Here is a 72,089-nt window from a genome sequence, read left to right as displayed (position 1 = left end):
AACGAAGTGGGCAGGATTTATAAACGGAAGAAAAAAGTAGCATTTTTGCAGAAGCTTAATGTTTGAATGAATATTGTTTAACTTGTTTAATTGTTTTTTTTTTTTTTTTTCGAATCCATTTGACCGTTTGTTCTCAGTGAATCACAGTTCAAAAAGAAGAATAATTTAAATATACGTTACTATGTTGAATATTCTATGTGATGTCTGAACAGAAATGGGAAATTCAAAGAGAATTCTGCTTCACAGAGAAACATTTCCATCAGTGACGCTGCACGCTTCACTGCTGCTTTCTTTAATTCAAACTAAAGAAGAGTCTGTCTTCAAAGAAAGAAAAAAAAAAATGAAAAAGTACAATAGCATGTTTTAAACTGGCTTCTGGGAAGGGGATGGCATTACGAAATGGAATTCACTGTTGTACTCTGCTGCTTACTTTTTTTTGGAAATTTGAAAAAATGCTTCTGTCATAAATGACAGCAGTATTCCTTTTGTTCACTCATGACTTGGTTGTTTGGAGTAAAACATCACAGAGGATGAAGAATTCGATGGATTTAGTCATTTGAAGTGATAGTTTGGGTGACATCCAATGAGAACACTTCGCTAGCAAAATGCAGGACTGCTTGTGGTTCCTAGAATTAGTAAAAGTACGGTTGGAGGTAGAGCGTTTAGCCACCAAGCCCCTGTCTTATGGAATAAACTCCCAGCTCATGTAAGAGAGGCCGACTCAGTTTCTACATTCAAAGTTAGACTGAAAACATTCCTCTTTGGACAGGCTTATTGTCAGACTAGTTAGTATTCAGAGATTATTTAACTTAATGTTAATTTGTTTAAATTAAACTTAATAATAACTATTTTTTTTAAAAGGCTGCTAGAAGTTGAAGCTGGGGTAACTATGGTGCACTGGGGTTCTGTCCTCTTTCCTTTTTTTACTTCTACCCTTCCTCTCCTCTATTCTTGATCATAATTTATCATTTAGTTCTCCATGCCTCTGTTTGGTGCAGTGCGATTCATGTATCGTCCCTCTTTTCCTCTCCCATCCTGGGGAGTGGGAGTGCTTCCAGACTCCAGTTGGCTCATCCGTGTTCCAGTTCCTGACCGTTTACCTCGCCTTTGCTCCCGCTCCTACACCTGGCTGTGGTTCCTGCCTCTGGCTCATCTCTGGCTCGTCTCTGCTCTGTACCTGACCGAGTACCTCGCCTCTGCTCCTGCTCCTACACCTGGCTGTGGTTCCTGCCTCTGGCTCATCTCTGGCTCGTCTCTGCTCTGTACCTGACCGAGTACCTCGTCTCTGCTCCTGCTCCTACACCTGGCTGTGGTTCCTGCCTCTGGCTCATCTCTGGCTCGTCTCTGCTCTGTACCTGACCGAGTATCTCGTCTCTGCTCCTGCTCCTACAGCTGGCTGTGGTTCCTGTCTCCGGCTCGACTCGCGCCTTTGACTGTCCCGATAACCACGGCTGGATGAAGCTCGTCTGCTGGACTTTTATATATGTAGTTGTAGATTTAGATAAGTTAATTCTTCTCTAAGATTTCTGGTAAATCGCCTGTCCGTCCTGGGGGAGGATCCTTCCTTCATGTGGGCACCCCTGAGGTTTCTTCGTTTTTTCCGGAATCCGGTTTTTTTGGGAGTTTTTCCTTACCGCGAAGGGGGGTCTAAGGGCAGGGATGCCAGTATAGCTTAGTCAGTTTGTTAGTTCATTTTAGTATTTTCCTATTGAACTCTTTGTATTCGTGATCCTTTTGATTTCTTGTTTTACTTCGAAGCCCATTGAGACGACTGTTGTTGTGATTTTGGGCTATACAAATAAAATTGAAATTGAAATTGAAATTGACATGTTCTTCATGCTAATGTTATATTCATAATTGTCTGTATGTTGTGCTAATATAATATATTTTTCCGGTGCTTCTTGAAGCCAATCTAGCTAAGATATATTTTGCCAATTATTGTCATCTATTCCGTTATTAGGATTTGCCTTTCAAGCTAACCGGTCTTCATCCCATATTTTGTTTAATAAATTTCTCTCAAAAGTGCGATTTATGACTTTTTTTTTTGTCTTTTCAGTGTTCCACCGCAAATTCAGGTTATACTATTCGCAGATTTTTTTTTTTTTCAGTCACGTGACTCCTCCGGTTCATCACAAAAACTCAGACAACTCGAGACTGTTTTTGTGTGAGACTTTTGCATCCGAAGAAGGTGGATGGGAGCGGAGATGAAGAGCAAGCCGGCCCTTTGCTGGCTGCTCAGGAATATTTCACAGCTATTTCCGCCGGTTCCTGAATTGCTACCAACCAAAGTTTAAGATCCTTAGAAAGATCCATAGAATGACCAAAAAACATTAGGAAAATATCCTGATATGCAGAGGAAGATAATTAATTAATTAATTAATAGAAGAAGATGCCCTCTCACACTTAACTGATGAAGGAGGAAGCAGGAGCCCCTGGTTTTAAGGCACAGGGAGACAGAGTGACACTCCTAATGTGCATTATAAAGTACTGTCTATTGCTCTGAATAAAAAGAAAAATAGCTCTTTATGTTGGGAAATATTCCAATGTCCTTTAATGTTTTACAATGCATCAAAAATGTTTCAGAATGTTTTGGCTTTGGGTGAGGAGAGGTTCTCTGTATTCGCGGGTGTCTCTGGTCCCTAACCCCTGGGAATAAAGGGGGAATACGGTATTACGCTTTTTTTGGCTGCTGTGATTTATAATCCAGAGCGACTCATAGTCCGAAAAAAACGGTAACTTTTGGTTAAAAATTGGCCTACAGCGTTGTTTCTCTTTTGGCTTTTCCCATCAGGGGTCGCCACAGCGAATGAGTCGCATGGTAAACTTGGCAATGTTTTACGCCGGATGCCCTTCCTGACGCAACCTTCTCAAACCGGGCTTGGGACCGGCACAGAGGTAGAGAAGGGAACAGGGAGCAGCCTGGAGTCGAACCCGGGTTTCACGGACGGAAGGCGCCGCAAACCAGCACGAGCTAAACCAGCTTGCCTCAGGTAGATATTGATATGTGTACTTTCCTGATCTCCAACTGGGAGAACTTAACCGTGTAGTGAGGCAGAAAATCAGATTAAAATGAAAGAAATGTAACAACAGTGTTGAGCAAATGATGCATTTTAAGTCTTCGATAACCAGCGTGCCGAAACAATAGAAATGCACCCAAATGTCACGTCTAGAGCACAAACAGTAAAGAAGGAAGCCTGTAGAATATGCAAATAAAGCTTGAGAACCGTGGTGATCACCAATTCATGACACTGTGAGGGTGTTCCATTAAAAATGGCCAAACATATCCTGAAAAATATGGTTTAATGTGGAAAAAAGATTCAGGGATATGAAAGAAGGTCGTTTCCAAAGTGACTCCACCGTTGCTGGGATAATCACAACCTATGTTGCCATGGAAATGGTAACCAATTCACAAAAGTGTACATATTTTCCTGGTTGAAACATAAGAAGAGATACCATAAGAGATTTAACCCCATTCATTTTTTTGACAGCGTCTCCCCCATTGATGTCATCTTCTTTTTTTTTTTTATGTGGCTGGAGAAAAGTTCTGGCTCAAAGGTGCAGCCAGAAAGATGAGTAGCAAAAACTTTATGGTCTTTGGAGTCACCGTCTGTGTGGGACATAATAATTGAACGATCCACGGTATGGAGGAGAAATGAAATGAATGGATAAAAAAATCTGTTGGGAAATCTTCTCATGTCTGTTGATTGTCTTTCCTTGGTGTAAGAGTTAACACTGTCCAACATTCTGAAGAAATCTAACTTTTGTTTTTGATCAGTGTCTTAATATGGTGAATAAAACATGATCAGGCGTACGCACTCTTTGTCACCTGTTCCCAATTTTAAAGGCCTTTGTATGGACGCCTTTTTAAGCACTTACATTTTTACGATTATACTTAATGTTTTAAACTATTTTATTTTAATTCAGTATGATATCTTCTTTATGTCTTATGTTTTTATGGTGTTGACATGTGGACCTTGAGTCTGTAATGCATTCTATGCTATTCTATCAGCAAAATACATCTACATAAAGCTACAGTATGATCCTGCATCCATGCTAAAGTACATTTTTAACTGAATAACACACGTCCATTCATATTCTGCTCATATTGGTCCACCCTTTGCCAAGTTACTCTAAAGCATTGCTTTGTTGCATTACTCACCTTCACTTTCACTTTTGCTGTCAGACAGATGGGCTCCCATTTTACCTTAATGCAAGATTTTTCAGTTCAGTTGGATTTTTACAATGTACCAAGGTCTGCTGCCTGCAAGACACAAGGAGAGTGACTCGACGACACATGTTTGGAATCAGCCCAACATGTCTATTGATGTCCCCTTTTCTCTCTTTCTTTATTCAGACTTAATTTTTTTGTGAGAAAAAAGGATGAGTTACTATGCTAAATAACTAATGTATGCTTTTTTTTTGGCTTTACTGTCATAAACTTATACATTTACAATAGCTAAAGCCCTCCTTGAAGCTTTGAGTTCAAGTAATGTACTCTAAACCAGGAAATGTCATCGTTATTTCTGATTTTTTTATCTGGAACAGTTTCCCTGCTTGATCACAAAGGCTCAGGGCAATTTTATAGCCAAGGATCTGTGGAATTGATGGCGTTCAACAAATGATTTTTGGGTCCGTCTTTACAAAACCTTGATGTCATGTTTGACATGGTTGTTTTTTGTGATTAGGTTTAATTAACCAATGATGGTGACCATTCTGAAGGGCTGGGAAATTTTCTTTTTCGCAAAAATCTTCATGACATGACTATCCATCTGTTACCTGACCTTTCATGGGAATTTGGTCTGATACTTTCTGGTATTTATAGCGGGAAGGTTTAATCTTTGCTGAGCCAAAACTGAATCCAAGTTCACACCAGTATTTTGACACATGTTCTTGAACACGCTGAATGTTGGTTCTTGAACTCACATTTAGTCCAAAGTGTTCACACTGTCCATGCAGGGAGGGCTTCTCATTCATTTTCCTTTGCTACCGTTTAGAAACATGTCCCCCACCTAAAGTTGGATGAGGATTGGTGCAAAATGTCCAGGCGGTTCAAATCTTGTGATTTGGACATGATTCGAAAACAGTTTTGTTCATTGCTAGTGTCCTTGCAATGTTGAATATGGATTACCATCACAATTTTTATTTGAAACACAAACACAGACATCACTAGGCTTTTCGCTGTGTCTGGGTTCAACAAATAAACCAATTACATGGGTCACTACAAAATCCTAGTCTCCGATTGGTCAAAGTTAGACCTGGTTTAGCATGTGACCCACATTTAATGGTTGTGCGTTTTGTACATGGATCCCAAAAAACGGCCATAAAAACTTACGTGAATGTGAGAGTTTGGAACATTGAAGCCTGCAAAACACGTGTTCAGAAGTGGGATAGATGGAGGTGGATGATTTGCTTTGGTGACCTCTATAAGGGAGTAGCCAAAAGGCCTCTATGAACCATGCTAGCATAAATGGAATACAAGCTTTGAATTAAATTTGCTGGGGTTTTAATTCCTACAAAATTTGTAAACTAACATTAGATTATTTAAAACTGATTTTCATTGGCCTTCACTCATGTTTAGCTTCAAAAGCCTTTGACCTACATTTGCAGAAATTATCAATGCATAAGTATTTTCCTAAAAAAACTCTACAAGAAAGGATGCTGGTGGAGGCGACCGAGTTTCCCTCCACTGAAGCATCGCCATAATAGAACAATCTTGACTTGTAAATGGACTCAATTTAGAGCCAAATGTCCCTTTTAAAGGTCTGTATCTCATTTGCATTGACCTGTTCCTCTGTGAGCACTCTCAGTGGGGAACTGGCAGGAAGCACAGATGAGCCAAAGGAGGCAGTCATTTGAATGGCTGCAAGAAATTAGTCAGGTGTCGGCGCTGCATGGAGCATATCAATAGCTGCTCCCCCTCTGCCGCCACTCGCCTTCCCCTGTATTGCTCCACCCCCACTCTGCTCTCTCCAGTAATGTGAAAGAAACAAATGCGTCTCACTAAAGACTCATCATTTCTCCCTGATGATGTTTGTTGAATGCCTAATGACTGTGCACATGTGCGCGGTGCGTGGCTGTGTCAAATACAAACCTGTCTAAATTTAGTTTGGGTCTTTCAAAACCTTCAATGTTCTGCACTGAACAGTGCAGGAACACATCAAACTATTGGCTGCAATCTAAGAGAAGAATAGAAAAAAAAGCACCACCTTGGCACCCTTATGATTTCTTCATTTTCTGACTGCTTGTGAACCCACAAGAGTACACGTTGTATTTTTAAGTAGAAAGCTTTCATCCAGATTTTCACTCACTGCCATATGGATCAATCATGGTACCCCCCTGAAGATAAAAGCATTACATTTCGTGTTGATGCTGCAATTACAAAGACTTTGTTGTCCTGAAGTCATACCTGAAGTGTTTTTGCACTTTTGTTTCATGTGTGACCCTTTAGAGTTTCCCAACTTCACTCAGGAACTGTTTTGTTCATGTTTGATGGTATTGTCCTCCCCGCCCTTCCACATGAACTGTTCTGTGCCCAAGGCAAGAAGACCATCAGCACCGACCCCAGGAGTAAAGAACAGAAGCGTCAATGACAAACTCCACACTGATAAAGTCAGAAACAGTTTGAACAGCAGCCTGGGCAGAGGTGGGGCTCAAAGCAGCTTGCAGAGGACTTTTTACAACAAGGCAGACATTTATATAAATAAATCAATTAAAAATAAACAAATGAATAAATGAGAAGAAAAGTTTGTGCAGTTATGTAAGATCTTTGGCATGAAATCTGTTGTTATCTAATACGTTATATGCTATTTTCACACCATGCATGTGTTGCATGTTGAAGAACGTGCGTATACGGTGTTCACAATGGCCTGTTAATAGCACATGTACCTGCAGTTGGCAGCTGCTGGTTACAAAAGGTTGAAGTGGTGCAAATCCCGCTAATCTTGCTTCAGGCTTTTTCCTTCACAGCTCCGATACATGAACGACTTGGTGTCAGTGAACTCCGGTCTGGGAAAAATTGCAATTGTTAATCACTCCTTATTGATCAATTTTATAAATACAGTAGTTGGTACTTATGTGAATTACCAAGACACCACCCATACACTACTACCAAATCCAAGTCCCTGATTGGTCAAAGTTCTACGGGTTTAACTTTTAATGCCTGTTTTGTTTGTAGATGCTGAAAATGGACTTGTGTAGCGACACATGAACTTGAGTTGTGATTGCATGAGCATACATGCTAGAGCTTATTGAAAATGGTTGCTTGAATGACCATTGTGAATGTAGTGTTGGTAAAATTCACACGTAGAGGTGCTATGGGTTTTGGGTTGTCCGAGGGATGTAGAGAGGTGCAGCTACATCTTAAGGGGAACACAGGTCCAGTTCCATGAGACTTGTACGGCCATCATGAAAATGGTATGTACTACGGTCGTCAGTGTGGTAAGTGTACAATGAAGTACACATAAGGCTAATGCCTGATGCTTGCACCTGTGATGTACGTATGATGCTGTCTTACAGTGCCCTTACACCACAATCCTCATTATTTAGGTGCAAGTAATGTCCTCTTACTGACCACATGCAAAGTTTTGCATGTGATATGCAAGTGACTGTAGGACGCCTGTAGTATGAGCACACAAAAAACACTCTGATTGTATAACTTCCTAATTTCTAGCAGTCAAGCTCTACGAAAGGAAACAGAACTTTCAGGCTCCTTGCAGAGTGTACAGGATTTTGGGAGGTCAAAAACATGTAAAATGTGCATGATTCATACGTATAAGTGTAAGCTTATAAGTGGCCTGTCGTTCACAGCATTCTCATAGAAGAATGTGGAAGAACATTTTTGTCTACCAGCTCGCTAAGCGGTCTACGAATTTGCGATTTTGTGCTATGACAAAGGCTCTAGACAATGTCCATTTAAAAAAAAAAAAGACAAAAAAAGAAGGCTCTGTTTCATCTGCAATGAATTCCGTTCATTTAACATTATTGTTTACATGGATCTTTTTCATTATGTTTAATCAATTAGCATTTACATTACATAATATTTAAACAGAAAAAGGGTTTACAAAACCTAACACAAGTCCATTGAAAGACGAGTATATTCCTCTTATGTAGACAACCAGACAATAAACAATGAACTCTGTTGGGTACAGTATGGCACACACTTCCATTTAATAGATCAAAAGAGCATGTCGTTCCTTTCCTGAGACGAAAAAGATTTTCTAAAGACAGACTGCAGGGTTGTTGGTAACAGCTGGCAGACAACAATGCATCTCCTGAAAGTCTTCATCTCAAGGCTGATGGATGATGCTGAGAGATGGAGGGGGTCCGCGCCGCATCCAATTCTCCATTTTTATTGCTGTCATAGAAAAACCCATTTCTCTACTCTTCTTCATCTATTAGTTTACACAGCCAGTGCACTTCTCTGTTTGCAGAAGCACTTTTGCTCATAATAAGAATATTTGTCAAGTGGCAAAACATACAGTTCAGCTGTGTTCTAACATTGAGGGGAAAGAAAGCAAACTTCCTTTTGTGCATATTAAAACAGTAAGTTGTGATATAACATCTTGTGCATTTTAATGGCTTCAATGGGAACTTTCAAAATAGCACTTGAAAAAAAAAAGTGTGACATGCCAATCTAATCTATTCCGACTGTTTACTCCCAACAACAGTTCCCAGATCCTTGTGATGCAAAATATCAAAGAAGACTCTTCTGAGCCTAAATCAACCCATTTACAATTATTTTGTGCAATCACAGTTGTGCTAGGAGATGTCTTAACAAGCAGAGGAAGCAGCTGAATTGACCAGAGTGCACTGGCACTCACAAAGGCTGCCGTTCTGGGAGAGCAGTGTGAAAAGGCTGTTCAGGGGAAGCTGTGAAACAGAGGCAGGGACCCCGGGGGAATCAATAATCACAGCGGACAGTGGCAGACTGTGCAGTTGGCCTCTTCCTGTCAGTTATGCTGGCATGGCTGCCGGGCAGCAGAAGTGATATGCTGCTTATCGGCGACAAGTCCTCCACCTCCACCACTTTCTGTCTCAAATTAGGAGTGGCCATGGTCAATAAATAAATGGCTCATTGACCCCAGTATCATCGACTTATTTCTTGAGTAGAAAGCTTGCCTCACTGCTCTGTAGCAGCATATCATAGAAAACCCTTTTAGAGTCAAACAGAAAAATTACAGTCCAAGTAGGGAAAAAAATGTCAACTATACAGCCCCTTAATGTGCATTAATTACATCATATATATATATACATATATATATATATATATATATATATATATACATATACATATATATATATACATATATACATATATACATATATACATATATATATACATATATATATATATATATATATATATATATATATATACATATATACATATATACATATATACATATATACATATATATATATACATATATATATATACATATATATATATATATATATATACATATATACACATATATATATATATATATACATATATACACATATATATATATATATATATATATATATATATATATATATACATACATATATACATACATACATATATATATATATATATATATATACATATATATATATATATATATATATATATATATATATATATACATATATATATATACATATATATATATATATATATATATTAACTTCAATTCCGTTCAATTGGAACGATGAACTACCATGACTCACACACCCCTCACTAATTGCTGGGCTTTAAATTATGCAAACATGACAAATAATTATGATATTGTATATCAAATAAAGGTTACTGGAATGGAGTTGTGTTTGTTTTTAACCCTGAAAGTTGATCTTATTGGGAAATCTAAGTGATGCTCTTCATTGATTTATATTTTTTCCCCCTTAAATGAAATCTTGCACTTATGGAGGATATGGGACATTTGATAAAGGACAACTGCAGAACAGGTTTACATTAAGAACTAACCAAAAAACATTTACAATAATCTAAAAATTCTTCTGGAATTGCAAAACTAGCAACATGTGGTTTCATCAACAATACTACCGTCACAGCTTCCAATATTTTTAATGTTCACACACAACAATTAGGCTGCATTCAGTTTTATCTTAAGGAACACACAGACAGGTACTTCTGTATGGCTGCTTTGGACTCATAGCAAACCACAGCAGGAAGCTGTTTTATTCCATATTTCATTTGCTCATCTTTGAACAGTGACATATTTTGTCCTCCAGTGTTCCCTTCTTTTATTGGAGGGGATATGTTCCGAAAATGACTTGCAATAGATGAAACCAAGTTTTTTGATGTAAAAAGGCTGTAAAATTACTCACTTCACAATTTATATACATTTTCTATCTTGTTTAAACTCTCAGAGTTCTAACCTTTGTAAAAAAAATTTGGTCCAGTTTTATAGAATGAAAAAAATTTGATCGGAATCAAAGATTTTATATAAATGTGGCAAACCAAACGCATTTTGTACCGGAGACACAGCATGGAGGGGACTGACTGACAGCAGCCAATCAGGACTCAGAACACGAGACTACGAAAGGTAAACCACAATACAGTGAAAGAACACTGTACTTGTGTTTTGGCAAATGTTTCTTAGCTCTTCCTGTCCTCACCTTGACTTTTCTCACTGTCAATTTTTATGATTTAGGGATCAATTGGACGATTAATAAGCCTTGGGCTTTTGCCTGTTGAGGAAAATGCATCAATAAATAAATGAACTAAAGAATCAACAAACCAACCAATGAACCAACGAACAAACCAATGAACAAACAAACGAATGAAGCAATAAACAAACCAACCAACATACAAACAAATGAGTAAACAAACATCATGCATCCCAAATACCTGCTTCTAATCCACTCATTTCTTTGGTTTGAACTATGAAAAACAGAAATTAGGAGGGAAAAGAGTCCACTAGACTTAAAACTGTAAATCCTTTTACATAGCCTGTTTATCTGCTTCTATTAGGGTTATATCCCCTTAAAGTGCAATCCTAAATATCAAATTTTTAGTTATTTTTTTAAGGTTTTTCATAGGCATCCATTTAGCACCTTTTCAGATTTGGGTAAAAAAAAAAAACTCTTGTAGATTAAAGCTATTCTAACCAAAACAAAATGAAATGTTGAGCCAGTATTTTTTTTTTTTTCTAATAAGGATTTAGGTCAAACTAGTTAAAACATTTTAGGCTCCATTTCTCACCAAAAATGAACAGAGAAAACCGCTTTTTTTTGGGCTCAAATATGGTCCTTGTAATGGTTACACGGTCTTCTCCTTAGCCAGCTTGTTGCTTTGAGTGCTGCTTTTTGGAGTTCAAACAGTAAAAAAAAAATTTAAAAAAAAGGAGAGAAAATGAATAGACTGTTTGGTTCATTAGATTTCCAGCCCTGAATTCGATTTTTGATGACTGGACAATCCTTTTGGCTCATATAAGGAACATTGATTGCATCTTTTAACGCAATTAGGTGAAATCTAGTGGGAATGCAGCACAGCTGTTGATGGGGAAAAAATAAAAAAAAGACAGAACTGAACACAGCACATTTGATAAAGACATCGGTTCTTCCTGTTGTGTTGCTTCGGCTGCTCTCTTATCAGTCCTGTCAGCAGGTGTCAGCAAGCCACACGGTGTTGTCATGTTTGTCCTCCTCTCTACCCTTCCTTCTTTTTGTAATTACCTCACCACAATGATCCATTCATACCTCCAAAATGGGCGAACACTCCTCCGGGGGGGATTCTGGATGTGGAGGCGCAGACACACGGAGCGGCCCACTCCTACGGGAGCTGAGGTGTGTGTGCGCGAATTTGTGAGCATGTGCTGGAGGAGCCCTGTGGGGCTTTTTTGTGCGCTGGGTAAATAATGATGAATTACAGATTGATTACCCAGGAGTGCAAACTCTGATATTAAAAGGTATTACAAAAGGCAAGAACCTGCGAGCTGAACGCGTGCACAAAGCGAGAGCCTGCCTTTTGCTTTGCTCATAATTAAGAGAGTAATGTTTCTGGGTCGTAAACAGAGACTGGCAGCGCGGGTTTTTAAAATGTATTGATTTCGTTTCGTTTGTATGCTCGGTACAAGGTGGCACTTTTTACGGAGCGTCGATATTTCACCTGCAAAGTTCGCGCAGACGTGTGGGAGAGGGGATTGGGGGGGTTGGGGTTTTAAGTTGGCAAGGCTTTTATAACCAATGGAGAGCAATAACCTGTGTCAAGCTGCATTTAGAGAAATGAGAAACATGGTGGCTCTATGCTGAGATATATTGGTGAATTGGACAAACGAGCCCCAGCGGGTCTGTATCAACAAATTTTGGGCCTTGGGTTGGGGGGGGGGGGGGGGGGGGCATGATTAAAGTGTTACAAAAAAAGATGCTTTTTAGGCTTTCACGATGGGTCACCTTTTTTTCAGCTTGTGCAAACACATTTTTCTGTTTCATATTTATCTGTAGGTCCTCTTAAGTTTTTTCTCTGTTACACTAAGGTTATGCTCATTTTTAGCCATTTTTGGGGGATTTTTAAGGATTCACCCCAGATTTTGGTTTTTATTGGCTTCAGTCTGTTTGCGTTCACATTTTTTGTAAAAGACTAACATTAAAATGTGCTTCACTTTCAATCTGAGTTTTAGTAGATCTACTCAACAGGGTGTTTTTTGTTGTCTTTAACATGTTCTTGTGGTATTTTTCTTCACATAAAAGGGCACATATAAAAGAAAATTAAGCTTGAAATTGAATTTCTGAGTATTTCTTTTTTCAAATCATTGTGAGCAGACAAAAAAAAAAATGCAATTTTGGGCTTCATTTTTTTTTATATATGTCCTCCATCAAAAAAATAAAAATGGCATAACCAAAACACAATTTTCATCAGAAGTAAGTCTTTAACTTATTTCAGTAATTGAATTTACACATCATGTTTCTTTTTACACCAACTATTAAATTGTACTTATACAAAATCCATTGCACTAATATTAGATATCCCATTTTTGTAGCACCCTTCAGGTTAACACATTCCAGGAAGAAAGACTGTCCACATTCTTGGGGTGCAGACACTCAGAGCATTTTTTTCTCCTCAAACACCCCCCATCATCTTCCACTGCAAAGGGCTGCTCCGTTCCTTCAAAATGTGTGTCCAATTTCCACCAAATGTCACGACAGAACAGCTAATAGGTCTGATGGTTCACTGAACAAAGCTTGTCCTTTTCCAATAAAGGCTAAAAGCTCTGCAATGAATATTTCTCATTATGTGGAAGTCGTATCCATATGATGGAATAAGTTTCTAGTATGTTTCTACATTTGTGCATAATGACTACCGTGTTAACAGGCACACTGAGGACCTTTATCATTTTCAAACGTTAATTTTAAATTGAGGCGTCCCCGATTCAAATTTCTTTTTAGGGTGTGTTTAGACTGGAAACATTTGATTTGCTTAAAGTGAACCAGAGTTTGTTTCCCCCTGATAATCAGTAAAAACTTTCAGTCTGAATATACCCATGTGGACCCTGGTCCGGGAGCAGGAACCGCTCTCTGACCCATCTTTTGAGGTGGTCTCGGTTCGTATCCAATGGGACTGAGCTTCAGTTCCCTCTGAAATTCCTCAGTCTGAATACAATCCATCCTCTGAGAGAAACAACTGGACCAAAAAGGCCTCTGTGGCCAACGTAAACAGAGTAGGAATGAACCAACAAATGAGCTGCGGAAAAGCAACGATTGTCATGATATCAAACACGGAAAACAGATTTTTCCAGTCTGAATAAACCCTTAGTTTCTTATTGGGTGATGGGAAGGGGAATCTACCTGAATTAGGTTGGACAACGACAAAACTGCAATTTTACATCTTGCAAACTAAATCAGCTTTTTGTTTTCTCTCAAATAAATTAACTAACACTTTTGTGTCATAGCTCCACAGTCATTTGCATCTCTTGGTTTCTTATTCACAGAAACTACACAAATTATGATCAAAGATATATTTGACATACTTTAGCCATGAGTTTTGAAGAAAAATAGCTTTTAAAAGTATGCTTAAACTAAATTTTGGGTTGCACTTTAAAGACCATCCCAATTTTTGTTTGTAGCCGAGTCGCCTTAAACTTTAAACTTGGCTGCAGCAGTGCTTACAACTAGTTTTAGATGTAAAATTGAAAGAAAATATGCTTATTGTCAATTTTCACATTACAGACAATTTTTATTCCAGGGATCCAATAAAGAAAATAAGATTAGAATTGACATATTTTTGGTGTTTGCCACCTGTCCCATGAATATTACATTCATCTTTCCTTAAATCATGTCTAAATATTCCCAGGTAAATAATTTTGGTTTAGTCATTTTGGCACTATAAAGCAGTTTTGAGTGTTTGCTTTTAGACTGCATTTCTTTAAATGTCTGTTGACCATTATATTAAGTAGTATCTAATAAAAATAAGCTAAAACATTAGCTATTGCCTACATAACTGGTCTCTTAATACAGAACTCACAACATTTTATAGACAGATCAGTTTAGAGATTGTTATTTGCATATTTTAGAAAATGGAAATCAGTGTCAGTCTCTGGGACAGATTTCTCGTAGATTCTCATGGTCATTCCTTTCTCACACAGACATTTAAAGCAGGCGTTCAAACGACCACTTTCAACAAAAAGTCTATGTAAACGCATCTCAACACAGGCGTCGGGTTTCCACATTTAAAACTGTGACGTTCACGTGTCATATTGCAAGTTTCTACAACCGTTTTTGGACTGTTTACATACAAAATACCTGGAACTTTCACAAATCCGGAACTAAGATTTGGTACTAATGTATGGGTAGAGTCCTTTTCAGATCGGGGAAGTGCCAGCGATTTAAAAATTGATCATGGACCAAGGCTGTTTCAACTGTAGACGGCGGAAATGTACAAGTATCATGTATGGTGACACTCCCTGCGTTCCAGAATGAGTGCTAAGCATGATCAAACAGGCATGTCGCATGCCTGGTGATAGCAAATGACACTTCCATTTATTCTGAACAGAGGCCAACATGAAGTTGCAATTTATATTTCCAACTGTAATTGTGTGGTTTTGCCTGTTTTCATGAATGTGAATGATATTTTTCTCTTAATATCAGCATCCATTCATAGCACTCACATCTCTTCTGTCTTCTTGCCCCTTTACTTTGTCCTCTTCAAACAGCAGCTGTTGGTTTTGGTCAGTGTACTTGTGTCTTGGTAATTCCAACAAGTCACATAAAGTATTTCCAACCCCTTTCTTGCTAAATCCAAATGCTTCGGGCTGCCAGTCCAGTTAATAATGCTCTTTGCTGAAATCCCTCTACCATGTGGTCACAGAAACCCTTCCTTCAGAACCTGTCCATTTTCACGTGGAGGAACTCGGCATACATTGAGGAGATTTACATGTATTACTTTTAAGCCCAACCACGCTAAAAACAGTGATATTTCTACTTTGAATGCTTTTGTTCACTTGTAGCAGAAACAAAAAGAAGGCAGCGCTGCTACCCTGAAGCCTTTCTTTTCATTGCAACGCTATAAATGATACTTGGGAAGCAGAAATTGGGGAATATAAAACAGAAACGGAGGATATATCTTCAATGAACAGGATGATGTGCAGGCTTGTAAGGTCAATGCCTGAGGGCCTAAGAAGATAAAAGAACAAAGACGCATAGGAACTTTACAAATTCCTGAGACTTCATGATCACCACCTTTATGATACAGTATTGCCTTTGATACAGCCTCTCTAGGTAGTATTCATGGTTGCCTTGAAGCTTCTTTGAGGAGTTGAAATCCAGAATCTGGTAGAAAAGGATCGCCAGCGACCCAAAAAGGAAAGCAGATATTTTTTGTTTATTAAAATTTATACAACTTGATCAAAACAACAATAAAGAAAAGTTGTTTCTGCCTATTATTAAAACGTTAATAATTTCATGGTTTGACGGATTGTATATTATGGGGTGCAAAATCTTGTAAACGGCAAAAGACAACAAATTGCACAATTTTGAAACTCAGGGTACATTTGAGTTCCTGGTCTGAGCTCAAACTTGTGTATTGAGGATGTGTCTAATTTCTTTTAAACTCAGTACTTTCCATCTATAGCACTGAGATAGAAGAGAAGCGTTTCAAGCTTCTAAACAGAAACAGGAAAAACGACAAAACACTACCAAATCCACATAAAGCATTAAGTATTGAGGGAAAGTTTTCGTGAAAAAAAAATACAATACTTGATATAATTGAAACGCCAATTGTTGAGAAAGGCTTCAACAATTTAATATCGGCAATCCCCCTCAACACCTAAAAAATAGGAAAAGAAACAAAAAAGAAAACTAGCTCTTTGATCAACCATGTCCAAAGTCCAGCCTGTACAGCCTCCAGCATTTTCTGAAAACTGTGTGTTCTTGATTGTGGTTGACCAGATTATGTCTTAAGCCATTGTGAACACTGACAGCTTATGTGATAAATGTAAATCCCCTTATACGGATATGGAGAAAATTGGCTTTTGATAGCCAACCACCGATATGCAACATCTTACGGACTTATAGTGTAATATAGAGGCAAGAAGGAGAGCTTTTCCATGACAGAAACAGCTGATTTACGCTGACTGCGTAAAGACTTCCCTACTGTTATGTGATGCATCAGGGCAAGGCTTCACAATTTTTACCCGATGGGTTGAGCAATCAGCACATATATGCAACATCCAAATTTAAGTCCACTTTTGAGCAAAATAAATGTGAACCGCAGCATCTGTTAAAGCTGTGGAACACTAAGTCAGCTCAGTTTTAGTAGTCATGTATGAATGGCATCCCTTTTTTATTCATGGAACTGCCAACTGTTTGAACATCTATCACAGAGAAGACTTAAATACCCGTGGGTTGTGCCCGGCCTGATTTGTACTACACCGAGTTTTGTGTATGTCCGAATAGAGCAGTGAAAGAAAAAGCCTGAATTGAGATTCAGGAGATTTGTACCGCTACAACATTCTCCAACAAGCTTCTTCCAACTGTGGGTACTAGAGATGCACTAGTATCAGTTAGCCACAGTCTAGTGTGAACACCATCATGCTAAACATATATCAGATGCTTGGTGTGAAAGTAGCAAAAGAGCAAAACAAAGAAGACAGTAAGATAAAATAAAACCTTCCATCTTTACTAGAACCTAGCACCCAAAATGTCATTTTAGATTGTACGATTTATTTTTTTGTGTTATCATTTTGTAGTTGCTCCATTTTTTTGGGTCTGGTATAAAAATATTTTCACACAATCCATTTTTGTGAACACTATCGCTGCCAGAGGAAGTTTAATTATATAAATATGATCAGACTTTATGGAGTGACCTTTTCATTACCAGCTCCACATGTTTCAGATTCAATATAGAATGAAACAACCTCAATGTGTCCTTTGACTTTTTTGTAATATGTTTATGATGTTTCTGTGTCCCAGTTAATAGAGGATTCTTTCAAAACTTGCTTCTCTCTAAGGGGTCCGTGGCCTGGAAAAGTCTGAGAGGCTGAGCAAGAAAAAAGACGCCACAATAAAGGCAGTTTAACATTCAGGAGAGAAATAGACGTTTAAGACCCACCTGTCTGAAGGTTCGGCTGCTGTTGACAATGCAATAAAGATTACCAGCTTTAACAGACTGGCTGACGCACATGTGTCAGTTTTCAGTCAAGTCGGCGCTGAGATTAGAAAGAAAAATCCCTGCCAACGATGGGAGGATCAATGTTGCTGTGGCAGGAAACAAATGCTCCATGTCAGTACGTCCCTGCACTCAGACACAGTCCAGGTCTATGGCAAATTTACAGTTCAGTCAACTAAACAGTAGTATCATTGTATGGCTTAGAGATCTGCAAAGAGTTTATTGCAAATATTTGCAATACATCGTCTTTTCCCCTGTCCCCTGTTTTTGTATGTCTAGTAAGCAGAAGCAGCAAACAGTTGAGTTTTCTTTCTGCTCCCTGTCATTTCCCAGGCATATGCTCTTGCGTAAGAACTCTCGTTTTGGTCGATATCAATAAATGGAATTCTTTCTATTGAATTTTTATTTTAACTTAGAGATTTATAATCAGACATTAAATACCTTTGTCAAAAGAGTGTTTACCACTGGAAACACTTTGAAAATCAAAAGAAGGTCAGCGAAGGACTTTAAGGGTTAAATATACTGCCACCACTGTCTTATTCAAGCTTTATCAAATTTACTATCTTTCTTTTATTCTTTTAGCAGTTTTGAGTAAAGCTAACGCTTTCTGCAGCTGTGTTTACATCACACATACGTGCAAAACTCTATAAAAATTCTAGAAATGTCAAAAAAAGCAAATAATTTCTCAATCACACGGTTTCCTTTAAATTTTTAGTATGCGAATAAACACGAACCAACTCACGTGATAAGTCTTGCAAAAACATGGTGATGGATGTGAACAATACTTGATTTACAGCACATTCAAATTTCTGCCACGGCACTAGTGCTCATCAACAGCTATCAAAGGAGACGCCGGCTTCTTCTTCAGGGGCGGCAAGCTCCTTACACGAGGGAGCGGCTACAGATGAGGCCATTTTTGGAATTCATGGTAGGTGGTTTTACAGAGGAGCTGTAGATCCAACAATTCCACATGACAGGCTCAACTTTTAATGAGCTCTTTGATGCTGGCGCCCACGGTTTAGTGCCCAAGGAAGCCGGTTCCTTTCTAAAGGTGCATTGCCGTCTGGCTGTTGGTGACTCGTTTAATTTAACCCTTGTGCTATCTTAGATGACCCCACCCTTACATTGACGTGTTATTCCTACCATGACAAAGGTGGATAAAGGTGGAAAGATTTCATGTAATCCATGGACAAAAAGGGTCAGCGCACTGTCTAGTGGATCTAGATGACCCAACTCCCAATGTTAAAATGCCTAGGATAGCACAAGAGTTAAACAGTGTTTCCATTGCAGTTTTGCCAATATGTCAATTATGGTATGCCTCAAAACCCACCTCCTCCAGACGCAAAAAACGCGCTTTCAATAAATGCGAGTTTTTTGGAAATTTTATTATCGCAAATCCAATTTGGGCATTTTTATAGTCAATGGAAACGCAGCTACTGAGAAAAACACATCTTCATTAAAATTAGCCAACAATGGCCTCTGTTTGATTGAAAAACATGGTGACCTTGTTCATGCCATAAGATTTGAATTCACTGAGATTCTCCCTGGTGAAGGTCTCTTTCAATCGTTCTCTATTGAATTTTAACAATTTCTACATATTTGTTGAGCTGCGATTAATAAGAATGTAAAGTAAAAGAATGTTCATGCTGCATCAGATGTCAACTGATCGGGAGAACAGGAATCTAAATATTTGATGCAGGTTTCCGTGAGGACGCACACGCTCCGCCTCGTGCCCCGGCTGCTTTGCGTTCTCAAACACAGATGCCTTGTCACGTGCTCTTTCCTCAGGGAGACATCCACTGCCTTAAAGACTGCAGCACAGCCAATCTTCTCAGGCTTCTGAAAGCAGAATGACTGCACCCTGCTGTATCTAAATATCGCTGCCACTGCTGGAGCTGACGAATGATTAATTATTTTCATTATTTTTTTTTAACCCCCCCTTTTTTCTCTGGCTGGTTCTTCCCATTGAAATCTGGCAGGATATTGCAGATAAAGCATGTTGCCAGCCCTCCAGATACAAAAGCTGCGGCCGACATCCACCGCGGTCCAATCGAAACCCCGAGAGAGTCTCGTTACAGAGACCGAGACGAGAGTGACGGGATGAAAGGAGTCGAAGAGGAAGAAGATAAGTGAGGCACACGAGAAACAAGGAAACCAAGGAGGGAAAGCAGAGGGGGGAGGCAAAAGAGGCAGGCTGACTAAGCAAGACAGCCCTGTTATGAAACAGCGATGGGCTGCATGCAGACTGGCTTCTCAGATTGATTTATAAATGTGAGCTGACAGCTGCAGACGAGTGAAAACAAACTTTCTGGTTTTGCTGCCAACAGAAGTCGGTGGAAGCTCGCAGGCGTGCTTCTCAGTGTCATGTGATTCGAGTGTAAGAGGCATTGTGGCTCGCAGCGCAGCTGTCTGAAGAAAACTCTGCTTGTAAACACGAGAACTAACGAGAGCATCGTGTCATTTTGCAAACCAAGTGGTGCAGCTCAAGCATTTTATCAGAAACACTACGTTTTGGGATTCACCACATGACAAGATATTATCTTTGTCTGTTATAAAACCAAGCTATTGCAAGACTTTCAGCTGCTACATTTTCAATTAATCCTACACATTTTTAAATTACTGTGTCATAACTGATGGATGCATATGTCCTGCACAGTATGAAGCTACCTAAAACCACAGTTGTCACTGATGTAAACCAATTCAAGAGGCTACTTTTAATTTGTTTTTGTAATTATGAATACTGGCTGGGGCCTGAGCATAAAAGGTCTAATAATAGGTCTCATTTTGGTGAACCTGATGATCACAGAAAACAAAATGATGTTGCTATGGCACCATGTTGTGTGATTGTGCTCCAGCTTTTACAGAACTCGAAAAGAGCCAACCCAAGGTGATTGTGTCCCTGACAAGCCCCCAAAATCCAATTCCGTATAGAAATAATAATTGTGGATTTCTTCTGGGTTTAGTACATTTCAGTACATCTTAGTACATCTCATACCCATGTGTCACTACCAAATCCAAGTCCCTTCTTGATCAAAGTTTAACTTGTTTGACTTTCCACGCATGTTCATTGGACATGCATTTTGTACATAGAGCCCAAAAACAGATTAAAAACCTTTTTTAATGATTTTTGAACACGGAAGCCCCAAACACACCTTTATATTGACTTTTGATGGATTTTGGTAATGGTTGCTTGAATTCATTTTTCCGAGCCTGGTGTGAACGTAGCATCAGACCCACTCCAATGCTCTTTTGATCTGTTCTCAAAGTGTTGCCAGTGCTCCATTACTTACGATTAAGCTGTTTTAAGTCAAATAAAAACACATGAAGAAAATCTGTGCTGTTTTCTAGGACATAAATTTTGCAGAGTGGCAGTAGCTCAATAGAAATTCACCTCTGAGTTGTGGGCAGGGCCGTTTGCACTGAATAACTCTAACCTCATATCCCATCATCCATCTGTTTACATGCTCTCCCGCTAGCTTAAAGCCCCTCACACGCCCAACCTAACAATACTGGAGCAACAAAGATGGTGAGCGACATCGGAGCTATCCAGCCGTCAAGGTTTGAGCCAGACGCCTGTAACCAGCAGAAAAAAATGTGGGGTTTAGTGTTGCCCAAGGACACTTTGACACATGGGCATTGACATTTGACTCCATAACACTCTGGTGGATTAAGCACAAAACAAACCCCTGATTAACAAAGTTCAACTTTACACTAAAAATAAAGTTAAAGTCCCACTATCTGTCACCCCCCCAAGAACTTTCTTTTGTTTGTTGCTCAGATCTGTGCCTAGTCAGAAAAAGTTTTTTTTTTTTTTTTTGGCAGGTGGAGCTTATAAAACGTATCTTTTACCATGGCCCGTCCATAACATTGTACATATACAGTACGGGTCACGCACTTCAGGCTCATATTGCGCAGACATTCTTCATTAATTTATAACTACAAGGTTCAGAGGTAGGTTGGAAAATGCAGAACTTATTAATATAAAACTCTTGTTTGTGCTTTTCTATTTAACTTCATACCATTTTATTGGCATTGTATATTATCTTATAGAATATTATTGCACTTGTGACCAAGCACCCTTTCATGCGCATCAATAAGGCTCAGTCAAAGGTGGGACATTGTTTTAAGGTATTTGTACTGGTAAAATGCAAAAATTTACTTGTCTAATTTATCTACAACTTCCAACTTTGCCTCAGAAAAGCTTAGCCGGTTAGCATTACTGCAATGAGAGAGCTGCCCTTAAGCTGCCTAAACATGTCACTTCTTTCCGTCAGGTCATGTTAGCGAAGTGTGCTCTCCCTGCCAGACTGATGTCAGCTGCTTTTTCCTCCAGGACACATGCACACCGTCCCTCTTCCCTTCACCTCCTGCTCTCCCCCGTTCACCTCTCTTCCTGGGAGACAGATGCAGTGGCTGATTGCGTGGGAAGTTCCTCTGTCATCATTAACGGGGTCGGGCGCACTTGTCAGGGCCGCATTAAGAGTTTCCAATGAACTCTCCTTTGCCTTGGCCTGTCAGGAAGAATGACGGGGAGGGGGTTCGGCATCTTTGTGATGGCGTTCCTCAACATGAGGCTAAAGCCTGCAGCCACAAAGGCAGGGTGGAGGTCATAGTAGCAGTTTTTTGATACAGGCCAATAAATTGCAAAACACTTTCTAAGGAAAAAATGGAATTGTGGTGCATTAAAATCAATAAAGTCAACCAGTTTAGACCCCAATTAACTAGCAAGCGTGCAAAAGAGGTCAACCAATCACAAGACTATCTGCTTGAAGCTGAAACAGGTCACCAATGGGTGTACTCAAGCAACTCTAATAGGTGTTTTATGGAAAATGCTAAATTTTAACACCTCATTTCTATTCACTGCAGTAAAACAAAAGAACAAAGTTCTCTAGGATGCTCTCCAGCGCTCCAGACGACCACGCTGTCGGGCTCAAAGCAAAACCCTGCTGAATCAGCAGGGAAATGACCGCCGTACGCAAAGCAGCGATAAACCTCAGAGGGGAACTAAAACAATAACCTGCTGGAGGGATTTTTACAGGCTTGTCAAAGTCTCACTTCACAACCTGCGTGGCCGTCACTGATCTTCAAAGCTCAGCAAGCCGTAAATCACTCGGCAACCGATTATTAAAAAGATATATACTGTACTTTGATATTTGAGATGATATGAAAGTGGATTTTCCAAGCTGGGAAAATGAGACAAATGTAATATTGCAAATAATGCATGCTTCCTGCATCCTTCTCCGTGGAGATGAATCCTCCCTGCATAGCAGATCAGGAAAAAATGTGCACAGATATAAAGGGCACTTGCAGACTCATCAGATTGAGCTTATAGAAAGCATTGTTGGAGGGGGGTTCTGCTGTGAAGGTCAGAGGGAAACAAGAAAAACAACACAGCCTGGCTTTGTGTTGTCTGAGTAATACTCTTTCTTTTGGAATATAATGGAATAAAACAGTAGATCGAATCTTCTTTTTAAAAAAATAGCATTAAACTCAACTCAAAAGTTTAGGTTTTTTGGAGTTGTGTGGGTTTTCATAAATACTTGATCAAATTATACAAAAAATAAAATAAAATAAAAGAACATGGTAAGAGCTTATAGAAAAAGGATTTCAACCCAAATGTAATCAGTTTGATTAACTCTAAAATATGTTAGATGAGAATGAAAGAATAGATTCATATGAGCTCCACTAGAGTTTTACACCTGTCAACAGAAAACCAGGCAACAGACTTTCAAATGAAACTGATAAGAAGTCTATGCAATGGTTGAATCACATAAATATGATCATGTTGGCGGAAAGTTCAGGTTGGCTAGAGCTTGGAGGTGGAGCAGTTCTTATAAAGCTGAAGGGTTGGGGGTTTCAATAATGCAGTCTTATGTCAATGTGTCCTTGTGCAGCACCAAACTCCAAGTTGCCTCTGGTGAGTTTGGTAAAGTGTCATGGCTGCTCCCCCATTGGTGCAGGAACTGGGGTTCTAATTCCCTTAATGCTCACTCCTCAGTATACTATAGAACCCCTGGCAGTGATGTCATGCACATGCCACTGTTTTGATACACCTAAAGGGTCATATCAGTGACTTCGGTGTAGAGAAATAGCTACCAAATCTTAGGGTTGTTGGTCGTTAAAACAAACTCCAAATTCAAGAGTCTCATTTTACTCTTTTCCATGAGATGAAGACAGAAAACGATTGATTGCCGCAGTCAAACGGGAAGGGTGGCAGCCTACTATGGACTTAATTCAGTCGCAAAAATTAGAAATGCACACAACCTGTTTCACAAGTACACACGCTGATTCACAACATTAATTTTACGCAAACGTGCAATATAAATTTGGAAATAAACACGTTGTGTTTCACAAATGCACACGAAATGTTTTGCACATGCACAATAAGTGTTTCTCACAAATATGCAAGCTGTGTTTCACAAAAACACAATACATTTTCAGAAATTCACAATAGATGCTTCACTAACATCATTTTTAGGTATACTTTGAATATGAACTCACAAACATTCACAAACCCGCTCTCATTTGTGAATCTCCCCACATGTGTGGCATACTTTTCTACGGTGAATATTGAGACTCCTTTGACTGAGCAAGTCAACTAATGTCATCATTGGCTAATGAATTTGTCAATCAAGCAAAGCAGGTGTGCTCGCTTTCAGCCAATCAAAAAAAAACACATGTATATAATCAAGATTTTTTTTCCAATAGAAAATAACTCCTAGTTTGACAGATTATATTTTGGTGACTAGACCGTTTTTTGTTTTGTATTTTTTTTTGTGTGCTTATTTTTAAGAAAAACTGCCAATGGGGTTATTTGTCAGGGGCCTGTTTCTGCAGTTTATTGGAACCGGCACTTTTGTTCCTTTTTAACCATGATAAAACAACCAAACACATGGCAAAAATATGCAAAGGTGTCATAGGAGCCTGAATTTACCTTAGCCGTTTCCCCTGTTAGTCTTGTTATCCTCACCTGAACCATGGTTGATAAATTATTGCTGCAACAGTAATGCTATTGATGCTCATTGAAATTATTGCAATATGTATATCAAGTTTTTCTCATGAAAACGCAGTGAATTCACAAAAAGTCTTCGTAAAATGTTCATATTTATTAGGTTTTTACTTCTGCAAATGGGTGACATTACACTTGCCAGTTTAAAAAAAAACAACTAAAGTAGTGAGCATGTGTCTGAATTGCATTCAAATCCAGGACACTGCACGGTCGAAAAACACAACGTCTTTTATGGGTTATAGTAGTCAGGGAATTCGGACGGTGTGAGATTTTATTTCTTTTGAGATTTTTTATGCAAACTTTTTAAAACTGACTACAAATTACAATCTTCCCTGATTAAAAGTAATAATCATAAAAGCTTGTTAAATTCAATCTTTACTCTCTGGTTAGCAAATCTTTACAACAGTAACTGGATTTACGTGATCGTTTTAGCCCTGCATTGTATTAAAAATGATTTCCTCTGAAGATTCCAAACACCTCTTGTGGTATTATCTGTATGTTTTCTTTTTTCTTTTCTCTAAAAGGGGTGGAGGGATGCGAGGAACAAGGTGTTGTGAGGCCCCCACAGGAATCATCACTTCATCTGCACTTTAGAAGAGATTTGGTATCTTTCAAACTTTTATTCGCAGTGTTTAAGGTCAACAACTTTGTAAATATGTTGGGGTTGTGTTTACTGATTTTCCGATTAAGGCCGTCTCCACTGCTGCAGAGGGGAAATAAAAAAAATAAGTGTTTTGACGTAAATGCAACACTTTTGCTTATCTGTCTCTGTGGGTATTTGCCCTACATATATATATGTGTGTGTGTGTTTGAGTTTATTCCTACTTTACATGGATATTACTTCCAATTTTTTGGTGTGAAACATTTGCAAGGCAGCAATCCTGTGTGTCTGAACTAATATGGTTTTGGAGGGTGCAGCTTTTGATAGATAGAGGGCCTCTGAACGGGGGAAGTGAGTGTTTTAAAGCCGGAGCTCGGCACGTCAAGGAGATTAATGCCCCGCTATTGTCTCTGGCTCTCATCAGAACACTTTTATCTGCAGAAAATGACAGAGCTTGCACTTTTCATTATGCATGTTAGCAAGCGAGCCATACTCTGCGTGCCTCTCGGCCTCCCTACTCTAACAAAGGGATGGTTTTGGGGGTGTATTCGTATGCAGGTTGATGCACGTTTGCAATGTGGAGCCTGTGAAATACTTATTTTTGACTTCTGCATCATATTTATCTAAATAATCATTTTTTTTAAGTCTTGCAAACTCAAACGCTGCAAGGCAAGGGCATGGCTTCATATTCGGAACTGCAGTGCAAAAACCCATTTAAGCCAATCAAAGCATGCAAAGAGCAGCCGAAACGCAAAATTATTTCAGCATGTTTGAATCCTGTTTAAAAGTCAAATTGCGTCTTAACTATGAGGCCATTTTCCTGAAACCAGGACATAAGTTTTCTTGTGGTTTTTCTTTTGCACAATGCTTTTAGGACTGCTGTGATTCAAGTAGGCTACTACTGCATTCTGTATAAAATGTGTACCTAAGCCATCTATTAAGTGTTTTGTTGTTGCTAACTGCAAACACATGGCTTAAATGTTCTTCTTTTGAAAGGGGAATATCTGAGAGAATTGCAAACTCCAAACCCTGTAATACATAATCATCCAAGTACAATTACAGCAGTGGGGAAAATACACAACAACAAACTTCTGTTGTGTCAATAGTACAATAATCCATAATTGGTTAGTACAGTTTTTTTAAACATAAACAGCCCACCTTTTAAAAAGTTCCACTTTGATCCATTGCAAAAGCATTTCCAGCGGTCTTTGTGTTCTCATAATGCCGCTTTTAGCCAAAAAAAAAAATATAGATAAATAAAACTGTTTGTTTTCTAAGACATAGTTTCTGCAGAGCAGCAGAAGTTCATTGAGTACTCTCCTCAGAGTTGGGGGCAGGACCATTGTTTACATGCAGTCTCACTAGCTTACAGTCCCTCACACTAAAAATGGAGAGCAAACTTGGAGCTATGCAGCCGTACAGTTTTGAAGCAGATGTCAGATCGACTTCCATGGATCTAGTCATCTACAAGTGGATGCATCAGAATGAAGCAGAGCAAGGAGCTTGTTGCCCGCCCAGCGTGTTTCTTACACATAACAAATATGATGTTTTATTTGTTTATTTTTACAATTTAAATAAAGAAATGCAACTTTAAACTTAATTTTTCTCAATAAATGTACTCTATTATCAGAAAAATGCAACAAGAACATGTAAAAAAAAACGGTTTTCATCAAAGTAAGTCTTTAAACAAGTGACTTTATTTCATGTTTTTTTTATGTTTTTTTTATGTTCTATTAACCTCCAACATATCCCCTCTTTTTGTCCTCCGTGGATTGTCTCAACATGTAGGATAAGGAGTTTACAGTTTAAAAATACCTCTCCAGGAGGAGAGTTCAAATGACTCCTTTTTTACAGTACAATTTAATCAAAAAGAGCAACCAGCTTGTTATTGTCACAATTTTTTTTTTAGATGAGGCACATCACTTTTGCAATTGATTACTCATCTAATAAATAGACTGCGGCAATAAGATGACAAAGTGACCCGCCCCCCTTTTTTTGTCATTTTTAGGCTCCAAATTCCTAAACAGCCTTTTTACTGCGTGCGTTTATATGGGATCCAGAAGTATTGAAAACAATGTCTATTTCATTCCAAATTTTGCTAAGCAAGGTGTTAAATAGTGACATAAAAGTCACTTAATGAAGTTTTATGGAGGCCTATTTGTCTGTTTTGTTCTTTTTAGTCAGAGAAAAGGACAACAGTGTGGGATGTCTCCCTATGGTTATAGCATGTTACAAGACGGAACTAACAGACGGAAATCAGTGGGGTTGATGAAACCAGCTTGTGGGGCTGAATGCAAAGTTTTAAAGTTATGCACTGAAGCGTAACAGTTTTTTTTATTTTAATCATGCTATTTTGTGACAAAACCACTAAACGTAAAGGCTTTCCACATTTATTTTAGGTCACAATGAGGCTCAATTTTAGGCTTAATCTTGTGGATCTGCAGTAACTTGTATCTGCAGTTTCGTTATTCGGATCTTCCTTTTTTTAGTGTTTATTTTGAAATATTTTGATTTTTTTTGTGTTAGCTTGGTTGGCTAAACATGTTTGGGTGTAATTTTTTTAATCAATTTTAATTATTCAACGTTAAAATACCCCAAAAGCCGAATATTTCACTAAGTTTACACGTTTTTTTTGCGCATTTGTCCCAAATTCCTGAACTTTCCAGCTTTGTGTGATGATAGTGATTTTTTATTTTTTTTTTGCCTGCCACCTGTCTGTTTGATTTGCCAAATTAACTGCCTCCCCCTGCTTGAATCCCATCTGGTACCAAACACAGGGTTTTGGCTTTTTGCCTCTCTGCGCTGCTTCAGGGACCTCCACCTGTGAACCATCATAACCAATGGATTAGGTCTTAATTTAAGTACAACTAAGCGCCAGCTCATTGCAATATATATATTATATATATATATATATTTTTTTTTTTTTGCACTCGTCACTCTGAAAGAGAAGGGACATCTTGACAACCTTCAAGTTAAAGCAAATTCCAGCAAAGCAAACTGGTGTGACATTTACGCATCACTGTAACTGCACGAGAGAAGCTTGCCAAGAATTTTCGCGAGCCATGAAAAATAAAATATCAGCACATTGATCATCTCATAGAGGGTCTTTCCTACAGTATGCCACCCTAAAGCATTAGATCTGCAGCAAAATGCATCACTTTCCCCACCGAGGCTGGCATTTCGGTTAATGCTGCGCCGCGGCCAGGCCGGTAATAGTTTCATTTAAGTAATTATTTAGAGATGGAGAGGAAGTGGGGGCAGAGCAAGAGAGACAAAGTGGAGGGCAGACAAGAAGGAGAGATGTTCATCTATCGATTATTATGTTTTGCATCAAAAACCTGAAGGACTGCGAGAGGGGAGCTTGGAGAGGCTGGAAATGAGAAAAGGACAGAGTGACATAATGGGGAAACTTATTGAGCGTCTGCTGCGTGAAAAATCTTAACGTGTCGCAGGGAAAAAGAGCAACTGCGCGTATCACGCACATTAGGAGTCTGAATACTGACACACCAACAGCACCATTAGGGCCATTCTGAATACCAGCCGCCGTAACAGGTACGGAGCCCCCAGACGTGATTAGATTTGATACTGACAGTGCATATGTCTTCCTGCAGCCTTCCAGTGACTGTGCAGAGGGGGAAAAAATGATTTGCAGGTGGAGGGGAAGGGGGGAGGGTAGTAAACTCTGTTGTTATTGACAGTTGGAGTGCCTGGATGGGAGGCAAAACGTGGACACTTCAATTTTATAGAAGCATCATAAAGGAGAGAGGAGGGGAAAGAGGCTGCCATCATTTGGAATAATATAAATCCAAACAATAAATAAAGCATTTAACTGATTTTAAATAATCAACATGATTTCATTTTTATTGACATAAGAGGTTAGAACGTCTAAATGATAAGAGTGCTCAAATGTATTGAATCAATGCTTGTTCAAGAGGTGGATTGCATCGGAAAGATGGCACCCATTTATCAATGCTCATTAATATTTTAATAAAGAGACCATTTATGAATTTAAAGACAAAATACAATTGGCTGACGGTTATTTAGCCATTAGAGTGAAAGTCTAATTGGTAATTGTGTGTACAGGGATGTAATAACCCAAGCATACCTGTACGAGTACGTACACACCAGGTGTGTGACGCGAGTTCTAGAAGGCGCTAAACGTGGGTTCTTTAACATGCGTTTAGCCTGTGGTGTTCACACTTGGCAAGCAGGGAGGGGCTACTTCTTTTCAACCATTTACTAGCGCATGGAAGCCACCTACAGTTGGGAGTAGCTTGGTACAAAAGATCGAAGTGGTGCAGCTTTTTTTTTTTTCACAGCTTTATTCCCTTGTTTACAAAAAACATAGGTGTCACAATACTGTCCAGGCAAGGTCGGCACTCACGTGAGTTAAAGGGGACGCCATCCATTCATTGAGTCCCTGATTGGTCAAAGTTTAAGCTGGTTTGACTTTTAATGAGTGTTAAATGGCCACGCGTTTTGACGTAGGGCCGAAAACAGTCGTAGAAATGTGCCTAGCTACGTGTGAACGTGAGAGTTGTAAGCCCGGAAGCCCAAAATGCGCATATATGCGTTTTCACCTTGACTCTTCATTGAAAGTGGTCACTTGAACGCTCGTTACCCGTGGTGGTGTGAGCATTGCTTCAGTTGTTTTCCTCATTCAAAAACAACCACTAAATTGTTAAAAAGTCAGTAGTTTGGCTTGTAAACATTGTAAACAGACAATAATTAAATATGAGCATTTTTTTTTTGTTTTACCAGCACATCTTGGCTTCTGATCTTTTACTATTAGAAGCTGATTTTACATTGTGCTGGATTTGAAAGAAATATTGATTTGGGGGATGATCACCGAAGCAGTGTATAAAATATTATAAACCATTTGGTGCTTTTTAGGCTGCCATAGTAGATGGTATCCATTTCAAAAGGTGGTGAAACTAAAGTAGAAGCTGAAAACTTAAAGTTGTAGAATTAGTTGGACTAAACTCTTAATTTTTTTAAAATCTAAAATTAGGTTAAATTCTTAGGAGTGTCAAGGATGGGCCACAACTTGGATTAAAAAGAAAATCATAAAAAGCTGAAACAAAATATACAAATAAAAAGCATAGACAGATATTAGAACTGAGTAAAATGAGTAAATGAGTAAATGATAAGAAGAAAGAAATGATATTAAAAGTCATTCTAAAAAAGTTACGTTTTTAGTTGATAGTTACGTATTTTTTGGACTACAAATTGCTCAGGAATATAAGTCATAGATGCCAAAAAATGCACAATGAAGAAGAAAAAAACACAAGTCACACTTTTGGGAGTGAGTGCGATGCCTTTGAAGAAATCCACCAAGCCCAGCGTAAGGCTGTGTTCAAACCCGATTCAAATGCCTCTACATGCCTAATGCTTGTTCAACATTGTGTTCATAAACTTGACGCTCCTGTTGCGTTTGAGAGAAGCAACTGTTAAAGGTTTTTAGCCATATCGCTATATGAGAGCATTGACAGAGGACACGGATGACGTCGAGGTGTATTTATTTGGAAAAGCTTTTGCATCAGCGAGCCCGTCTACAAGGTTTTCTTTTAAAGGTGCGTCTGAATGACAGCCGCTTTCAGCGGTACTTCTGTGTCTCTGCGACCCAGTTTGATCTCTAGTATTACTCTGAGGAAAGAAAAATATAAAAACAAGATTAATAATGTCTTGATACAAATAAGAAAAATACAAAGTTTAGAAGGTAAATGGTAAATGGCGTATACTTATATAGCGCTTTTCTACCTACAAGGCCCAAAGTGCTTTACAGTCACAGTCTCATTCATCCAGTCACACACACATTCACACACTGGTGGCAGCTCTGCTGCCGAACACAGGCGCCAACCTCCCACCAGAGGCAAGGGGAGGTTCAGTGTCTTGCCCAAGGACACTTCGACACATGGGTGTGCAAGGCGGGAATCGAACCTGCAATCTTCTCCTAGAAGGAGAACAATCAGATTATCCGCCGTGTCTGTTTTGGATTGTGATTCTGTCAGTAGCAAAAACTGACACACCTACAGTGTCCTCTAGGAGTCGCTGATGAGAAAACCAGCTAAAGGTTGATTAGTAAGTAAACATCAAATATTATCCAATATTAGGTTTTTTTTTCAATCACATATAAGTCGCTCCTGAATATAAGTCGTACCCATTGCCAAACTATGCAACATATACAACTTATACGCCCCAAAAATACTATAAATTTGATGTCATGCGGGAATATTATTAATAATATTATTAATAATATTATTATGCCGCATAATATTATTATGCGGCAACAGAAGAAGCACAGTCAACTCCAGAGTTTCTGAAGATGACCTGCTGGGAATCTGCAAAGAAATAGCCTACCAAAATCTTGGTGTCTTAACCCTTGTGCTATCTTAGATGACGCCACCCTTACATTGATGTGTTCTCCCTACCATGACAAAGGTGGATAAAGGTGGAAAGATTTCATGTAATCCATGGACACCAGTGAAGATCACAAATCATTGAAGAAAACAGGTTCAGCGCACTGTCTAGTGGGTCTAGATGACCCCACTCCCAATGTTAAAGTGCCTAGGATAGCACAAAGGTTACGGAGGCACCAGAGCAGCTGTCAACTGAAAGCAATGATTTGCACATTCTACATTTGGTCTTCTTGTGGTCATGCGTTTTTTTTATTTTTTATTATGGCTGCTCCCCTCTGAACGTGCGCTTTACTGCCCAGCTGCGTTACTGAGCTCAGAATGGCCGCACTGGGGGAGCAGTCATCAGCCGCGGCAGGAAAATGAATTCTTTTTTCACAACTAAACTGGGACGTTCTTTGCAGCCAGTCGTTTGATTCCAATTTACCATGGCCTGACATGGACTTTATGATAATCACCTGTGCCAAGTGACACACTGCTGAGGAAGAGGCAATAAACTGATGGATGGATTGGGTTTACTTTACATCAGGTCTGCCAGCAAACACAAACCAACGGAAGTGTTACTTTCACTTGCATTTCCACATGAGGGGGCTGCTTTGAAGGCATCCCTGCAGTCTGAGGAAAGACAGGATGAGCTTGATCAGGCTGACAGACACTGCAAGGCTAATAATGCAGTGCGAACCGGCTTATCAGGGGAAGCAGGGAGGGATCCCAGCAGGCCGGCTGGATCAGTCTGGATGGAACAGATTTCTAAAGTGACCGGGTTGAGTTGCTGTGCGAGACCACTGCCGGTGGTCCATATGGCAGGCTGTCATTTTCCCTGTGTGTCCAGCTGCCGCACACAGAGTGGCGTCGACGGTGCTGCTGTCAGAAGCCTCACATCAGAGTGTCGGGCCTTCCTGTCCAGGTCAAGATCACATTACTCTGCTAAGTAGAGCACTAGGAAGCAGGTGATGTGCGGTGAATGTGTGAAAACGTTAATAAAAAAACATGAAACTGTCAAATAGAAAATATGAATTCATAACACGTTTCAGATTAATTCAACTCTATGGTGCAGGATTGAGAAGATTAAGAAGGATTTTGGATGATTATGAGGAAAGGTTTATTAAAACTTTTATTTTGGTGTTAAGATCAAGTTGGAGGGAATTTTTTTACAGGTTTTAATGACTGAAAACTAAGATTGTTTGGACGATTTCTTCTGTAGAACTAAACTGAACAAAATATGTCCTATATAAACGGAAAAACAAAACAACACGTATTGTATAGATTTACTGTTTAAAAGAGAACCAAAACCAAAAAACGCTTGTTTAGCTTCCCATCATAGGGTAAATGTGTGAAAGCAATTTCAATTTTTGCATTGTGATTTCAGTAAATGGCTTAGCTTGTTTGAGTTCAATATGTTGTGTAAATTTTGGAGATCTGAAGTGTTATTTGACAATAAATTATGTGTTGTCATATCACACTGCTCACAATAAATTAGAGATTTGTCCGGGAATTTTTGTCCCCGTTTTCTTTAGATTAAAAAAAAAAGTTATAGTTCCCTTTGATATTACTAAAAATCAATCAAAGAAATGTTATTGATGTTTATTACCCTAAAACATTAAGACAATAAAAAAAGATAACCCCAAATAACAAAAATTGACCATGTCAATAGCAGGTATTTCCACCATTTGCCACAATGACAGAAATATCTGATTCCCTCACTGGCCTTGTGAATGTTGTTCTGAGGCAACACGTTCCACTCTTCCACAAGTGCTACATGTCTGGGACGTGCTCTACGGGATTCAAATCAGAGGTCATTGCTGGCCAAACCATACAAGCCACTCCCACTTCCTGAAGTCAAGCTGTGACAATTCTGGCACCAGGTGGTGGAGCACTATCATCCATGAACAGAAAGTTGGGGGTGTGCTGGTGGACATCTATGATGTCTCTGACATTGGATTAGTTTTGTGCTGAATGCTGATGCCTGCCCAGACTGCTGCACCTTCTCCATAGTGACCCCTGGGGACCATGTTAATCTGACCTTCTCCAGCAACACTGATGACCATAATTTCTGTGCATTGTGAGCCAACAGTCAAAGAACAAGATGGAAGACCATTGTTGCATTGTCCAAGTCACATTGTGTTCACTGCAATTGTTCAAGGCGGAGTCTTGGTATCAGTGCATTCATCTGCAAAGGTCATCCGTCATTAAGGTCAATGTTGTGCAGTTGTTTGTGAATGATTTGTCTGGAAACCCTAGTACTCCTCACACCTGCTAAACGGGCCTGCAGCTGTGTGAGGTTTGCTAAACCATGTCTGAGTGCAGAGGCCCTTTGGTATTGGTCATGATTTTGGTCCGTCACTGGTGGGGTTCCACTCCTGGGTCACAAACTCTGCCAGAAGTTCTGTGCCTTGATGTTGGTCTGCTGATGACACTTTGCAACATCTGACTGCCTACTACCAACCCAAGGGCGTCCTATGGCGATGTTGTGTATGGATAGAGTGAAACCACTTAGCGGAAAACAAAGCCAGGTAGGTCTATCTCCCCAATACAATCGCCTTCCAATCCCAAAAATCTGTGAAATGGAATGAAACTGTGTTTACGACATCATAACTTATTGTAGTGTTTTTTGTAAAATACCAAAGTTTGGCCAAAGTTTGGCATCAAGTTTCTGTTAGCTCCTTTGGAGGTGCACAAAAATGTTTTTTATTAAAATTTTTTTGTTCACATATTTGAAAGTGATGGAAAGCACTTTTAAGGGGTTCTTCTCTTTCAAATATAAAAAAAAAATATTGCTTTAATACCTCTAAGCTCATCTCCTCCTAAATTAACCATCCGCAGTATTTGGCATTCCTTCACACCTCAAAACTCGGCTCTGATTGACCCCCCAAACTTGCTTTAATACATTTTTGTGCAGAAAAACAGTAGCACGCAGAGCAGTAATGTCAGTAATTGAAAATGGGAGAATTGATTAAATAGACAAGCTTTACACGAGCACATATTTCACGGCTTCCCGGATGGGCAGCTTCACAAGAGCCATTGAACCCTGAAATGGGATTTCTTCACAGAACATTTCAGATACTTGTTCGACAATGTTCACATGGTGGAGTCACATCCACAGCTAAATGCAGAAATGCTTTCAAATAAAATGCAAATGGAGGCGAGGTAACCAATTGAACGAAGTTCAGAGCTGCATCACAAATTCATATTTCTGCTGCCGTTTTGTAGCAAGGAAATTTATCACATCTCGTTTCTTTTGGAGAGAATAAACCCCACATTCACGCTTTTATGATGCCCCCCCATTGAAATATTTGCCTTGCAATCTATAAAGTTGCAGATGCAGCACCTCTCCTTTTCTTGCTGATAGGCTGAACTGCACATGTGGCTTTCTTGATTGAATAACTGTATCAGTTTGCTCTATCAAAGCAAGTTTGCATGTCACTAGTGTATCTAATTCCCAAAGCAAATTGGAACCACTTGAAGATGTAACGCCGGCGTGTCATTAACTGTTCCCCCTGCAAAAGCACATTTCACCAGTGCAGATCTATCCACTGGGAGAGATGGAGTATTGACCAAATTAAAAACGGGCCATTGGAAAGTGTCCCTCATCAAATGAGGGAGTTTGGTTTGGGGCTTTGGGGAGGAATCCAGATCACAGCCGTGACTGCCTCTTTACCAGAGCGTTAGTAGATTTATTGTGATTACAGGGGCTGCCATTGAAAGAAAGTCATTGCAATACTTGTGAGACCAGAGGAGGAGGAGGCCAAGTTAAAAGCAAAGACCATGGGGAGAAAAAAAAAAAAAAAGCACAAGCCTCATGGGTTTGTAGAATGTTAACAGAAGCCACAAGAAGGAAAAAAAAATAATAATACTACTTTTACTAAGAATGTTAGATGCATTTTGGTGACCACTGGTGCATTCACTACAAATTTATCTTTCCGTTTTCATTATTGAACAAAAATGCCGTAAAATTTCATGTTAGGATTTTACTTTGTAACCTTTTTTTAGTTTTTATTTATTCAATTTGTTTTGTAGATTTTTTCTTTTTTTAGGATATGTAATTAGAAATTACTTTAAGGTAATTTTACACTGTAATCCAACAGCGCTCTTGGTTAGAGTAGATGAATGATGTCAAACATATTTGAATGCCGACAGCAGCAGCGTTTCCATTGACTATGGAGTTGCACAAATTGGAGTGGCTATAATAAATGTGTTTAATGGTAACAAGACAGTTTTGAAAAAAAAACATGTATTGCATTTTCAGTTTAGTATCCAGAGCATGGAGGTACTACCAGGACACGGGCCACTACGTCAGGAGATGTGGAGGGGTAGGAGGGCAACAACCCTGCATCAGGTCAACTACTTCCTCCCTTGTGCAACGAGAGACAGAAGGAGCATTGCCAGAGCCCAGAAGGCCAAAAATGAACCTGTGTCTGCTGAATGTGTTAGAAACAGACTTCATGAGGGTGGTATGAGTACTCAGCGTCCAAAGGTGGGAGTTCCACTTACAGCCCAACACCGTGCAAGACGTTTGGCATTTGCTAAAGAGCACCAAGATTGGCAAATTCCCTGGAGTGTAACAGCAGTTTCTGACAGATGAAGATTTGATGTATTGAACTGTCCTGCCCGTTCCCCAGACCCAAATACAGTTGTTTACTCCTGGGACATCATGTCTCAGTCCATCCACCAATGCCAGGTTGCACCACAGACTGTCCAGGAGTTGGCAGTGACTTTGGTCCAGGTGTGGGAGAACATACGCCACTTCATCAGAAGCATACCTATGCGTTGCAGGGAAGTCACGAGTGCATGTGGAGGCCACAACCACTTCACAGCCTCATGTTGACTCGTTTCAAAGACATTACAACCAAGTTGGATCAGCCTGTAGTGCATCTTTTCCACTTTCATTTTGAGTAATTCCACATACAGACCTCCATAGGCTAATAAATCTGATTTCCAATAATATTTGTGCGTGTTGTCAGCACATGCAGCTATGTAAAGAATAAGGCATTTAAAAATAATATATCATTCGTTCAGGTATAGGATGTGTTTTTGGCTTAATGACGGTGAAACATTTCTAGAAAGGCAATTTAAAGTCTAGACCCCATGATTCAACCTCAAGACAACGTCAGCTAGATAAATCAGGTCCTTCGCCGGAACTATTTCTTCTTTTTGTACTCACTCTGGTCACTTTGTCGCTTCACTTTGGCTGGCTGGAGAGTTGTCCACCTTTTCACTGCCCGCAAACCACACCCACATTCACTTGTAATTGACCCGAGACCATCTTCTCAAACATATTTTCACACCTGCCAAAAGAATCAAAACATGTAAGGAATTATTTAATTGGGTTTCAAAAGGCCCTTACACAACATCCAATGGAATTGGGTACATTCCAAACATCAATGATGTTTGCAAAGGAACTAAAAGTACCAATATTAGGAAAACAAATAATGTTTGACAGACCAAAAGATTTTAAGAAGAAGGGTGAAAATCAGCTCATGGAGGCAAAATTCCCCTTTGCTTCATCTCAGCGGTGCTCGTTAGGCCCCATTTTTGGCTTTGGAATTGTTTATATCAAAAGGAATCTTAAATGCTCCCGTTGTTAGCACATGAAAGATATAGAAAACATGCATACGAAAGGTCTTCCACCCGGTTCAAATGGAAGACGGAAAGAAGTTAAAATATGCTTCTTTTTAATGCATAATGCAGTACACAATGCAATCTGCCACCTTTATCCTCAGTGCTATTTTCATCTTCTTTTGATCACAGTGGGTTTGTGTTTTTTTAAGACAAGCACAAATGGAAGAATTTTGGCAAGAGTGACACATCTGTATGTGTGTCTCTGGATGAAAGCGATTCCTCAGTATTGAAGCAAACATTTAAATGGAAAGGGGACAGTTCGCGCAGGTTCTTTAATGACAAATCTGTTTTGATGTTTCGGAACAGGAAAACACTCTTTGCCCCATGTGACTGCCACACATGAAAGGTGACGGTTGCCATGTTGAGTTGAGGTATGAGGACTGTTTGAAAATAGGATAAAAATATACATCTTTACGGAGGATTTCCCATGAGATTTGTCCTATTAATGCCAGGAAAGGCTCAAATGTTGGACTGATAGGCTTCAATGAAAGCTGAAACACACCAGTTAACCAAAATTCAATAATCTCTTATTCAAGTTAAAGCCAAAAATTCCAGTTCATAGATGCTCCACAACTGCTTTTTTGTTACAACAACCACAGAAAAGCACCACTTTTGTACTTACATGTTGACTGTTTTGCTCCATTTCCAAACACTTCAGTTTGTGAAATAGAAAGTGGTAGGAGGAAAACTGGAAGTTTGTCCAAATGGTTTGAAATAAAAGAAAAAAAAAGGCAAAGTTGTGGGACAAAACTTCAGAAGACCTACAAAGAATATAGAGACACAGAGACAGTCTCTGAATACTAAAACAATTAACCAAAGTGCGGACACCTGTGACAGCTCCATGGAAAACCACACATAACAAAAGGAACTTACAAGAACAAAAACATACATAGTTTTGCCACACATATATGTTTGACTCAAAGCTTTTTTTATTTGCTCTGCTCTGGGTTGAGGCACAGGTAACCAGCTGGTTAAGCCTTTGTGGCCTCTCAACTCACCGGTATGCTTGCCAAACATTGGCAGGAATGAAACTGACCCTTTCTTTAGCACTATTTTTATACAAAATTAAAGGTGGACAATTCGAATTTTATTTTGAAATTTTTGTCTTAAAACAAACAAAACAAGACTTATGCAACATAATGTATATAGTTTAGGTGAGTTTTGCCTGTTTTCCTTTTTTGTTTTCTTTTCTTTTAGATATTTTTTTTACATGGATTTGACCTGGTCTTTGCTTTGTTTGTGGAATTGTACTTTTTTGTCGCTACTTGTTTGATCTTTTATTATAAAACATGAAAACAGTTTGATCAAGGGTTTTTTTGGGATTTTTTTTTTTGCAATAACCAAAAAAAAAAAAAAAAACACACAAAATTTCCCACTCAAAATAAGGTTTTTTTGGGCAGTTTCAGGTGTGTTCTGGATCGAGTCCCGACCCTTGCTTTTGGGAACACTGGCATCAAGCAGACCATTCTGTTGTGGACCAAATCTTGTAAACAAAACCACATGCCTAAATATCTTGTCAGTCATTGGTCAGGACGTGCTCCACTCTACAATTCTTACTGGGGGAGTTACCTTATTGAAACTTTTGCATTTTAATTACCAGTTTTGAATGTCAGAAAAAAACACTGTACTTGTTATTTTGGTAACATTCTGCATGCTGCAAGGCGGTCACAAATAGACGTGCCCTGTGGTCTTTAACTCAGAGGATCCTAGAAACTGAAGTGATGAAGTGACATAAGGTATAATGGTAGGCCGCTAAGTGTAATGACAAATAGATGATCGGGAAAACAGTATGAAAAGCAATGGGTGTCATGCTAAAAGTTGTTTTAATGAGTCTGCATTTATCCAATCACATTTCAATGAGCTACTTTTTCTCGTGGTTGTGGTGTTATGGCATTGTTTTTAAGAGAATTCTGTAAAGGAACTACAAGGTAGCTTTTAGGATGACGTTACAGCAGCGCCTGTCGGGCGCGTGCTGCTTAATGAGAGACAGAAAAGCATGCAAGAAGTGTTTTCCGAGGTGTTTAATTAACCTTCTAACAAATAAACTGTTAAACCCTTTTTTCTGTATAATAACACAATTGTTGCTTTATATTTCTCCACGGCTCATTTGTTGGTTCATTTCTACTTTTTTCACGTCAGCTATGGTGGCCTGTTTGGTCCAGTTGTTCAGCTCAGGGAACAGATTGTACTCAGACCGAGGAATCTCAGAGCGAACCGAAGCTCAGTCTGATTGAAAATGAATCTAGACCACCCCTAAAGATGGCTACCAGAGGTGTTCCTGGTCCTGGACCAGGGTCTGCTTGGGTGTATTAAGACTAAAAAATGTGTTCGGGATTATCGGGGAAAAAGAACTGTGGTTCAGTTAAAGTGGACCTAATGTGTCTAGACTGAATACACCCTTAAAGGATGGTTCAAGAAACTCAAGCATGATATGTATTTTGTTAGATCTAATGGAGGTGGCGGTGGTGGTGGTGGTGGTGGTGGTGGGGGGTGTTATCAACATGGGTAGAGGTAACTTGTTGTTCATTCTTGTTGGTTTCCATCCATGCATCCTTTATGTGAGGCATAACTTGCACGTGCAGCCTGCAAAGTAGTTATCCAAGGTGTGGATCAATAGGAAAGAGCAGTTCCAGCACTCAAGACCCGGGGTCTCCATGTGGTTTACAGACATTTCTATTCTGCCTTAGGTGTGTTCAGCAAATCGGAAGATACAAGGGAAGGATTTGCCAGAAAGAAAGAAGGAATGCTAAACTGTGGCAGTGCCATTCCTGACCCAACCCTGTATTTTATCTGGGCTAGAGACCGGCAAAAGGCAGGCCCAGATTTGGGCCCTCTTGTGGCTACTGTCAAGGTTATTTCTGAGAACACAAGACAGCATTAACAAAAAAAACAGACACCAAGAGCCAGGTACGAGTTCTCATGAGGAGATCTGGAAACAGACGCGACTTCTGCTCCAAGCCGCTCTCCTCAGGGTCTCTGCCCCTTAAAGACGGTTGCTTTTATTTAGAATCAGGTTGCCCTAGTTACATAAGTAAAATACCTATAGGTCACAAGGTAGTTGTCAAAATACTCTTTAATTTTCTGCTGTAGTAACAGGAAGTTCTGTCTTTCATGATTAAATCAACTCGCATTCCAGACACTCTTTTCCTTTTTGGTGATCAGTTCTCTGAAATGGCATACAGAAAAATCCCAACACAAACAACTTTAACTGTGTAAGACTAACAGAACACAAAAAACTGTCTTAAAAACAGCAGTTAGAATGATAAAGAAAATATTTACATTGAACAGCTACATAGTAAGGCAGTAGCATGATGGGATTGCCCAGGGACCCACACTGGATGAAGCTCATTGCACTCCCTAAAAAACAAAACCTACCTTCCAATGTGCCAGTCCTACATGCAGCCAACTGAGCCACCCAGCCACTCTCCATCCATCCTCTGAACTTGCTAATTCTTTGTTGGCGCCCCAGCCCTGCTGTAGCTTCTCACAGCTACTGTTCGGCAAAGATGGGGTACGCCCTGGACAGGCCCCCAGTCCATAGCAGGGCCACATGATTGCACACAATTACACTTTCGGGCAATTTAAAAACAGAAAATTAACCCTTTACATCCCTTAGCTGGTTTACGTTGACTTTTGTAAACAACTTCTAAATATAAAGCTTTGCATTTCGGTGCAAAGATATTTTTCTTCCCTTTAGAATCAATTGGAATAACTTCAGTTGCGGTGGCGGTTAAAGAATTAGTGTAGTCAAAAGAATGACAACACTGAAGCTAAAGCTCAGGTGCTGTATTTGATCCCATCTAACTAACCCTTTTATGAAACACCAGCTGGATTATTGCGATGTTCAGTCAAATATAATGCAAAGTTTGTGTGTTCGCACCTTTGAGCCTAACTAATGTGTCAGCGGGCACCTGTGGCCCCGTTTGTGCCTGAGACTCCAAATCTCCTCCTAATCAGACAGAAGTCATTACGTTTTGTTTGCACAGGCGGCAGCAAATGTTTGCTCAGAGGAGACTCTGCCGCCACCCCCAAAGCGTTACCTGTTCGCCATCAACCGGCATGTTTTGAAATTCCATCTCAAATTAAGCCTCAGTTTAGTCAGCGATATCTCTCATTCCTCTGACTCATCTTATCTCCTGTTCCCAGTAAAGACGTTGCCTCAGAACGCCGATAAGAAAGCCGGAGGAGAGGAAAGCAGTGATCCTGCTGCTGACAGATGAACTCATAGGGGCAGAGGAGGCAAAAAAAAAAAAAAAGTATTTCTGCTGCTCTGGTGGCAAGGCATGTGATAATGTCTGTGATATTGAAGAGAAAGACGGAAACTGTGTGACTAAAGCCAAACTTGAGACATAATCGAGAGTGCTGACTGATCAAAAAAAAAAGACAGCCACATTTGAGATCTAGGAAATTAGAGAAAATCGATTGAAAAGGATGGATGGAAAGCATGTAGACACGCTTCACTGCATTAACATTTTTTAGCTTCGAATGCAGATCTGCAGAACAATTTAAACAGCCGATTCCTGGCAAAAAGGTTCCTTACTGGCTTTTAACAGCCTCTCAAACTGCTGCTAAAAGCAGATAATAAAGGTGGCGAGGAATAAAGACCCCCTTTGATAAGAAATGTGGCTTTTACCATGTTCTTATTGCTTTTTTTGAATGCTGGAGGACATACAGTATATAAACTTAAATAACCTTAAAAATTGCATTTCTGAGTATTTCTTTAATAAAATTGTTGTGAATCAGGAGCAGACGAAAAAATACCGTCTCAAAAAGATCGTATTTGGTGGATCCATTGTAGACGACTGGTTCCATGTACGTCTTTGTTTTCCTCGTCTGAGCTGGCATCTGGCGCTAAACAGCTGAATAGGTCTAACATTGCTCGCCATTTTTGTTCCACCGCTAATGTTAGGTTGAGGTTGTGAGGAGCTGTAAGCTAGCAGGAGAGCTTGTAAACAAATGGGGAATGGGAAGTGGTGGTGCGTGACAAAAAAAGGCATAATCATTAGAACAAGATAGCTGGGAACCTTTTAAAGATCAAAAGATGATCAGAATGGGTTTTTAACAAACAAATATTTGGACTTGACTGTTTCCACTTGTCTCCACGTGTCAGGATCTATTCTGATCCGACTGCAGAAACAAAATAATCTTTTCTGGATCTCCTGAATAGCTGTGGGAAGTCTGAGAGGACTCTTAATGTCACAGTGAATTATCTGCAGGGTGCAAACTTTGTAAAAATAAAACAATCAAGCTACAATACGGGACTCCAACCATCATTTATTCCTTCTTGAATCTCTCTTCAACTGTCAAATGTTCTGTTGATTCTGAAAAGATTCCCATTTCTGCCAAGGTTTGGTTTAAAAAAAAAGCAGGGAGTGTTTATTTCAAATAAAAAATATGATCACAAATGGAAAAAATAAAATAAAAGAAAAACTGGATTTTTTTTTCTTTGGTAGAGATTGATGTTTTAATACAGAGCTCTCTTAAAAAAAAGTAACTAATTTGATATTGATGTTTGTGTTGAAAAAGAAGTTTATTTATTTTCTTGGATGCTGGTGACGTTTGGAAAAGATGATTACTGCATTATCTTGAGGAAAGCTGGAATTATAGCCATTGTGTACCAATTTGAAGAAGCTAAAAGAAATGGTGAGTCCATTTTTTTTATTTTATTTTTTTATTTTTTCAATATTTTGTTTGTTGGCAAAGATTTTACCTGATATCAGAGAGAAAAAAATCTAGTAAAAAGAAAAAGCAACAACTCAAACACAGAAAACAATAAATCAAATACGATCTTTTTTTTTTTTTTTATGACAATGAAAGGGCAACAGGAAGAAGGCATGGGCCGAGTCCGGATTGCTTCCTACCCTTTTGGCTCCTCCCTATTGCTCCAGTTTTAGGGGCATTTGAATCTATAGTGCCCACATTACCCCATCAAAGCAAAGAGATTTGGGGGAAAAAAAATAGTGTCTTCAAATTTGGCAATATTACCTCATGTGACATTATCATCTTCGTTAGCGTGTAGCTGCCAGGTCTTGGGACATCATCAGTTTAATAAATAAAAAAAAGAGAAAAAAAAGGGCATTTGGATTTAAATGTAAATTTCTTTGGTTTAGAGCATACCTATGTGAAGAAATGCGTTTCTCTTCTAGCAGATCACCCCACCGGGAGAGGGATGGTAGGCTCTAAGTTGATAGGGCTCCTCATAAAAAAAATTAAATAAAATAAAAAAAACGAAATTTCGGACACCACTACAGCTCCAAATGCCCCAAAATTGGGGCAATACAGAGGACTCAGAGGGGTAGGGAAACAATTTGGATTCAGCCTTAGTTTTTCTGCCCCTTTTCATAATTGACAAGTCATTGGTACTTTTTTATTTCGATCTCTCAAAACAGTAAACACAAACGAAAACAATACAGCAGACAGGAGAACACTGTGAACAAGAAATATTACAGTAACTTATAGACGAAACAACCAACAATTTTTGCTGTTCATATTTCTAGATTTATACATTTTTTACTTCTTTAATATGTTTATTGATTCAACCTCTTTGGTTTGTACAGAAACACTTCTCTCTTTAACTCTAGTTCTTAACTAATGTTCCTTGAAAACTGCATGTCCTTTAGATTGTAACGACTGTCTTTTTACAAACCTTTTTTGTATGTTGTAAGGTAAATGATGCACTTTATACATTAATTAAACGGAAAGCCTGCTTTAACTTGGGTGTAACTGACTCTGATTTCCTCGGGATCTATACAGATGAAGTCATCAAAGATGTAGGACCAAAAACAGCAGGGTCGTCAACATCAAGGTTTGCAGCAAACAGGTGAGAGCTCAGACATTTTGGGAGTGTATGGAGACAAAACGGAGGCATTCCTGTCACAGAAATGTCACGCAAGTGATGCACAAAATGTTTTTCGAAAGCCTTGTGCTTTCACCAACAATTGTGCTCTGAGAGCCCATTTAAATGTTAGTTTAAATGTTAGTTTAAATGTTAGTTTCTCTTAGCCTGGTGTTTTAGCTGCTCAAAAGCATTTCACAAAACATGGACTGTGAGAACACAGAATGTAACTCATGGTGGAGAACGTTATGGGAGTTCTTGCGCTTTCCTCATAGGTAAAAAAAAATAAATTAAATAAAAGACCTATTTCTTTTTAAATAAAGGAGTCACAGAAATCAAGCTTGTCTCAATTACTGACTTTTAGAACTACACAACTAAAGCCAGAATCTGAAATCTAAAAGCCAATACCAACATGTATTGAGGTCACAGGGGATTTGACCAAGAAATTATTGTACATTTCCTATATTAATTAGTATAAACCTCCTTTTATTTAAATTAAAACTTTCTATATATTGTATTTGCTTTTGAGGGTTTTGCAGTTTCTCTCAATTTTTCCCTGTCTGCCCTGGCTGGGTCAAACTTATTAGCAACCGTCTTTAATGTTTCCTTGCTGGTAATAATCTAAAAGATTGACTGGAAATTGTTCAAAAAAGGTCTCCCAACCCTCAGCAGATTGATGAGCTGCAGACATAGATTGCTGAATCTCTGTCTGGATTGCTGAATTCTTTCCGTTTTGGCGCTGTGCTTAAATACAAAGTCTCCAGTTCAGTTTTTTCTTTCTTTTCTGTTAATTGTTGGTCACACTTTATATTGAAAACTCAATGATTTGATTTATTACTAAAAGTGAAACTTTTATCTCTCTAGCTTATTTTTTGCATGTTTAAAAAATTAAGGATGGAAAAGGGAGAACAGACACAAGCACTATATTTTTTCCCGTTTTGTTAATTTGCTTTAAGGGGTCTATATCATGTTATCCTTAAGTCTTTCAGAATAAACTATTTCCATATATATGATAATACATTACTTTTGGCACACAGAAAAATTATTTTTTTAATTCAATATTAGTTATTTTTCTGGGTTCCTTTCCTACCCTAACATAAAGGCCCGTACACACCGGGACGAATTTCACGCACGATATTCGCCGACGTTTAACGCCTTGTGACTAAACAAAGGGCACCAATGTGAGTGTGCACACCGACGCGGAAAACGCGTTGTAGAGGTTGTAAAGGTTGTAAGTCTGTTATAATAGGCAAGCCACTTTTTATTTTGTATTTTTAAATTGTATTTCAGCATTTTACTGTGCCACATTTTACTGTACAATGTCACAGATTTAAAAGAAAATACTTTAAACGAGACTTTTCACACCACTTATTTGATAATATGAAAAAAGGATCAATTGAATTAATTAAATAAATGTCATGATTAACTAATCACATTATACCACTAACTATTGGTTAGCCTTTACTGTTCTTTTTTTTAATCAGAAACTGGGACTCATGGAACTTTAGTTTCTGACCACGAACAGACTCAGTCATACATCTCTGATTCACGACATCATGAACAATGTAAAATGTAATTCATCTTGACATCTGGACTCTTGATTGATTACCTTTGAGGGAAATTCAACTTTTATATTGAACAAAAGTATATAAAACACAAACATAACTAATAGCGTCTGCCCCCCCTCCCCATTTTTCTGTCTGCAATCAAAACGTTATTGAGCTTTTAGTAATTCCTGTTTCCATGGCAACAAGAGTCAAGTCATCTTTAGAAAGGTGGGAGGGTGGAATAAGTAATCCAGCAAGTAAGTCTTTTAAAAAAAAAAGATTATTTCTTGTGTGACTATTCTTAAAAATGTATTTTAGAAATTAGTTGGTTTGGTTAAAAGCCTCGATGCTGGAGCATGATTAGTCAAAGCACAGTGACCTTGAGTTGTGGAAGTTTCCGACAGCTCTGCTTCCAAGACATGTCTTCATAAAAAAAGATGGGAGTATGTTAGCAAGTTGTTCCCCTTTGTAAACCTGACAAGTGGAGCAGTCTGACGCCACAAAAGGCCCCGCTGCCAAAATGAAAGGCGTGAACGCATTCAAAGTGGCAGAACACTATAAAACTATTAAAAGAAAATAGTGAAATGTCCACACCCTCAGGTACAACCTGGAGGTTTAAAATGTCTCTGTCAAAAGACCAAAAATGTATTGAATTCTTTAAAAAAGAGTGGGCAACCTTTTTAGAATTCAACAATACTCCTGATATCTGACCATGTCTTATTTGGGAAACAGCAAAAGCAGTGATGAGAGAGAAAATCATTTCTTACTCAACGCATAAAAAACACAAAGAGAAAGCAGATTTATTAGAACTAGAAAATAAAATCAAAACCCTGGAGACTGCTTCTGCTGCTTTTGCACAGGAACACATTCTGGAAGATCTGAAAACACTAAAGCTTCAGTTAAATGACATTATCAATAAACAAACACAATTCCAAATACAAAGGCTACGACTTGAAAGATTTGAAAACTCAAACAAATCTTGCAAATTTCTTGCTCAATAGCTTAAAATGAATAAAGAAAAATCAACGATCACTTCTATCTTTGACCAAACAGGAGACGTCACTTATGATCCGGTCAAAATCAATATCGCGTTTACAGACTTTTATAAAAACGCATACACATCACAGATGAACCCATCAGAGCAAAGCATCAACTCATTTCTTGATAAAGTAAACCTACCCAGTTTAATTGAAGATCAGATGAATAATTTAGACTCACCTCTCTCATCTGAGCTTCATGAAGCAGATACCAATGCCTAATGGGAAGGCCGTAGGACCCAATGGCTTTCCTGCTGAGTTTTATAAAGAATTTTGGGAGCAGCTGGCACCAACGTTTTATGAAATGGTAACATTTATCAAGGAAAGCCAATCAATGCCACCTAACATAAACTCCCCCAACATAATTCTTCTTCTAAAACCAGACAAAGATCCCACGAGGCCTTCAAGCTATCGCCCCATTTCTTTAATCAATGCAGACGTAAAAATAATTTGCAAAGCACTGGAGAATAGAAAAAGTCACTCCTCACATAATTCACCTCGATCAAACTGGATTCATCAAAGGCCGACACTCGAGTGACAACGTCCGCAGACTTGTTAAGATAATAGACTTTGCCACTATCAAAAACCAGGAAATGACCATACTCTCATTGGATGCTGAAAAAGCATTTGACAGAATAAACTACAGGTTCCCTATTGCTGCCCTCCACAAGTTTGGGTTTGGGGAATCATTCATCAATTGGATTAAAATATTGTATCACAACCCAAGTGCATCAGTCAGAACTAATAGACAGACTTACAACAGGTTTTTTCTTGGAAGAGGAACCAGACAGGGTTGCCCACTCTACCCCCTCTCTTTTTGCAAAATGTATTGAGCCTCTAGCTGCAGCAATAAAACAGCATGAGAGCATTCAAGGAATTAAAACCAAACACAGCCATCATAAAATTAGTCTCTATGCAGATGACATATCACTGTTTTTAAATAAATCACGTTCTGTAAATGACAGAAAGTGACATCACTGCTGTCCACACAAAGAGTCAAGGTGCTCTGATCTTTGTGTAGTTGTAAGGCAAAATGTGGGGGAAAATGCACCCATGGAAAATAATGTGGCAGGGCTGCAGCCTACAGTGCAACAGCATGGCAGCCAGACATCACCAGAGAGCCTCCATCTTGAAAAGAGGTCCTCTTTTAGAGCTGGTTGGCTCCACCCCTTACCAAACAAACACATTTAACAATCAAAATCAAACATTTCCTAAAAACAAAAGAACATTTACATGCATTTTCCTAATTACAAAAGCAATAATTAGACAAGAAGTCCAAACTTTAACAACATTCTTTAAACAAAAATGCAAAATAAAAAGAAATCATTTTGAATTTAAAACAGGCCTGTCAAAGGAAAACAAAACAATAGGTGGGTCCACTGGACATTCAGGATACAGGAAGTACTCCTATGAAATCAGGAAGTAAACAAATAAGACATAGAAAACAACCAAAAACAGAAAATAAATAAAGTGAATTGCAAGAACTGTTGGAAGTTTACAGCTATACAGTGTGTGCACCCACTGATGCTGTCAGAAGCAAATACACTTTATTTAACACTCACATCGTGACAGACTTGTGCTCTGTCACAGTGCCCTACCCAACCAATTTTAACTGCACCTTGGACCTTTTAGGGCCCCTTCGTGGGGAGGGTACTTGGACATCACTGCAAACAGAAGATGTCCTCTCAGTGCCTCCCCACCAATTTTAACCACACCCTTTAGTACACACACCCCATTTACATCACAAATACACTCTCCAACACACACACCTATACACGCACACACACACGCTCAATAACACACATACATCACACAAGGAAGAGGGTCTTCTGATCTTCTGTCCCCCACCCTATCCCTGGCGGAGGGAACAGGGGCCCTCTGTCATGGTGGCCCTGTCCCTGGGGTGCTGGATTCCTGGGCCCGGCGGCCCACTCTCCACACAGGGAGAGGGATCCCTGAGCTCTCTGGCAAGACTGGAAGCCGGGGATCATATCACATCTGAGCCTGGGGGTGTCCGTGTCATGGTCCTGGCCTTCTTCATATTGTCCGACTGCAGGTGAGCCTGGTCAGGCCACATTTATAACACCCCTTGGGGACCCTCGCTCTTGGGCGTCCTCCTCCTGGGTGGGTGCCCCCTGCCTTGCTCTCTCCTGGACTAACCGTGGCCTGGGGGGGGGGGGGGGGGGGGCAGGTCTTCCCTGGTGGGCCCTGACTCGTACCTGAGGCTGGGGTAGGGGGATGCTCAGGACTCCTGGGTGGTGGGCCGCCTGTCTGGGGCTGGGCGTGGTGGGGAGGCTGCTCTACGGGTCGGGCTGGCGCTTGCACTCTCTGCCCCCTGCTACCCCCTTCTCTCTGCCGTTGGCCGGCCCTGCCTGGGGTGGCGGATGTGGTTGCCCTGCAGGCAGTTTTTCTCTATCTGCTGTACTGTGCGGGTGTTGGGGGATCCCGGCTGCCGCTGCTGCTCCGGTGGGGGTCTTGGTGGGGGAGCAGCTGGGTTCTCTCCCTCTTTTTACATTTCATCGTCCATCCCAAAAGAACATAAAAACTCACTCGAGCACAGCTGCTATTTCACCTTTGCACAAATACTTTGCTTGCCTGAATGTAATGTTTGGACAGCCGTTGGACAGGACAAGTTAGGAAAAAAAATAAAAAATACAAAGTGGCAGAACACAATCAGAGCAGCGTTTCCGGGCCAATGCTCATCACAGTCAATAAATAATTTTTTGATTGTTAAAATCTTCTTTAGAAAATGTTTTTGGGGTAAATGCAAAAACGTCAAGCGTCTCTAGCTAGCTTTCGTCCTTATGTAACACAATGGAACAACTCACTCCATGATGATTCATAATTCCTTCCTCTTTACCCCGCTTATTTCTGAAGAGAATAATTCATAACTTTTTTTTTTATTTCCCCAACAGTATATGGGTCTAAAATTCAGAATAAGCCTGCCTGCCCGAACGATACATCCACATCATAAAGACTGCAGAGACTTCAGATCAGGACGTAGTTCGTTTCAGGCCTTCCTTTTCAGCTGTATCATCTAAAATAAGCTGTATTTTTTAAAATGCATGAGGAATGAATTTACAGTAGATCATATTTTCTCTCCTTCAAGCTGCTCTGACTTCATCAGCCTTCTAAAATCCTGCTAACATATAGTTGGGATGTACAGAGTATACCTACTTGTACTTGGAGTTACACAAAAAAGCTTGGCTATTATTTCTTAGTCTAGGTCACATCAATAAAACTCTTTGGCTACTATAGCAGAAACAGAAAATGCATATCGTCATGTTTTTTTCCTGCGTACCATAGTAGATTATATATTTTAAGTAAATCCGATTGCAACGGTTTGGTAAGTACATTGATTTTCAAGTGAATCCTCGAAAAATAACCAGTGTTCCTATGATTTAATGTATTTATTTGTTGAGGCCATTGTCAGATTAGCCTTAATGTTGAATCTTATGGTGCTGCAACTTTTTCAATAAGCCACTAAATGAATGTCTCCAAGCAAATGCATCCATTCACCATGATGTTCTTGGAATTATCTTTGTCCAATACTTGGAAAAATAATACATGAAATGTCTTTAAAGTTGAAAGACATTTAATTTATTATATTTCCAAAGGTTGAAACCTTGTCTGGCAGAAAATTGTACTACAAAAAATTTCTCATCTTGTCACAGATCACTTGAACCGGGCTTAGTCTGTGGATGAGCCAAAATGTCCACTCCTTTTGTGGGTTGGGTTTGCTGTCACACTTCACTTTTGAGACCATTATCAAACCACCTAAACCTATCATGGTACGTCGACACCGGACATGTGATGAACACGCATTCTGGAACACGCTTTTAGCATATGGTCTTCACACTGGACTGTCGCTACCCGATAGTAGCGCACATTCTCACAGTTGAAGAGGATTGGTGCGACATGTCAAAGTGGTGCAAATCTCTTGAATGTTGATCCAGGATTTTTCATTCACAGCTCTATTCTGATTTGTGAAAGACCTTGTGTCATATAAATCTGGCCAGGAACAAACCGCAATGTCTTCTCCATCATCAATTTTCAAACGGTTCGCCCTCCTGTTAATTAAAAAAAGAAAGCCATCCACTCGTAACTACAAAATCAGAGTCCCTGATTGGTCAAAATTCAACATGTTTTTAATCGACATAAAGGCTCAAAAAAAATCATAGAATGCAAGACTTTTGAATGTGGAAGCCCGATAAGCGCATACATGCGCACTTACGACTTTTCATTGAAAGTGGTCACTGGAACGCGTGTTTACGAGCCTGGTGTGAATGTAGCATCAGACAGTTACAACAGCTGGTCATCTGAGGTGGTAAAAAACACTGCAATTTAAATAAATAAATAAATAAATAAATAAATAAGAACTTAATTTAACTCTGGAGATGTTGTCTGCGACACCCAAATAACACACATTCTTTGACATACAGTAACTCCTCAACCATCTGTACAGTTAATGGGAATTAGTTGATTGTGTGACAAAAAAGCAGCTTTGCATATTAGCTTTGCACATTAATAATGTAAAGTGCTGCATAACAGCGTAAAACTGCTTTTTTTTGGCTTCATAATCCACTAGAATAAGGTTAATTGCATAAACATGTGAAGAATTATGTTAGTCAAAAGAATGTATACATTGGTTTTAACCAGATTGTAATGCTTGCTGTTACGATTACTGTGAATAAGTGCCTAAACAGCTTCACTGCGTTATGTAGACACTGACTTTTTTATTTTTATTTTTTTATTACTTCTACTTAATCATTGCAGCATGTTTGGTTGTTTTTTAATGGTTTTGTTATAATGTATCTATTTTTAGTAACATGACTAAATGTAAAAAAACAAGAAAATCAATAGACGTTTTTTTATGTTGCAAATTTGATTGGAAGTCAATTAGGGCCTCCAAATAAAATGACTTTTTATGTAATAGTGCATAGTTTCTCCATTTATTCCAATTAGATCATTATTTATACAGAATTTTGAGCTAATGTTAAGTTTTAACTTCAGAGGCAGTTTGTGTGGACAAAAATGTCAGGCCTTGTAGGCAGGCAGATACAATATTCATTGATAAATGGTTGTAATTCCCACTACAAATCACCTTTTGCATGGGGGAGGCAGGCCGATTCTCTCTGCATGGATTTACATGCATTTGATTTATCTGTATGTATTTGTATATGTACTGCAAAGAGCAAATGAGGAGTGACGAAACGGCAGATTTATCGGCTGTTTAACTAAAATGCGTTCATCTTTTTCTAGTGTAGTGAAAGCCTAAATAATTTACCATACTTTGAAAATTACATAAAGACTCATTACTCCTCTAAGTAATGCTAATTGTTGTCTATAATGTGGAACAAAAGGTCATTTACAAATGATCTTCACGCCTAATTCCATTTGTAAATTTTCCTTCTGGCCATGAGAGGCTTATCAAATACCTATAATTTATGTCAGAAACCCAAAGAGAACCATTATCTAAAGAAGACCAAAATAACAATATTTAGCCTTACAGCTGTCAAAATTAAATGAGAAGTGAGAAAACATCCAGTAAATGCCTTAATGCATTGGATTCACAACTAAAACCCATTGATTTTTCACCAAAGTTCATTCACAGCATGAATAATTTAGGAATGGTGGGAGATTTCTATCTCTTGGTGTTCATAATTTTTTCTTACTCAATGTGCTTCTCTTAGGCTATGTCCCAATTCCCACCCTAATCTCTAAGTACTAAAAAACTATACAAAGGGGCTATCTAGTGCCTTGGATTTTAAAAGCCATTCGGACACCATGCTCGCTACTTTTATTATTTTTTAAACAGGAAATGTCACTGAATTCACCAAGTGACAATCTTATTGATATAAATGTTCTACAACCTATTTATGAATCCACTGCGTTCTGATGATGAAAACGTTGACGGTTTATTTAAAAACATCTTTAAATACCCCCTTTTTTTTTTCTTTTTTTTTGGCAAATATTGTTCAAACGCAGGAAACGTTGTAGTCTATATTTGCCAAACTAGTGAGCATCGATGTACACTGTTATTTTGCAGAGACTCTTGGGAAAAATACAGGGCACTCGGTTATGGAATTGCAGATTAGGACAGCCCTACAAAATGATGAACGCACTACATAGTGCAGCAAGTAGTGAAGGAATTCGGACACAACCTAAATCATCTCTATTGTAGAGCCCTGGTTCATCTTGTTGCTGAAGAACGTCAGTCGAATTGTATCTGTCATCTATGTCAGCACGGACAAGGATGGACAAATGTAACTATCTCAAACACCAAAAGAACAAACTAAGCACACAAAAAACAATATGGCCTACGTTCGGGTAGGTTGACAAAAGCCTTTAGCCAGAACTGCCATTATTAGTGGATACATGCTGTCTGAAGGCAAAAAAGAAGGGCTAACTTGTATGGGTGGCCTGCAAGAAATATCCCAACCGTAGAACACTTGATGATACAGTAGAGTGAAAATAGTTGTTTTTCTATGGGCGTGCTGCAGGTTATAGTTTGTAGCAAACTCTTGTACAACACATAAGGGTAAGTAAGAGTAAAGTAAGTGAGTAGGTAGGTTTTTCTTTTTTAAACCCCCCCTCCTCCCAACCCTGCGGACTGCACAAGGGGCCTGTTAGTGCCGTTCAAGGCAAAAGTGTGCGCTCCTTGCATGTAGTCTGTTAGAAATAATGAAATTTGATAATTTGAGCGTATTATTTGAGGGCATCCTAAAGGTGTCCTATGGGGGTTAACATATCACAGGAACACCCTGTGCTATAGGATTTGCAGATGCTCAATAACATGGCTACTAACAACTAAAACAACAGAATCACCTGTACATCATAAGCGCATTACGAAAGCTTCATGATCCACTTACCACATGCACCATTAAGATGGAAAGACACACCTGCGCTCCTCTATACAACCCTTTATGGGCCCGCACTGTGCCCGTACAGGAGACTATTAGCCAAACATCTAATGAAAGTCTAAAATTACCTAACGCCTAATTAAAGCCCATTTGTTTTTCGAAGTTGTTCATTCAAGCTAAGGAAAGAAACTCTTTTATTCCCTTTTTGCTTTTTGTAGCCTTCACATAACAAGCTTTTGTCATTCAACACATTCATCATAAAAATGGGGGTCAACAGTTTTATTTTTGTTGATGTTAATTACAAGGATGAAACGCTGGAGCCCTAATTTTGACCATAAAAGCTTAAATGAATCTGCAAAATGAAATCACAAAGAACTCAGATGTTTTCCGTCCTGCCTGTTCATGATTACCATTAGAGTGAAATTTAACTTTTAAAAGGAAGAATGCCCTACTAAAGTGGATTTCTTTTTCCCCCTGTAGTTCATATAACAAACTTATTCTTGCCCTACATCCCTCTGTTTGATCATTTCTAATGTGAAACAAGCGAATATTTGGGAGTAATGTGAACTATATTCCAGAGATGCTCATGGAGGTCACACTCCACTGAAGGGAGTTCTGAGGATAACCGCCAAACTCCAAACAGTTGGATCCTTGCCAGCTCTTGCTAAGGATGACACAGTGTGCAACAGTGTCGCTAATGAACATAGATGATGCAGACCTTGGTGTGTGGCTACCAAGGCAACAAACAGTCAAACACAAAAGGACAAACCTGACGGAAGATAGGAAAGAGAATAAGAAACAAGCATTCCTCATTAATTATAATATCAGACATGACCTTTTAAACCACTTTTTGCCCTCTGTTGTGCTTTTTGTGTATTAATTATTGCTTGTGAGGAGTTGGAAGACCGTCATTCGTGGCAGCATTTCCTTCCAAAGTGCAAAAGTTGCAGTAATCATTTTTATGTAACGCATCCATTTTGGTTCTAAATAAAGTGCATGATTAATGCCATTTGAATTTTTTATGAGCTGATGCCAATGTTTTCATCAGAGGGGAGAAGCATCAGAAGAAAGCCAGGCCTAAAATCTGAAAAGTCAATCGGGTTTCTTTGGAATCGTCACCGATTCCCAGAGGTGCTCAACATCTACAGGCTTTCCGTCACCAACGACTCAACAATGCAAAGTTACCATCAAAGCATAAGTATAATTATTCATCTTAAGATTAAGGTTATTCTTTCCTAACAAGCATGCATTTGGACAACCATAGAAACATCAACGATTGATTGATTCCAGTTCATCCTCTTATCCGTTCGCCCCCTTATTTCCTTAATCTTGCTGCAATGATGCCCATCTTTTGCCATCAACCCAGACGTACTTCTCTGGAATGTTCTGTGCAGTTTTGTTCCGCTTTCATTTATTTATTTTTTACTTTTACCACATGGCTACTGCAGGATTTTCCTTTCATTTCATTTTTCTGTGGAATTTCTAAACTACGTATCTTTAAAAATGCACATTGGTAGACAGAGAATAAAGGGGGTTAAGCATTTATCTTGAAAGTATAGGTCACCCCCCTTCAATTTCAGACAGGATAAGGCTCGAATACACAAACACCATTTTTTTATTTAAAATAAATAAATAAATAATCAAGAATGACTTCTTCAGCAGAATCCAGAAAACTGCTAAAGACACACAAGTTATTACTCTTTTCATTTAAATTAAGCACATCAAATCTCTGTGAGGTAAATAAATACTTAGAAATTTAACTGATTGCAGCTTTTACTTATGTAAAATGCACGTCTGCAAAACAGTGATCGTGATAAATTGATACACAAAAAGACATCCAATTAATTTTGTTGATTGTCTTGTTTTTGTTAGGTCATGAGAATTAATAGAAATCTCAGATTAACATGAATTAAACATTGTTGCTCAAAAAACAGCCAAGAGTCTGAGGGATCGGGTTAGGAACTGAAGGGGTAAGCAGCAGGCAGGTGCTGCTAATGAAATGCACCCTCTTAATTGAGCATCTGGAAGAGAAGGCGCTTTTGTGAAAGCAGAAATGTTGCCAGCTTGCAGGTCAGGTGTATTTAGGTGTGTGTTGACTAATTGCCAAGGAAGAAATGCAAAGAGGGCCAACTTTTTGCCCGGCCTATCGTTCTGGGAAGGGTTGTAAATCGCCACCCATTTTTTTATTGCTCAGAAGATGGAAAAACAAATGGATTCAGGACAGCTGCCAGTCCTCTCAATGAGTTGATGTTACTGAATTTTTTGTTTGTACAGTTCTTGGAGAAATTACAAAAAACAACAGCTTTTCCAAGACTCATCTAGTATTTCAAATATAATTTATTTAAGATTAAAAAAACAAAAGCCAAGAAATAAGGCCGCAAAAACTGCTGTACTTCTTGATGAGTGACACTGTATAAACGATGTCTTATTCTATTATCCTAGAATGACTTTCCACCATCGGTATCACAAACATCCCTCACATTCAGTTAATTCAGCTCAAAAATTTACTTCTCCCTAGGTTGCCATCACCCCAGGTGTGCCCCAGGACTCTGTCTTGGAGTCCCTGCTATTTTTATTTTACTTTCTCATTCATGTCTACCATGAATGCAATAGTCACTTCCAATAGTATGCTACTTTCACATCGGGCTCAGAATGCGCGTTCAAGCCTCAGTAAATGCCTGTTTAAGGTCTCTGCATTCAAAACTCTCTCATTGTTCATGTGTCGCTACTTAAGCTTTTAAGTCTGTTTTGGGGCTCTACGTACAAAATGTGCAGACATTGAACATGCATTGAAAGTTAAACCAATTGAACTTTCACCAAGCAGGGACTCAGATTCGGTAGTCACCCATGGATAGCAACCTTTTTAATTCACAGATGTGTCAACCTTTTGGAAACTGATCATGGAGGGGAAATTAACAATAGTAGTTTGTGCCCGGCTGGAATTATATGACATCAATTCTTTCATATGTCGGAATAGAGGTGTGAAGGAAAACGTCTGGAGCAAAATTTGAACCGCGTTGACATTTTGCACCAAGCCTCTTCCAATAGGTACATGCACTAGTATCGGGTAGCAACACTCCACTGTGAACACCCAATGCTAAAAACCTATTCAAGAACACTCATCACATGCCGAGGTGGTTGTCGAGCATTCAGCCACTCTGCCCCGAGTGTGACGTTACCGTAGAAAATGACTTCTACCTCTGGATCCTTCCAAGTAAAGTCAATTCAGTCTCCAAATTGGTAGTGGTAAGTGTATCATGAAGTTTTCACGGATTTCAACATTTTGGAACCACATGACATCAGTAACCAGTCATTGTCTGAGTCGGTCTGAGTCAAGGTTTCTATAACAACCACACTCACCAATCAAAAGTGACCTTGAAAGCGGGCTTGGGAGAATCTGTCAATATAGCCTTTGGAACATTAGACAAGGGTACTAGCATGGACCATCTACTTTTATTGAGACATCTTATTAATCAGTTTATAACTTTATATTTATTCATATATATATATATATATATATATATATATATATATATATATATATATATATATATATATATATATATATATATATATGTTTATATAAGTAAAAAAAAATACAGTCAAGGTCTTTAACTCCCTTTCCCCAGACTTTCGACACATTGGTTCACTCTTTCACTTCACTAGCAAGCTGAAAACCCACCTTTATGTGTTGCATTCTCTCCTCATCGATCAATATGCTGAGCTATTATATTTGGCAGAATCCCAATAAGATTTGTTTAGTAAGTGAAAAGCACGGTGAAGGTGGAATGATCGTTTGCAGATAATAGGTCAAGCTTGGTTTCCTTTGCATTCTAGAGCTGATTAGCAGCTAAAGTTGAGCCCATACTAGACCATGTAAAAAGCCTAGCAGATTATTAAATCAGCATAAGAAGTAGATTTAGAGTGGAGTTAAATAAACATGTTGTGATTACCCATGAGGTAAAGAGTTCAAGAGGTCTTGTGGATGTTTATTCTTCGTGCTTTGGTTGAGCCATCTTGTACCATTGCTTTACTCTTAACAACAACACTAGCTACCAAAGCTTTACATTCCTTGCTTTCATCCAACCTTTTGCTAAAAAAAAAAGAAAAATTTTACCATCTTCTCTGAGATTGTTGGGTGAGATGCTGTTCTGCCCAAAATAGATGTTTTTTCTGCTACTCAACATCTAGCTGTCAAAGCTTTGAATTAAAAAAATATACATAGGAGAAGCAGCAATCTCTTAAGGAAATCCCACCCTTCAATTTTAACATCAACCAGGCAACAGTGTCCTACATAAAAATGATTGGGGGGTAGGATGACTTAAAAACCCAAACAATGTCCCTGGAGGAAGAAGAGCGAGGATAAGAAAATGTAAGACAGAGAAGACGAAGGCCTCGTTCAGATTCACACTGATATGTGCATGCGCGTGATTACGCAGCAGAGTTGCTCTGGGAGCGCTTTTTTATTGGCTTGCACTGTTTGAAGATTCAGTCATGATTCATGATTTGAGGGCAGGGGCTGCTGCTGGGGCTGTGATGAATGCATACGGAGCATACAGACGCAAGGACAGACAGGCAGCAAAGCAAATCCACAAGCATATCAAACACATTAACCAAATCTTTTAGTTAAAATACTGCAGACAAAATGACCAGTGTAAAGACAGTGTTGTTGCAAAAATTGTGTTGTGTTTACTATTTATTATATATTGTATTTACATTGTTAGACATTTTAATAAGACATTCTGATGTTGAAGCGATTTTGAGAGGTTCAAATCGCTCTTACCAAATGATTGGTTGGGTGTTACTGAGAAAACTCCTTTTTTCACAGTTTACTAACAAGGTTGGGAGTTAGTGTAGTCACAGAAAGAATTATTGTAACAGAATCAGTCTGTTTATTTTAGTTTTGCAAACAAGATGGAATTTACAGCCATTGTAAATACATTAATGAGGTTAACGTGTAGTGTGTTACGAATGAGTTCTAGAGTTACTGTGAACACAATAGCTGCATTTTTGACTATGAAATCGCACAAATTGGATTTACGATGGTAAAGTTGACTGATAGAAACAAGACAATTTAGAGAAAACTTGAAGGAAGTGGCTTTTGAGGCATGTCAATATTGAAATAGTCTGCCAAACTGCAATGGAAACACTTTTTTGGAATGAAATACAGTACGTTTGGAGGTAGCGATGGCAATGCGCTTCTTGATAGGAACTGGCTGTCTTGGGCACTGCACAGCAGGGGTCCCTCAGAATCCCACAGCTCAGTAAAAGTTGAACGTGTTATGTGGAATTGTTGGATCCATAGCTCCTCTGTAAAATCACCAACCACCATTTTCCAAAATTGCTTCATCCGTAGCCGCTCCCATGTGTAAGGAGCTCGCTGCTCCATAGCCTGAATAAGATGCACATGTCTACTTTGATAGATGATGATGAGCGCTGGTGCCGCGGCAAAAATGTTAATGTATCTGCTGTAAGCATTGTTTGCATCCATTGACATGTTTTGAATGACTTATCGCCTGAGTTGGTTTGAGTTAATTCTCATAATTAGGATTTAATGGAAACAGTGTAATTATGAAAGTTTGTGCTTTATTAACATTTCTAGAATTTCTATAAAGTGTAATGGAAATGCAGCGACTGACTGACAGACTTTTCTCTGCCTCTTGTCTCATATAAGTCTGGTGCGACTCATATTACAGACATTTGAAAACAGACCTTTCATTTGCACCCTATAGTGCAAAAATAATGGTAAATGCTATACATGCTGTTGTGGGTTTGTTGTAAATACAGGGACTGCATGGCCAATAACCGTCATAACATCATGGTTTGTCACAAATACGAAAAAAATGGGGAGAAAGAATAATTGGTCTAAAGAACATCTGCCTTATTAGAAATTTCTCAACTACATTTAGACTTTGAGTTTGTCTCAATTCACCTCATCAGTAAGCTCTCACCTTTCAGTTTAGAATTCAAATTCAGCTAGGAAGTAGCAAATGTAAGAGTTCCCCCAAAGAACCACTAAAGGCTGGTTGAGCAAGGGTACATTGACTCCCATTTTGTAAAGTCAGATTTTTACAACAATAACAGATTTATTGAAATAAACGATAGTTTTGTTTATTTATTGACAGCTGGTTAGACTCAAGAGAACCCAATTTTATATGAAAGGAAAATACTAACATGGAGGATTGTCAATTGTAAATATATTCTTTTTATGAGACATACAGACACCAAGGTCTTCTTTTAAGATCTGCTATAGTTTGATATAACTGTAACACCGGAGTAGAAAAAGCATCTTTAACACAACCTGACGCATGACCGAACCATTATCTACAAGTTTTAGAATCAATGAAGATACTCCTAAGGTCCTTTTCAGTGTTCTATTGTTAAAGGAAGACTTTGCTAAAATAACTTTGTGCCTTTGTACCCAACATCTACTTCTTCAGCTTGTTCTGGTCACAACTTAAGAACATTTTGACAGAATTGATGTCCTTGAGGTCTTTTTGGATGAAGCATTTATTCTTTTTACTTTTTTTTTTTCTATTTCTTTTTATAACACTAAACCAACAAACCCTTTATGGTTTGATCAACACTTTAAAGAAAGAAAGAAAAAACAGAAACAGCTTTTGCCTTCAAGTTGGTGAAAGAATCCATTTGTTTCTTTTCCGCTCTGCAGACTTCAGAAAAGAATAAAAAAAAAGACTAATTTTTAGGCGGCATAAATGTACTCGGTAAACAGCGTCAGGGTCAACCTGCACCATAATGGCAAATCAATACCAACACGACACTTAAATGCTTCAGCTTCTCTCTCTGCCTTATTGTCTCCCCAAAGCTCATCGTCTGCTTTTTTGAAAGCAAGTCATATAACAGTTTCCAATAAGTTGCCTCTGAGGATCAGGGGTCTTAAACATTAGTCTTCCTCTGGTATAGAGATGATATTTGAGAGCGTCCACACAGGGGTACTAAGCACTATGACAGATAATGCTGCAACAACTGCAATGCCTGTTTTCTGATGTAGTTGACGTTTCAAATGCAACAGTGACATGCTAAAGGTCAATGCTGTTTAAATATTTTAGGCCTCTTGTGTATTTTCATGCAAAAGAAAACAATCGACGACAGACATTACAGTAAATTGTTTCTTTGGGACTCACTGGTTCTTCTAAATCTCTGATTAGCTCCATAAAAAAAACAAAAAAAAAGTATTCTGACTCTGCAAAATCCTCTGTATGGTTTGTGGCTTTTTTTCTGCATTTCTTATTCTACATTCACACCAGTGTCAACGTAGCATTAATGCCACAGATATGACTTTATTCCTTTAAGATCCTATGCTAACAGCCACCTTATTTAGGATCCATCATATTCTAATGCAAGAGTCTACTTTTTGTTATTACTTAATGGTTTTGCATCATTTGGACAAAATGGCACATAAACCAATTATAGAAGTATTGATTTCTGATTCATACAGCCTTCAGGAAATATCTACATTCTCACAAGCTAAGTTTAAAGAAATCATGTCCAATTTCTGTTGAAAAACAGCAGAAACCAAGGCAAAAAAGGATTTGTGTACCATTTTCAAATATGAGTTATTTCACACTATCACAAGGGACTAACAATGTACCTTACAAAAATAGGCCCATTAGACGTGTTGCAAAACTGTGTACACCATTGGCAGATTTTTTTAAATAATCAACAAAATTTGACGATGGGGTAAGAAAAATGGTCTAACCTAAATTTATTATTTTAATGAAAAACTGTAGTCACTAGCTAGTCACTAACTAAACAACTTTTCTGATAAGATTAAGACACAAGACAATGGTCTTTTTACTTTCTTAAGATTCAGTTTTTGTAGTGTATTGATTACCTGGTGAGTGTTTCTTTTTTCAAACTTGGCTCAAATTGGAAGTTTAGAAGTCTAGTTGTTCTCTGGTTAACAAGTAAATGTCTTCCTTAATATGACAGTTCATAAGACTTTTTCCCTCCATTCCAGATCTGGTTTTTCAAACCAAATTTTTAATTTGGTTCCTTTAAATGAGAAGAGAATGGCTTCAAAAGATTAAGAATTGACTTAAGCCTGAGAAAAGATTCAGAGCTGGAGGTAGCAGTGATGAAGATGCTGAGGTTGTAATTGGGTGTGACCAGGATGGATAGGATCAGCATTTAGTACATCAGAGGGACAACACATGTTAAAGGTTTTGGAGATGAACTCATGGAAACCAGACCGAGATAGTTCGGACATGTCCAGAAGAGAAACACTGCCTGGCAAGACGTCTAGTAGAAGACCATTGAGGAGGTTAATGGATGCAGTGAGTGAAGAGTTGAAGATAGCTGGTGTTAGAATAGAAGATGCAGAAGATAGGGTTAGATTCGCTGTGGCGACCCCTGAAGGAAAGGAAAAGAAGACTTGTAACTGAGGCTTAGGTTAATAGGCTGTTTTTAGATTTGTTTCTCTTTTCTAAGAAAAACCTAGGTTTTCTTTTTGATATTAGGATTTTTGTAACAAATATCAAGTGTCGATGCTCCAGTATTGTAACTAATATTTTTTTATTAATTATTCTCCAGGTTGCAAACAGGGCTGCATGTTGGTGTAGTGGTCACTGCTCCTGCAACACAGTGAGAAGGCCCTGGATCAAATCACATCTTTCTGTGTGAAGTTTGCATGTTCTCCTTATCTATCCATTGCTTTGGGCTCTTCAGCTTTGTCCCACTGTACAAAAATATGCTTCAGAGGTCAATTGAAGATGCAAAATTAGAAGGTGGGTGGATGGATGGAAACAGATGGATGTAAAACAGAAAAAGAATGTATCTAGTTGAGGAATAAAACTGTCTAGGTGAGAAAATACTACGAGTTTGACAAAAAAGTACTGGCAAAACTGAACTCCAGAACATATCAGTAACCAAAGATGGTCAAATCTTGAGTAAAAATCCTAAAAAAACAAACAAAAAAACACACATTTGAACACATTATGAAACACACTGTGTTCAAAGTCTCCCTATTGTTAAAAACAAAAACCAAGAATGTGCTCCCAATGTCATCATCTGGAAATTTGAATTTATATTTAAAAATAAATAAATACTGGTCTTTGGGAAGATAGTTAGGAGTATGGTTGTTGTTCAACTTATTCTTAACTACAAAGGTTGGCTGAATACCAGTTCTTATTTACACCAACATTTCCAATAGTTTGTTTAAATTTACATTGCAACACATTGAAGAATATATGCAAACTGATGAAAAATTGGTAAATAATTTAACATTTAATGCTTAAGTTACAATTCAAAAGATGTAGCCAAGACATAATGTTGTCCTGTGAAACACCAGTTTTAAGCTGAACCACTGCTTCATAAATTTTGTAAAATTTCTCCAACCGTAGACCTTTAGTGGCAGAATTTTAGGTTCACCGGTAAAAACAGTATACCTGCATTTGCATTTATGGAAACACATAAGCCAAAGTCAACCAACATAACTAATCTAACCTCTGAGTGCTATGCTCCATTTAGTGAGATGGACAATGTAGCTATAAACCGTCAAGTAGTCTCTAGGAACATTTAATAAAGACCCGTCTAATTAGAGTATACTCAGCCTTGTCCAATATCCAAGCTTGTACTTAACGTACATTTCCACTGGGCCTTCAATGGAGGTCTTCATCTCCAACGCATGTCATCATTGAGGCTAAGGACCATTTATTACTTTTCAGGAAGATGTGTTAATCTACTGGAGAATCATTTTCACCGTTGCAGTAATGACTCATGAGACACTTAAGAGGGCTTGACTAATTTGCACCAGATAATAGATTTGATCCATTTTGGCTTCTCATTTTGGTAGCACTCTGACAGAATAAAGTCTAAAGCAATGGGGGGAACAGGCTGAAGGGATCGGATGATTCAACAATCAGTTTGGGATTCAGTGACATCCCTGCTTTTAGCCGCACGCTGTTTGGCATTCAGTTCGTTGGCACTCGCAGTTCGGGAGACATTGTTTTGTTTCTTAGACGGGGTACGGTAAATGAATGCTTCTCACAGCTATTCATTCCAGAAACATCGACTTTGTGTCACGGCTTATGTATCTGAGTTTAACATGCAGCAAAACAAACGGTGTGTAAAAAAAAAATTAGCCCTAAGGAAGGAAAGACAAACGACATCTATGATGTTTATATCTCTATTTCCATCTCTTACCATTCAACCTGTCTCTGCTTATCTTTTTTTAAGCTTTCTCTTATCAACCATTCGATTGTGCTAGAAAAAAAAATTAACCAGTTGCAAGTAGCTTTAACAACAAAATCCTTGAAGAGAACATCAAGTTTCAAAGAAGACAAAAAAAAATCCTCACAGCAGTCTCGTTCATTTTTCCAAAAAAGCCTGTCAGCTCAGATAGCACATTATCCATTCATCAACACGGCGTACTCCGCCAGCGCCACATTTTGGCAAAAAGGAAAGGTCAAACAACAAAATTTCATGTTCCAACCTAAAGTGTGCTATTCAGCATTTTAATTAACTAGAGCCGGAGAAAAATGAGCGAGCTGGGAGTCGTAAAAAAAAATAGGCTTTGTATCGCCTTGAGGAGTACAATCCAAATACATAATGATGATGTTTCATGTCCCTGAGCAGATTGAAATAACCAGCTCGGGATATCAAACCAGGTTGGATGAATGACAGCAGATAGTGCGTGAAAATCCTGTTAAATATTGTACTTTATAATTTTACTTGTCATAAGTGATGTCTCTATTCTTGCTTTTTGTACATTGGCTCTTTTTTTTTGCCTGTCCAACAGCTAAAACACTCAACTTTGGTTGAATCCATTTCTTTTTTGCAATCTTATTCAGAAAATCTTTTTTCAGTAAGAATGTGTCAAAAAAGAGAAAAAAAAATGGATTTCTCTAAAGGGAGGTGTTCTTGTCTGAGTGTTTATGCCCAATTGTTCTGTGCCTGACAATTTGCACTAGCATCGACAGTCCCTCTTGCATGGTAATTGTGTTGTTGGCATGGCGACTCTTGTTGATTCCTTTGGCTTGAGGGCTAGTGCCTCTCTACGCATTCGATTGGTATTTGGCAGGTAGCAAGGGAGGGACCTTTAAGAGGGCTGTCAATCACATGCTTTCTAAAGACAGGTGTTCTCATGTTTGCAACACGTTTGAACTGCCTTTACAAAGTTGCACCCGCTGGGAGACACTGTAAGCCCTGCAGATAAGACTGGAAAAATGCAGGGGAGCTGTTCTTGTCAAGGTGAGAAGCCTTGCTTTATAGTTGAGCCACTATCTCACTGTGTAATAATTTATGCTGCGCTTTCCCAAAAAGTTTAAAGTCAAACTCTCCAAGAAGATAAAAAAAAAAAAAGCTTGGTAGAGATTGTGACAAGGCTTCGAGTTTCACGACGGTAACCCTTACTTCAAACGTTTCTTTTTCATCTGTGCCTTTAGGAAACTCTGTCAAACTAAAGAATTTTGGTTTACCAGTGTAATATTAATTTAGCACTTTATGAAACCATTTCTGCAGTGCTGATACAGATATATTATTGGGTATGCTTGTAACATAGTACCACAATGATACTTTTGACACCTGTAAACAAAGACCGCAGACTTATCGCTAGATTTGACGAAAGACTAACCTGATGAAAGTTTGACAAAAGGATGTAAAGATTTGTTTTAAAAATTCTTCAATGAAAGACTTTTAACTAAAATATTAAGAGTTGATTTACAATTAAATAAAACTTGCCATAAAAAAACTAAGATTTGACCAAAGTCTTTGAGCAAAACCTCTGAACATGTTGCAGCCTTTGAGCCACATGCATTGTTTAGTTTTATATTTGTATGCCGGTTTTCTTTCTTTGCAGAAGCTGTCACTTCTCAGACCTGCTGTCAGCTGATGGTTTTTGGGTGATCAGATGGAGAAGCTGTTTTCTGGTGGCAGACAATTAACCAAATGCATTTTGCTTTCCCACTTTCCTTGGAGTTGAACAACTTGTCAATGATATTTCATATTTTTGAGTGGTTTAGCTCCTGTGAAAAGGTGTAAATAGAATGTGTAAATAAATGTGAATGCAAATTGTACTTTTTGATGCCATCCTTGCTTCTCATACCATCCTTCATTAAATGTTTAAAGCTAAGGACACTCCGAGCGCACATTCAAGAATGAGTTAAACGCAGCTTTTTGAATGCACAAATGGCCACAAGGGGCTTTTTTCTTGCTTTCTATTGTTTACTAGCGTATGTCCAACACCTACATTTGGAAGACTCTTCGTGTGAAATGTTAGCACGGTGAAAAATCGCCAAACTCATGTCACATGAACACAAGAGTTTTGAATGCAGAACCCTAAAACACACATTTACACACATTTACAAAGATTTTTTCATTGAAAGAGCTCGTTGGAATGCACGTTGCCGAAAATAGTGCTATGGTAGCTTCAGTGTTGTCCTTTAGTCCATTTTTTGGCTACTACAACTCGGGGGTCGTTACACAGACTTAAGTTAACTTGTTTCTCAAGATTTGACTTGATACTAAACAAATGTTGTGAAAAAAGACCAAAGTTTTGATTTGAACTCGTGAACAAACACTCTAGACTTGGTCTAAACATTTGACCAAAATTTGAATTTGGACTACACCAAACATTTATCAAGGAATTGATGTCATCTTAGGACAATGATATCTGACACTGGACTTGAACTTGGCTTAAATTTTGAAGAAAAGTTTTGATAATACATTTAACTTTACCAAAAAGTAGTTGCAACTTGAACTTTTAAAATTGACTTAAGAGAAAATCTGTGGGTTGTCACAACTACAGTACATATTCGTCTTAACTGTCTCCTAGGGTCCAAGGACATTACTTAAATCTGTATCAATCTTTGGTTGTTTGTGTCCCATAACTCCCCCAAGACCTGCCCTAAACCTAAAGTTGATGAAATTATAATTATACCTGCCATATGAAACTCATAAATTACCACAGGTAGATGCAGAACATGCTTTTTCTTTTAAAATATACCCTGTAAGGGTGATCCAACTCCAAAGAAAAATGTTGCACGACCAGAAAGAGAAAAATGGAGAAAAGGTGATTAGGATACCTGTCTTAGCAGGGACACCCAGACTGAAAAAGCACTCATGCCTGACAAATGATCCAAATAAGAAGTGACATGACTCAAGATCAGGCTTTGGTTGCCACAACAGCTTAAGATTTACTGTCCACTTACAGGCTATAAATCTGAAGAAAGGCTTTGCTGTTTGACAGAAGCCAGTGCCAGTCACTGACTCTCACCCTGAAAGAATAGAGCGGCCAGGTACTTTATTCTAATTTTATGATTTATTTTTACCTACTTAAAACACACAAAGTGCTCCACAGATCCAAAACACGTTTGAATAATTTACTGAGAGATGGCTTCATTATTCTAATCCATCTGTCATCCTAATGTGGGGAAGGAAATACCCTTGAAGTGAAGGAAAAGGAAGAAAAATATGGCTGTTTCTCATGCAAAGAAAACAAAAACATACAAAACGACTTGATTTTAAACGCTTCATTGTAAAAATGCATAAATTAAAGTAGTTTGAGGTTGTATCGTTGTCCAAAGAAAAATCTCAGAGCAATACCCATGAAGAAATTGAAAATGTGATCCGATAAAATGTTACTTTCAATTTCTTTCTCCAACAGTGGAAACAAAACGGTGTGTTATATATTACATCAATACAAATTTACAGTGTTTCAATGTATTTCCAAGTAAAAGGTCACGATTTTTCACATTTTTTCATCTCCATTTTTGTTTAGATTTTCCTAATGTTTTACTTGGTTTTCTAAAATATTTTTAAAACCACAAAAACTTTTATGAAACAAAAGAAACAACAAGATAAAAACTTACTAAAAACAAATGAAACCTTTATCAAGACAAAACCCCTAATGGTATTGTGTTTTCAGAAACTATTAGTGTCTTGTGAATCAGTGGCCCTCAACCCCTCGGCCGTGGATCAGTTGGTACTGGGCCGCAGGAGAAAAACCAAAACATAATCTACATTCTTTTTATGTCATTTATACTCACATTTTGAAGGAAGTTTTATTTTGGAAAACTACTTGATTCTCCCCACCACATCTGACTCATTCTTGGTGCATGTCAAGTCACATTTTGAAAAATCTTTCACTGCCGACCTCTAAATTGTAACCCCAAGCTGGCAACAATAAATAAACATATTTAGTAAAGTATCTGTTTGCAGAAAATGTCTAGTGAGGAAAGAAAAGAGCGTCTGATTCTATAATAAAAGAAAGCTGCAGTCTTTACTCCAATTATGGCTTTATGGCAACAGCTGTTCCCATAGACCATTAGAATAATGCAGAATATTCAGCAACCAGCTATCTAATGTTACGACCATGGTGCTAATAAAGTTTATTCACTGGAATCACTTTTCACATCATTTTTGGAAAATATCAGTTTTAGTGACAATTTATTTTTTATTTTTTTATATGTCGTACCTTAAAAGTCAGACAAGGCTGAAGTTGCCGTTTGATTTTATTTAGCTTCCACAGTGACAGTGACAGGCAATGGGTTTAGAGAAAGCTATTAAAGTGGTTCCTACACAAATTTAGTGTAAATATAAAGTTTAAACCAGATATTTTACAGAGGATAAAGATAATCTTTACTACTAAAAGTTAAGGAAAACTAGAAGCCAAAATGAGGCCCAGTTTACCCTCATATGGTCTATCATTAAACCAAGTTTTGGGTTGAAAAAGGTTGGCGACCACTGGTGTAAACATTATTTCTTTGCTCAGGAAACACAAATATAGATATTATAAAGATAAAGCATTGTATAATTACAATCTTTTATTGTGATTTTTCAGTTAGCTCGGTGTTTGTATTTTGACGTTTCCATTTTTTTTTTAAAGAAGCCAGGTTCTTCATCTTTTTTCTATCATAGTGTTCATCAGGTCACCTTACCTTTTTCTATTTATATAATATTTTAGTTCCTCTGTGTTTACTTTTTGCAATTTATACCTTAGATTTCATTCTCCTTTTTCAAAACTTCCTCAAATAGTCATGGCATTTAGATGATCAATCTGAAAATGTACACATTTTTAAAAACCTACATCAACTTATTGTCACCGAAAAAAAAAAAAAAAGACACTCGTAAAATGCTACCACAAAAAAAGACTTACTTCTTAGGAAACTTCTAATTTAATCTGCTATCCTGGAAAAGATAATTACTGGAAAAAAAGGAAAAAGGTAGACAGTAAAGAGTGTGAAACTGTGAGATATATGATGTATCCTGATGAGAATGGGCTCATTTTTCTCTCTTTGGTTCTTATAAAGTTCTCTGTTGATCCTTATTTTCCCAGAAGAACCCAATAACAAGTCCAAGAAACAGAAGTCAGTTAAAGGTTTGTTGCAATGATTTCCATCCTGAATCGACAAAAAAGCAAAGGAAAAAACAATGGAATGACGTGGTAGCACGTGTCAGAGGTCAGTGCTCTGTCCCTCCCCCTGGTCAAGATGTGCTACCTCTCCCAACAACCCCAGCATGCAGTTTCTGAGCTATGCACCTAAATCAATCACAGTCTACTTAAGCACTGCACTGAGCCTCACTCTGTGCGAACTATTGTTTGAGCCACCCTGCATTAGTGAGCATTACATCTGGACCTGATCTTCAGATTTTCTTGACCCTGTTTTGTCTCGGACTCCAATTGCCTTCCGCCTGCCCCGCATCTGGCCTTCATCTTGACCACTCCTGTTTCATCTCAGATGCTCCCATGCATTGTTATTGACTCCTGCCTGCCTGACCCTGATTTAGCTTTGTGGACTTTTAGATGTGCCAATAAAACCTGCTGCAATTGGAACTAGCCATTTGCCTGTCTTGTGTCATTAAAGGACCAGCCTTGTTTTAGGCCAGAAAATATGATTCCCTAATAGTCGACATAATGAAGTCCAGCTTTAATCTAGCTGCTAATAGAGGTGAGGAAAATATGCTTGATATAGATCATAGCTTGAGGGATCAGAGCAGTAAATTCCGAGCAGAGGGTTAACTGGATATATTGAGTCTTTACCATGTAGGGCGAATGCTTTGGGACCATTCAGAGGAAAAAAAAAAAGGAATCTAAGGAGCTATTCTCCTCTGAACTAAATTTGCATGCGCTTGCTGTTAACCTTTAGTCAATGATATAATTTGGGTAAGTGGTTTGTCTCTTGATTGGTAGCCTTAATCTTAGAATACCATTTAGTAATTGAAGGCATAAAATGGCCCGAGGTGACTCTGGACAATCCAAAAACCAACAGGACCGAAGATGGAAAAAAATATATAAATAAAAGAAAATCAGCTATTACGTCAAATAAGTGAAAAACTTTCCTCTCAACCATGAAAAACTTGTAACATCTTCTATAAAACCAGTAGTCTTCATTAATTACAATTCAACTTCATCTTTAAAAAATCAAATGGAAACAAATGCCTGCTTTGTTAATCAATTTTCTTTTTTTTTTTTTTTTTGCTGGTAGATCTTAGCAGAATAACTGAAACGGAAAATGAACATTATTTATGTTCTAAGGCTGTTTGAGAGCAAGCTTGGAAGAAAACACTCCTGGTCAGCGTTACAACAACTGTCTGTTTTACCCCAGGCTCTCTGAGATGATGAGATACAGAATAATTCATCCTGCTGTTGAATTTTTAACTAAAATACTTCTTCCCAAATGCAATATGCCAGATGTATTTCATTAGGCAGGAATCGGTTCCAAGTGCAGAATGGTTTGAAGCGCTGAGATGGTTTTGCTTGTTTCTTTTTCCCGTACTTCAGTAATCAGTGGCTTGAAGCAGATGTATTAAGCATTTTTGCTTCAAACATGTGTGCATGGACTGTCATGGCTTTAATTTAACTCCACAGAATGTCTTTGGTGCAGGTAAAAAGAACCTGTAATCTAGAAAAATGGACTAAAAAAACTTGCAATGTTACTCATGTATAGAAAAGAAAAACCTGTTATTGGCTTGACACATTTTAGAAATCTTTTGCAGAGTAGCAATGGTAGCCATCATCACCTTTGGGTAGAGACTCTTAAGGCAAGAAACTCAGTTGTACCATAACTCGCTTTAATTGGTCAAAGCAGTGGTCCCCAACCTTTTTAACGCCACGGACCGGTATGACATCACACACAGTTTTCACGGACAGGTCTTTCAAATGTAGGCTGATGAGTAATGTAGCAACACAACGACGAAGGGGGAAAAGAGACGTGACAAACCCTGAGCTTTTAATTTGACACACATGACATTGTACATCGCACAGCTCTCATCATCCTCTCCCCTTCCCTCATTCATGGTGCAAAAAAGAAGTGCTGTCTATTAAATGTAGCTTTCTTTTTTTCCTGGAAGTGGAAGGCTCCTCTTGGTTGGGCGTTTACCCCTTGGCAAAGAAACTTTCCAAAGACGTTTGTTTTTTACTCATTTTGCTAGCTCCTTGGTTTTATTTTAGCGGTAACCTATCACGTGACCGAGAAGAGCGCCTTGGCCTGCGTCTAGAGTGACACAGACGGATGTAACAGAGAATCGGGCAATTTTTCAAAACAAAACATCTTTAAGATTCCGAATTAAATAAGACGGAAGTAATGTAAGTTATTTATTCTTTTTCTGCGGCCCGGTACCAAGTGACCCACAGACCGGTACCGGTCAGCGGCCCGGGGGTTGGGGACCGCTGGGTTAAAGGGTTACCTCAAACTTACACGGGTCAGTCTACAATGCATCTCTGTTGCATTGCATCAGTCAGTTAGTTTACGTTGTCTCCGGTTCGTCCCCCCTGCATCCTGAACGTTGTAAGAAATGTTACAAAAACACCCTCTTTGACACAACAAACTGAACTGGAAATAAAACTCCTGCATAAAGTTTGCGTTGCAGAGGGACAGACGTCAGACGCAGACATGACAGAGGCCTTGCAAACATTGTGATTGATTAAAAAGTTCTATTTTTTGTGTCAACCCAAAGGAGACTCAGCGTAAATTAGCCTTTATGGTAGACCAAAGAATTTCAACATTGGAGCTACAGTTAGGCAAACGGTTAAACAGTCATTGCTACAACAGGCAATTATGCCCCAATTTTTTTCTTTTTCTTGTTGCACCTTTAAGCAATTTTTGCCCCCGCTGCTTAAAAACTCACCAAAATGTGCACAAATCTAGTAACTGCTAAAAATGAATTTTGGGCTTGGTGAACAAAAAGAATGTGGCCAAAATTTGTAAGGAGCTCAAAATGATTTTTTTAAATTCATTAGCAAAACAAAAACATGTGTATCGGGTATTTCCGAAGGAAGTTTTGGAATTATCCTTTAATGGTCACAGGACCTGCAGATTTGCGGCTATTTTGTGGGAAAATGTAAAATGTGTCTATTTTTACATTTCATTCAATACAGGAAAACTCGTTTTCTTGAGCGATCTTTACAAAACTTCACACACAAACAGCCATCGTAAATCTACAAATACAACCAAAGTTTGTTGCAGTTCAATAATAAAAAAAAAAAAAGAAAACGTTTGGGTTCTTTAACTAATTTAAACTCCTCCTAGGGATTTTGATTTATCGCCTCAGAACTCCTTAAGCATCATTTGGAATCTTCTTGGGAAAAAATATTGGCC

Source organism: Oryzias latipes, chromosome 2 (genome assembly GCF_002234675.1).
Source record: "Oryzias latipes chromosome 2, ASM223467v1".
Lineage (NCBI taxonomy): Eukaryota > Metazoa > Chordata > Actinopteri > Beloniformes > Adrianichthyidae > Oryzias > Oryzias latipes.
The sequence above is the reverse complement of the archived record's forward strand: the minus strand, read 5'-3'. Positions refer to the sequence as shown.